We start from the raw sequence: 72,089 nt of genomic DNA on the forward strand, positions 1-72,089 counted from the left end.
CTGCAAATGGCATTAATTTATTTTTTTATGGCTTAATAGTAGTCTAATGTACAAATATACTAAAACCTCTTTATCCAGTCATCTGTCAGTGGACATTTAGGTTATTTCCATGTCTTGCTATTGTAAATAGTGCTGCTCTGAATATTGGGGTGTAGGTGTCTTTTTGATTTAGGGTTACTTCTGGATATAAGCCCAGGAGTGGGATTTCTGGGTCATATGGGAGGTCAATTTTTTGTCTTTTGAGGAACATCTATAGTGTTTTCCACAATGGCTCCACCAAACTGCATTCTCACCACACTGTAGGAGCGTTCCCTATTCTCCACAGCCTCTCCAGCATTTATTGTTTGTGAACTTCTGAATGATGGCTGTTCTGACTGGTGAGAGGTAATACTTGATTGTAGTTTTGATTTGTATTTCTCTGATAATGATATTGAGCATTTTTTCATGTGCCTATTGGCCATTTGTATGTTTTCATTGGAGAAATCTTTGTTTAGGTCTTCTGCCCGTTTCTGGATTGAATTGTTTGTTTTTCTTTCTTATCAAGTGTAAAATTGATAAAATTACATATTCTGGGAATTAGGCCCTTGTCAGTTTCATTCATTGCAAATATTTTCTTCCATTCCATAGGTTGTCTTTTTGTTTTGCTTACTGTTTCCTTTGCTGTTCAAAAGCTTGTAAGTTTAATTAGATCCCGCTTATATATATTTGCTTGTATTTCTATTGCTTGAGTAGACTGCTCTAGGAGAACATTGCTGAGATGTATGTCAGATGATTTGCCTATCTTTTCGTCTAAGAGGTTTATAGCGTCTTGTCTACATATTTAAGTCTTTAAGCCATTTTGAATTTATTTTTGTGTATGATGTGAGGGAGTAGTCTAACTTCATTGATTTACATGCAGCTGTCCAGTTTTCCCTACACCATTTGCTGAAGAGGCTATCTTTATTCTATTGTATGTTCTCACCTCCTTTGTCAAAGATTCAAAGACCAAAACTTTGTGGGACTATGCTTGGTAATTTTGTTTATACATTCATTGATGGATGGATATTGTTTGTAACCTTTGGGTACTATGAATATTGATGTACAAGTTTTTTGTGAGAATATGTTTTCATTCTTTTGGCTGTAGAGTTGGCCCACCTTATGTGTAGTTTCCACTTTATGGATCCAGATGGCTGATTGTAAAGAGACTTGAACATCCTTGGATTAAGGTATCCAGGGTGGGGGTTCCAGAAATCAACCCCCCCGAGGATACTGAGGGATGGCTCAATATGTAGGAGGGGAATTGCTGAGCCATATAACTCTAACCTTTTGAGGAAACACCAGACATCTGCAAAGAAACTGCACCATTGTCCCTTTCCAATGGCCACATATAAGGTATCTCTTCCTCCTGAATGACACTTGTTATTGTCCATGTTTGATTATAACCATCCTATTGGGTGTAAAATGAGATCGCATTTTGATACTGATTTGGCTAGTGATGCTGAGCATCTTTTCATATGCTTATTGGACATTTGTGTATCTATTTCAATCCTTGGCAAATTTAAAAATTGGGTCGATTTTCTTTGTCTTGTTCAGTTGTAAGCATTTGTTATATATCCTGGATACTAGTCTCTTATTAGATATATGCTTTGCAAAATTTTTCTCATATTCTGCAGATTGTCATTTCACTTTAGTTTTCTTAAACATTAAAACAATTTCTTTATAGGGGAGGTAATTAGCTGTATTGATTTATTTTATTTTTCTTGCTAAGCATGCACTCTATCCCTTAGAAACAATCTTCCCCTGTAATTTCACTTTCTTGATGATGTCCTTTGTAAGAAAAAGGTTTTAATTTTGATGAAGTCCAGTTTATCTGCCTTTATCTTCTGTCACTTCTGCTCTTGGTATTGTATCTAGGAAACCAAAACCTATCCTAAGACCACAAAGATTTATACTGCATCTTCTTTTAGAAAGTTTATAGGTTTAGTTATTATGTTTCTGTCTGTGATCCATTTTGAATTAATTTTTATTTGTTATATACAATATGGGGGTCCAGATTCCAGATTCATTCTTTTCCCTGCAGATACCCAGCTGTCCCTGCACCATTGTTGAATAGACTATTCTTTCAATGGAGTGTTGTTGGCACTCTTGTGGAAAATTGACTGTAAATGTAAGTTTTTCCCCTCTGGGTTTTATTGTGTCTCATTGATTTATTTATCCAAACTTATGCCAGCACTATACTGACTTGAGTACTATAGCTTTTTAGTAAACTTTAAAGTGAGTCCTCCAACTTTGTTCTTCTTTTTCAAGATTGTTTTGTCTGTCCTGGGCCCCTTGCACTTCCATATGAATTTTGGTATCAGTTTTTCAATTTTTGAAAAGAAAGTCAGCTGGAATTTTGATAGCGATTCCACTGAATTTGTAGATCACTTTGGGGAGTCTTAACATTTTTAACAATATTGTCTACCATTCCATGAACATGGGATGCCTTCCATATATGTAAATCTTTTAAAGTTTTCTTCAGAGATACTTCAAAATGTTCAATGTACAAATCTTGTAAATTTTTGTTAAATGTATCTCTCATTTTATTTTTAATGCTGTTGTAAATGGAAAGGCTAAGCTTCTTAAGGCTGGGACTATATATCAATTTGTTTATTTCTAGGATTCCTACACAGCAAATACTCTAGGTTTAAATTTGCTACATAAATCTATCCACATCTTTTCCCACCCCCGTGTTATAAGAAACCAAGACCCAAGTTAGGCTACCTGAACACCTATGTGGAAGTGAGAAATGAGACCCTTGGGTGGGGCTTTGTGTAGATGATACTGACAGCTTATTCAGGATGGCTTTATCTTAATTTCTTTTAAACAACCCTTTCGGTGTATTTAGTCAGATACATTAAGAACATGCCCTTTTGATGTGCAGAGGAGCTAAGATTATCATTTTCAAATAATTTCTAGTGAGAGTGTTGTACTTGAAACCCAATTTGCATCAATCTTTGAAGATTTATGTTTCAGGAGCTTTGACTAAAGAACACATGTCTTTATTCAATAATGACAACTAAATGCTCAAGCAACATGTAAGAGTTTGAGCAAACTGCCCCCGCCCCATAGTGCTGGGTGGCTGCAGCTGTAACTGGAGTCAGCACTTACCTTTCCCAGTATGCTTCTGCTGATCTGCTCAAAGGGTTTCGTCCAACAGTTTGTCTGTAGTCTGTTGGACAAAGCCATAAAACATTGATTTAAGGTTGCTGGAATGCAATATATTCTTATTAATATTAAGTAAGCACATATTGAGTGCTTACTATATGTTGGGAATTGTCCCTCAGCCTCACATGAATATTATTTCTCTTAAAACCTCACATATTTCCTTGTTATTCTCACTTTACAGATAAGGAGACTGAGAATTATGTCTTCTCTCTTTTGGGGGGAGCTCATTATCAATGACGGGAAGTTGTGAGGAAAAAGATATTGATTCATCCTGAAAAAACATTTTTTTGAGAGTCAGCAATGAAGAGGGTGACCACTGAAGAAGGTGATCATTGTTTGAGTGAGATGAGCCCCAGGTTGAACGGCGTCAGCATCCTTGTCCTTGACACGGCCAGTGTAGAGCTGCGTTGTGGGTGAGGCGGCGTGGCCGCGCAGGGAATGAGGATGCCGGGCCATTGGGCTGTTCTCAGGCCCGGTGGGGCTTTCTCTTAAGGGCAGTGGATCGTCATTGACAGATTTTAAGTAGGGGAGTAGGGTGCTCTCATAGATCACTTTTGTATTGTAGAATGCTTGGAAACATTTAGAAGGCTCGGCAGGAGGTGATGTGATGAGTCAGAGTAGGGTGGCTGCGAGGTGTAGCAGTGTTCAATTTTCAAGTGGTTTTCAGTCCCATGTTTGTGGCTCAGTAGCCGTTTCACTTTGGATGATGCACTCAAGGAAGTGAAACAATTTATCTAATCAATTAAAGCAGTGACGTACCGACTTCCCAGGACTTCTGTGGAGATCCAGTGAGATAACGTGTTCACAGTGTGCAGCATGAGCCCCAGCACAAAGTCAGTGCTGAGTGAGTGCCAGTGAGTACCTGGTTGGACAGGTGTGGGTGGTGGGGCTCGGTGACTGAGGAAATCTGGGCCCTGAAGGATGGATCCAGTCACATCTGTGAGTGATGAGCCAGAGCTGGGAGAGGCAGAGAGACCTTGCCCCCCAACCAGGGGCCCTGGGCAGGACGGCTATGGGAGGAGATCCGTGAATTCAGCTCTTTGCAGGTGGAGTTGGAGGTGCCCATGAGACATCTAAGTGCAATGTCACGAGCTCAAAGAGGAGGTCTGGGCTCAGGCTGTGCATTTTCCTATAATCTCAATCCCTGAGGACACCGATGTATTGATCACTGAACGTGAAGACATACTTTACAGGACAAGTGAATAGTAGTATCATCTCTGTCATCAAAGCTCACGTCTCTTTATTCATCACCCACTTTCCTAATTGGGTACTTACAGGGCGGTTCTTCACCGCCCTCCCCTGGGCTTTGGCTCCACATTAAAGAGCTGGTGAGCCTCCCTCTTTTCCAGAAGAAGACACATTTAGCTGGTAGCCTTCTGTACCTCCCCAGACGTAGAATTTCAGTTTGTTGTTTTAATTCTATTTTCTGTTGGCCATCTCCTGACAGGAGAGAAGTTTTACCTCATGGTCATGTTTGAATTAGCTGTTACTGAGAATTGCTGCTCTGATCCATAATGTATGTATTTTATTAACTTTGTAGAGTATTTCTCATTTTTCTGTCTTTGCCCTTTAATTTTGTATGCCATTTCAAGGTTCTATCCTATTTGGGGCCTTATTTTTTTTAATTAAACAGTATCTGTTGGTTAAGAAAAGAAAAGCAAAGAAACAATGCACATGATACCTAAATTTAGAAAATATCTATTGTGTTTTCTGTCTCGGCAATGGAGTGATATAGAAACTCGTTAAAACCTTCATTACATAAGTTCCTTAAAATGCTGATTAAGAAATAAAACCTTCCTTCCTCATGTTTCAAGCTGCACAGCTAATTGCCAAGAAAGTGAGGGGAAATACTCAGAATCCCAGACAAACAAGAAAGGGATTCTGGGCAGTAAGCGAGCCTTAGAAGCGCTTGGGGGGGCGTTTGGCTCCTGAGCTGGGTTTCAAATGCCCTGACAGGAGGGCAGGAGTTGAACCCCAAGCCTCTCACAATGGGAGTTGAGTGGCTGATCTTATGTAAGGCCAAGCAGATCCCGAGAAGCCTGGTTTACTAAAGGGTGAACTAAGAAAAAAAATTCCTCAAGGCAAGAAAGTAAGGAAAGTCAATTTTGTTGGGAGAGGGGAAAAATAACAAATCCAAAGTAGGGATATAATTTAAAGCTGTTCTGGCATGAGAGTGACCACAAACTCCTCGCAGAAAAACCCAGCTACTCCTGGAATGAGAAGTTGTGTTTTGAATGAATCAGTGAACAGCCATTCCGAAAAAGGCCTCCAGAGTCTTGTGGATCAAGATACTGGACCTCAAACACCTCTCTTCCAAGGTCTCATTCAAATAACCAGAAAGGTTTTAAAGGAAAGAAGCCATAATCATAGTTCTATTTATTGACATTACTATATGCTAGGAATTCATAGGTGACTATGGAGTCACCTCTTGTATGGACCTCACTTTCTGTTTGGGGAGACAAACTGACATAGTTGGGGAGCTTGGTGGAGGGAGTTGTTAGTCTGTTGCAATTAGCTAGGAAAGGAGATTAAGAAATCAGTGAAGAGTGGGTGAACTTTTTAGCTGAGGAGAGTCTTGTTCAGTTGGCTTTTAATTGCAGGCTCGATGAGTTTTCACTGGAGGGAACAGATCTTATGGAGAATGGACTTAGCTCAGGCCTCTTTAGAATGGACAAGTGAACCTGGACAAAGACAGTCAAATCTGTGCAGACATTGAAGTTCACTTGAATGAGCTCCATCCCTGAGCCAAAAATAGGACAAATATGCAGCACTCCTTGAGGACAGAGGAGTGGTTTTTAAGGTTCTCCAAGAATGAATCCCAGGGAACTGTGATGGCCAGTTGTCAAACTGTGACTTTGTTCTTTGGACGGTGTACCCACCAAGTGTATTGGACTTTTATAGGTTTCCATTTCTCTTTAATTCATGTCAGGTGATGAGGTCTTGGGCACAAGCATTTGACACCTTGTCGTGGTGACTTTGGGTACCTGCCTAGAAGCGCTGGCACAGCTGAGGATGCATCATACGTCTTGCCGCCCTTCCCGTTCCCTGGCTCCGTGATCACGGCAGAGTGGTTCCTTGTTGACCTGTCCGTCTCCTCTGTGACATCATAACCCATGAAAAGACTGGAGCGTATTAACTTGGCTTTGTTAAAGTCAAAGGAACAGATCTAATATGGAGTCAGATTTGTTCTTTCCTACTTCAGTAGTGCCATGGAGAAGGCACTTTGGGCAGCTTTTTATAGGGTCCTGGAGGCTTTCTCTCTCAGCCTCTGGGCGCCTCTATTACAAACTCTTCATAGATATCTGGCTTGCTGGAAATCACTCCAACTCTTTTGCCCTGAAAATATGTTCTGTTTATAACTCATCCCTACACCTTGGAAAACAACTCAATAAAAACTCAGTGGGTTTTCCACCAACCAAGGGCAGGAGTGAGGGATAGCATGTTATAATTTTATAAAATAATAATAATAATAATAATAATAATAATAATAATAATAATAATAATAATAATAATAATAATAATAATAAAGGAATACTTAAAACAGCACTGGGCACATAGGAGAGAGTCAATAAATGCTTCCTGGCTTAAATCAAAAGTGATGGTTCAGTGATTCCATGGCTGCTGTATTTGCTGTTCTAGTTACTCCTTTGCTCCATTACAATTTCTTTTACTGAAAAAGAAATACATGCATGTGGTTAAAAAAATTCAGAGCACAAAAATACACAAGTGAAAGAAGTTTTCCCTCATCCCCTGTTCTTCCAGCCCTCCCTGGAGATGCCACTGTTTACTATCCTTTGTGTGCTTTTCCAGATATGCTATGCACATTCCCACCTATGTATGTAAATTCCTTTAAAGTTTTAGTTATATTTAACTTAAAGTGATGTAAATACTGAAGTGGCTTCTTCCCCGGTAATAGAAAAGAACAAATCTGTCTCCATATTAGATTTATTCCTTTTATTTTACCCTCTGCTCTGCCTCCTAGGCTTCATCTTCCTTGTATAAAAATGTTGCCTAGAGCCTGAACTATACAGGAGAACCTATTCTGAAGGCTCTGCCCTTTAAGGATATTTAACACTTTTTCATTCATAAAAAGATTACAAGTTGCAGAATAGAAAATAACGTTTGTTTTGCTGGAGGTTTACAGAGATTTGACCCAGGCAGATAGCTGCAAGAACAAAGGATTCTAAAAACAAAGAATTCCTACACCAAGAAGTTTGCTACAACCAAGCACGTAGGAAAGGAACCTGAATTCTGACTTGGGGATTTTTTTTTCCAGGACATTAGTTTGCCATCTAGGTCTACAGAAACTTGCTATTCCATGCCCCAACACCTGGCCTCCGAACTTATTGGCCTGTCCTAAACTGAGGAGAATGAATTTGGACTCGGTAACACTCCTATCTACCTAGCAAGCTGGGCACTGGAACTGAGGACAGCTCTCCCACACCCAGGGAACTGCTGTGAGCCCTTGATGGTTCCACTAGGGTGGGGTGTGGTTTACCCAGGAGGGATAGGGTCTATGCACCAACACTCAGGCAGTCTGCTCTGTCTGGGGCTCTGATCTACCTACCGCTCCCCACCAGCCCAACAACTGGGACAGTGGAGCCAAGGCAGAGATCGTGCCTGCGTGTTTCCCAGCCTGTAAAAGGGGAATATGTACTCTTCCCAAGGTAGTTCTGAGCGACAACACCTTCGGGTGCTTGGTTCCCAGAGCAACAGGAAACCCAGCTCTGCGTGGGGGCAACGGGTGTGATCCCCGTAGGGGTTCTGCAGAGGCCTTGGCTGGAGGGCTGGACCAGGGAGGTAAAACTTGAGCTGCGGGCCTTGAAGTGTTAGAGAAGGGTACAGAGGCAGGACTGCCTCCTCCTTTGTGGTGCCCCCAGAGGTAAAGCTTTTTCTCCCCATCTCCGCTACTCCCCTCCCCTCTCCAGATCCCTCCCTTCTCTCTGCACCTCCTGTCCATCTGTCTCACTCCGCTTTTCCCCTCCTCCCCTCCTTCTCCCATCTTCTCCCTCCATTGATTCCCCAGCTTTTCTCGCAGAACCAAGAGGATCCCTGGCCCTCCTGCGCATGCGCAGTCAGTGCCCGCTGGACCGCCGGGTTGGAAGCCCCAGCTCCAAGCCGGTGATCAGCCCCAAAGGTTTTTCAACTCTCTCTCCCTGTAGGCTTTGGCTCCTTCCAGAAGCCTGGGCCTCTGGCTGTGGAAGTGCAAGTTGGGGTCTCCCGGGAAAGGGGTCAGGCAGCTGAGGGAGAGCGGTCCACGTGTCACAGCACACGAGGGCGCAAGTCAGCGTGTGTTCAGCTGAATCCCTTGGACCAGGCCCGTCTGACCACGCCACCTGCCCCGGCGTCCCGGCCACAGCTGCCCAGGGCCAGGTGTGCACCTGCCGCCACTCACCCCAGCCGGGCTCCCCTCAGTCCGCGGCTGGCGTCCCCTTCCCCTCTCCCACTCACGAGTCCTCTTCTCCCAGGCTTCCTCTCCTCGGCCGCCGGCCTGTCCCTGCCCCTGGGAGGGCTGTGTCCCGGGCCGGCAGGGTCTGTGGACCTGGACGGGAGCGAGCAGCTGGGGCTGGGTCTGGCCTCTGAGCGGGGCTGCAGCCCGCGTCCACACACCGCCGCTTTCCCTTTCCCGCTCCCTGAGGACAAGCTCAGCAGCGTGGGTGCTGCTCCCCGGGCTGAGAGTCTCCAGCTGTAAAGTCCAGCTTCTCCTGGTGGAGTCAGAAAAAGGGAGCGCCAGTGCTGAGCGAGCTTCCTTCTCCTCCCTCAGTGTTTCTGCCCCAGGTAAGTACCTTGAACACTTTCAGTTGTTATGATGGCGGTGCTTGTTGATGTCACGTGTTTTTATAGTGAGAGGGATTACAGTGTTGAAAGCAGGGCTTTGTTCAGTTAGAAATGAACTTAAGGCATGAGGCTGCGACATCCTCCTTCCTTCCCTCTCCCAGAGTGAAACATGTGACCGCTGACTTTAGGAATACAGTTACAGTTCCTAAGTAGTCCAGCCCAGCTAGTATGTGTTAACAGGAACAGCACCACCAGAGGCGTTGAAGACCTAGGGACATTGTAGGCCTAAAGAGCTCCTGGCACAGTTTGGTTTGTTTTGGTTTTTTCTTTTTCTTAAATTGTGGGGCAGACTAGTTGTATAGAGTGAAAAATAATTGTCAAGAAATATTTTTTCATATAACAGCTTTATTGTGATATTCTTCACACACTGTGAAGTCCATCCATTTAAATGGTACAATTCAGCAGCGTTTAGCATATTCACAGTGTTGCAACCATTATTATTCCAGAACGTTTTCATCACTTCAGAAAGAACAGTGGAAATGAATGACCTAACTACCCCTCCCCAGTGGTGGTTCTAAAGAAGTTTCTTGGCTGTTTCTGACCCTAAATTAACTTGTTACATTCCATGAAATATCTGGTTGGTATTCTAATCAGAATTGCATTGAATCTGTCTATCAAAACAGGAAGAATTAATGTCTTTATGGCTTAAACTTCTACGCATGAATAAATCTGGGACCCTATATTTTCATCTGTCCAGAGTCTGGCCCATGGGAAGTCCTCACTAATTGTTGGGCTTGTGAATGATGAGATTCTATACATCGTTAGTTGCAACTGTTGCCTTTCACAGGAGAGAAAAGTAACCTCAGTGAAGCCAAGTAACTCTCTGATGGTGAGAAAGATTTCAGTCAGTGCTGGAGTGATCCAGTGGACTTGGTGCTTGCAACCAGAATTCTCCACCACCTACAGCTAAGGGGATAAGAGTGTTCTTTTATTTTATCTTAATGGCGTTGATTTTATTTATACTTATTTTTTAAAATTATTTTTATTGATGTGTAGTCAATTTACAATGTTAGTTTCAGGTGTACAACAGAGATTCAGTTATAAACATATGCATATGTATATACATATGTTTTAGATTGTTTTTAGTACAACTCATTACAAGAAATTGAATATAGTTCCCTGTGCTATATAGTAGGTCCTTGTCATTTATTTTATATTTATTAATGTGTATCTGTTAATCCCCCCTTTCCTGCCTGCTAAACACAGTTTGCTTTCTATGTCCATGAATCCATTTCTGGCAGCACCGTTTTTCCTAGTAATATATGCTGGTTGGCTGCTTTCAGTTTCAGTAATTCCATCTTATCTGTGGGCGTTTTTCTTCTGGTGGGCCTCTATGTGTTTTGCACACGTGGTAATAGAGATCTGTATTTGGGAGAACTCCAGGCCTAGTGTCGTCCCTGGTATGGAGCGCCCACTGAGCTGATGCTTGAACTGGGAAAAAAGCATATTAAATGTTGGAACTTCCACTATGGTTGAGACTTCCAGGTTTCTATAATCTGTTTAGCCCACCTTAATATTGGCTGCACCCATACTGGGTAATTTGGTGGAACTTCATGTTATGGTGTTGTAGATACAGGGACTTGTATGCTTCTTCTCTTTCCTTTTTCTAACACATATTCTACTGGGCCTACCAGATCCTCCCCCAGAAGTGCCGAGGGAAGGTTTGGTGCTATGCTGAGGCAATATCTGTTCATAAGGCCCTTTCCTCATCTCTTCTGAGCCTCCATTTCCTTCTCTGCACAATGAGGGTTTAGACTAGATAAGTCCTTTTCAGTTTCTTTTTAAGCCATGTTTCCTTTGAGAAACAGAAAATGCAAATCTCTCCTCCCATCCCAACACTTTAGATTTTGATAAGTCCTCCAAGGAGTGACATAGCTCTTTGTGGAAAATTGATGTGATTGTGATTCCAGGTGTCATAGAAAAGACTCTTCAGTGATTTATTGCAAGGAGAAAGCAGGAAAGGGTCAGTATGTCACACTTTCTAGTGTGAGCACTGGAGTAGGGGCTTGGGTTTAAATACGGTGACTGACGTGGCCTCTCTCTAATCTTGCACAATGTGATAAACCTCTCTCCCTCAGTTTCCTAATGTGTCAAGTTGGGGTGATAATATTTTAAGTCTTTTGTGAAACATTATACACATAAACCATTTGTGTCTCGGTAGAAACAAGACCTGCTAAGGAGTCAGGGATTTCTTCAGGAAAAAAAAAAAATCTTGTCCATAGCAATCTGTCTGTGTGTATTTTGAAGTTTCTGGGAAGTGAGGATTGAGTCTAAAGTCCATCATGGGACAGGTGGCCCATGGGTCTGTGTGCCTCAGATTGCCCCCTCCTCCCCAGTCCTCTTCCTCTCAGTCCAGGATGAAGTTCCCTAGTATATTTACACAGAGGCCTTGAGGAAATGGCTTTTCATTTTATTGTTTCACCAAGAAAGGCTGCCATCATGATCTCTGTGGTCAGTTTTTGGTGACCTGAAGGCTATGCAATTGGGGTTTTCTATTTAATAAAAAGAAAAAAAATTACGAATACAAAATTAGACCTAGGGTGGTGACAGGGGCTGTTGGATGTGGGGAACATTAGCTTTGTTAGTTTCAGGTGCAGTGTCCTCTGGCCACGAGGACCCATCCTCGTGCTCTTAAGTTGGAGGGACAAGTGGGTTCAGTGGGAAATTTAACTGAGTGTATCTCATGAGCTGGGCATTGTTCTATTTGTACTGTGTGTTCCTTATTTGAGACAGTGAGCTCATTTAACCTCAATAGCCTCTTTAAAAAATTAGACTTTTTATTTTAAGATGTAATGTAGATTCCCATGAAGTCATAAGAGATTATATGGAGAGGGCCTATGGTCTTTTGCCCAATTTTCCTTAATGGTTCCACCTTGCAAAGTTGGGATACAATTCATTACTGACTCACTAACCCTTTGAGGTTTGTGTTATTGCTCTCATTTCTATTCATGATTAACCTGGGTCTTAGAGAAGCACACAGGCATGCCCAGGTCACCCACATGGTTAATGTAGAGTCGGGTGGAATGTGGGCTTGGAATTTCCAGGCAGTACCATTATGATGGTCTGTGGCAGGCAGCAGCATTCACTTTGCTTGTTTATTCATTCATTCAACAAAGTTGTTTTGACTAACCTCAGTGGGTCAGATGCTTTCATAGGGTTATCTGATTCTTCAGCAGTACTGATAATCAGGTAATATTTTCTTTTTTAATCTGAGAAAATTAGCTCTGCGAAGTTATAAACCCCCCAAAGGAAATATAGCTCATAAAGGAGGGATAGTAAATTTGTACAGTTCCCGTTTTTTATGCAGGTGGTACCCTAGGCATTTTACATTTTACATATCCATAATCCAGATATATTCTTGTAAGGCAAGGATTATTTTTTTAATTGAAGTATACTCAAGTTTACAATGTTGTGTCAATTGCAAGGTGTTTTTTGAATTTTGAATTAAAAAATCCTTTTTGAGGAGAGTAATTAGATTTATTTATTTGTTTCATTTTTTAAAATGAGGTACTGGGGATTGAACCCAGGACCTTGTACTTGCTAAGCACGTGCTCACCACTGAACTGTACCCTTCTACCAAAGGCAAGTTTTCTTATCCATTATTCTGCAGCTTAGGAGTTCAAATAAATTGGAGTTGAAATCCAGATGTTTTGATCCCACTGTGGTTCTTTTGTTTATAGTCTGCTGAAGCGGGTTCGGGAAAGCAGTTCCTTTGTTCATTTCTTTATTCAGCAGTTTTGAGGACTGACTATGCATAAGGGTCTGGCTAGGTGCTTGGTACAGTAAACAATAAATGATCCTTCTCTGCAGGGCCTGGAAGCCTAGACCAAAAGCTACATAATGTGATCTGAGCTACGGTAGCCATGTGCAGACTCTGAGGACAAACTGTACCCCCGTCTTTACTTGGACTTCCCTTGCCTTCTGGCTGGTACACACCAGGTCACTGCAACCCAGAGGGGCCTTCAGCCCGCAGCACAGTATGTACCTCGATCTCCTCTCCCCTCTCTGCAGGGCCTGCAACATGAGCATCCCTGACTACGTTCAGAGTGCTGAGGACTACAAGACTCTCCCCATGGTGGTCCAAGCCGTTGGGATCATCTCAGAGGAGAATTTCTTTTGCATTTATAAGCAAATCTCCTTGGTGAGCTGGATCATCCCCTGCGGCTACCAGTGGGCACTCTGTATCTACTATAGGCACCACTATGCGCCCGAGAATGGGTGGAGCGAACTCCAGACCAACCACAAGGTCGTGGGCCTTGTCACCATTGCGGACTGCCTCTTGGCCAAGGCCTTCGATAAGCTCCACGTGCAGAGGAGCTGTATGGCACCACGCTTAATGACTCTCAGCTCTTTGTCTTTGTGCTGCATGGGGAGGTAGCCGAGCAGACATGCACCTACGTGGCGTTCAATCTACAAGGACTGCAGTGTGGTGAAGAGGATCGAGGCCTTCACTGAGTCACTCTTCATCTTGCTCAAGTCTAAGTGGCTGGATGGGGCCCCCGACAATTCTGGGGACAAGATCCCGCTCCTCTGCATCCTGTTTGAGAAGGAGGACTTCATGGGACCGGACACAGACTGAAGGTAATTAACCTGGTTGCCCGTCCGCCCTGGTTCTGTGCCAGGTTGCTTCCCTACATCCAGAAAGGGATCAGCAAGGAAGAGGGCTGTCTAGTAGCCAAGGGTGGAGGGAGGTGCAGCCCGCCCGTTTACAGACATTTAAAAGTGAATCCGCCTTTGTTTAAGAGAGATCATTTTAGGGTTAGTGTGGACACTGCCTCCCACTTTTCAGACAGGATCCCTGGTGGGACCCTTGGAGTTGCTGTCCAATAGATTAGCCACAGCCACTGATGCTAGGAGCTCTGGGGAGGAGGCTGGTCTGAGCTGAGAGGTGCTGTAGGTCAAATGCACATCAGATGCTGAGACTTGTCTAGGAAAAAGAATGTAAACTATCTTGTTACTTTCTATATTGATTACATGTCAAAATGATAGTATTTTACATACAGTAGAATAAGTAAGATCTGTTCTTAAAATCAGTTTCTAGTATTTGTTTTTGTTTGTTTGTTTAGTTCTTTGTTTACTTTTTAAATGTGGCAACTGGGAAACTTTCTTTACATGGATTTCATTTCATTACTGATGGGCAGCCTGTCCTGGGATAGTCTCATCCCTTTGCTTATAGATGAGATGCTGAATACCAAGATGCAGAATGAGGCTCCGGTTGAGGTGGGTGAGGAGCCGGTGTCTCCTGACTCCTAGGTGCAGCACCTGCACGGCTCAGGCCCTCTCTTCATGCCTGACAGTCACCATGCCAGGTTAAGACATCAGAAACACCACCAGGGACTTCCGAAAGAACTCCTTATGCAGGAAAAGGCTTGTCACGGAGTTTGGGACAGACCAGGGAAAGGTTCATATTCACTTTGTCCCTGTGATTATGTCAAAGGCCTCACTTTGCCTCGAAAGTGCAGACGAGCTCTTCTGGGCTGCCTACTCCCCACCTTCTGCTGTGTTTCCCCGTGTGTCCATCATGCTGTCCCTCGGGCAGGAGAGGTTGAGTTGCCTTTGCAGAGAGGTGGTCCCCCTTTGCTGCAGAAAGTGAGGGAATATGTGTCTCCCCGGCCTATGGCCTTGGGCCTTGAGTCTGGTGAGCGCTCATGGCGGTCTCACAGGTGACGGTCGGAGCTCCTAGAACGTGCAGCTGGGTCCGCTGTGGAGGCGGTGATCTGTGATTCTTGAACTTACCTAAGATCAGATCCTAATTTCTGGTTGTTGGTCAGTTGGAGGAGAAGGTGCCAGAGAATTGATAAAAAGAAAGTCCAGACCAGCCCTGTGAGTGAGAGGCACAGGGGACCCGAGTCCCACCTGCGTGTGTTGCCTGGCGAACTCTGGATGAATTTTCAGTTCCTCCCCATACATTCTTCTATGGCTTAAGGAAGGGGCAAGTAATGTCGTGGCCATGATCTGTACTTGTCCTCACAGGGCCCTGTGATCTACATGTCCGCACTTCCCTTGTGCTCCTTGGAGATGAGGTGTCAGGTTTAGGAGCCTAGGCACTGCTGAAGGCACAGCTGCCAGCACCGGGCTTCTCCCAGACTGGCTCCGTTCACCTCACCTATCACCTCCTGCTGAGCCCCCAGGCGTTAGTCCAGGTAGGTGCATTGGTGCAACGTAAGCAGGGACCAACTTCTCCCCCTGGACAGACTGCTGCGTGAGCAGTGGAAGCCTGGAGCCCTGCCCCAGCCCCGTGGCCAGTGCCTCCTCTATTGTCATAGGAGGCACTGGTGACATTTTTGCTCAGCAACTGTTTGGCTCTGAGTCTGTAGACCCACCAGAGAATGCCAGCTTGTTTTTGCCTTTTCAAGTCTGTCCTTGGGATTTCGCAGAGTAGTTGGATGTGTGCTTAGCCCATAGTGTTTGACACTGTCACCATTGTTTACCCAGAACCTCATGTACCAGGCATGGTTCTCGGCATCAAAATACAGCAGCGCATTAAACCTCCCTCCTGGTGTGTCTGTCTGTTTTGGTACAAAAAGCACCCAGCCAGCATCTGAACGTCAGTGAGATAACGCAGCCAGTGAGCTCGGGTCAAGCACGTTCTTCTCCAGTCACTTTTACTCCATTGTTCCTTTTACTATTCTACAGTCATTAATTTATAAAACAATACTTTGGTGCAGGAGCAGAGCCTAATCCTCTCCTGCTACTCTTGGTGGGAGTGAGTAAAACTGTCCAGCCTGAAATGTGACCATAATTTGTAGCTCAAAAGCTATCTAGACGCATGTAGGTGGAGTTTTGGTTTGGGGCTCTGACCACGTTGGTGTCCCCCGGCAGCACTGCTCCACACAGGCCCCTGCCTTCCCTGGAGCAGGAGGTGAGGATGGGTCTCACTGTCCCTGCATCCCTGGCCTCACACGCTCACGTAAATTCTTGTACAGGCTGTCAAATTCATTTTTGTTCCTGTGTGTTTCTAATTTTCTCTTGTTCCTCTTTTCCTTTTTCTTTTTCCCTTTTTCTCTTGTACTGGCCTTTGAGTATGTTGTTGCGTCTGAAAAGGTGGGCTGTGCACACTGTGCATTGGAAATAGCTGGATCGCCCTACGTGCTGTCTCCATCGCTTTAAAAGGCAAAAACTTAACAGCTGCCTTGATCCATGTATTATCCTAGTCATCTTTTTATTTTCTAATTTTTGGAATGTTTGCTTTGTTAGCACATCACCCACTGGTGTTTGATACCTGTTAAAATCCTTGCTTTGAGGAACCTGTTTGGACCTCCTTATATTTGGTGACAAATGCGCCCTTATTAAATTTGTTTGATTGTTTTGAAGAAGTGAGATGCGAATTCATTTAGGCGGCTGCTGAGGGATTATTTTCATGGAGTATTTAAACTTGTAAAGTCAAAGTCTGCAGCATCTTGCTCAATTCCTGCTTTTCCACAAACGTGCTCGGCACGCGGTTCCTGGCTGTCGCTCTGTGACGTGCGTGATGGTGCTGCCTGGCCGGAGGTCACTGGTGAGGAAGTGGCCGGCTCGTGGGTGAGCAGCTGTTGGAGGAAGCAGTCACCATTTTTTTTTTTTGCATTCAACTTCCCAGTGCCATTTACTTTACTTTGCCTTCATAAAGGGGCAGAAGCGGGTCTAAAATCCATGTCACTCTTTTGTTCCCTTTACGAGACTGTTTTTTCTGAGTATCAGGACAACATGGCCTTCTCCTAAGTAGCTGGCTCACCTGGATCTGGTGGACACAGGGACCGCTAAATGGGACGGTGGCTTCCTCTCTGCTTCAGCCAGTGGGCATGCAGAGCCAGGTCTGTGGTTTGGCTCAGCAGCCATGCAGTCCTCCCTGCACAGGACTTTACTTTTAACACATGTTGTCAGTAAGTAGCTGACTCTGTGTCTGTTGCAGCTGACGTCCACCACTGACGGCCATGTCGTTAGTTTGCCAAGTGAGTCTCCAACACCTAAGTCAGCCGTGTAGGAAGAAGCTTTGACCGACCTAGGACCTTGGATTCTCACCCCCACTCTGGTTCATCTCACCTGGGGGAAGTGTTTGGCCACCAACATCATGCTGGCCATGAGGCCTTGTTTCTCCTTTCATGCTCTGGTCCAAATGTGGACACTTCATCCTTCACTGACTTGGTCTCGCTTGAGACAGGCCAGGCTTTCTGAAAGAGTTCATCACATTCTCGGGGGGAACAGAACAGATGTAAGTGTCACAAGTAGAAGGAGTCTAGGCTGTCCGGGTTGGCAAATGCAGGCTTGGATCTGTGATGGCTGGGCTGTGCCCTGGACACAGGCCTTTCCTGTGGCTCCTGAGAGCCCAGGGTTCGGAGTGAGAACAGCCTTGCCTGGGTTCCTCCATCCTCATCTGCTCACTGGCAAGTGTGTCTGCTAATTAGGAGCTTCCACAGACCTCGGGCCCTTCAAAGTTCAGACCACGGGAGAACCTTGAGTCCCTTCTCCAGGGCCTCCTTTGTGAGAATCCAGTGCCTACTGAGGTGACCCGTGCCAGGAGATGCCTCCCCATCCAGGGAGCACCCTTCGGAAGATTGTGACTCACTGCACCATGCTATGAGCTTGTGGGGTTCCCAGGGAGCACCCTTCGGAAGATTGTGACTCACTGCCCCATGCTATGAGCTTGTGGGGTTCCAGCCGTGGTCCCTGCAGAACCAGACTTGAGATGGGCTTAGCGATGGAAATGACAAGACAGATTCCAGGGCAGGGCTAGGGGGAGGGAACAGGGGAAATTTAATATGACCTCAAACACATAGGTGGGTGCTGGGGCTGTTACTAATATGGGAAGCCTGGGAGGTACCTCCAGAAATCGAATTCCAGAGTAAATGGTGGACATGAGGCATTCTTAAGATGCCATTTGTCATCCAAGTTAGGACTTCAAAGACGCACTCTGGTCTATGAGCCTGGGGCTCAGGTGAAGGTGCCGGACTAGAGATACACGTTGGGAGTCGTCATTCTTAGCTGGTGTTCACAGCCGTGTAGGTGGATGAGCTCATCTCGAGAGGTGCAGACTGAGGCTGAGGGGGGGCAGGGCTGTGCCTCGGTTGGAGTAAAGCCCAGACAATGCAGTTTCGGTGTGTCAGCGGCAGCGTTTGCGATTTTCAGAGCAATACCATTTATCCTTAAGGGGCGGGGGATGGGGAGGACCACCCAGGAAGAAATCTGAAGGGAAGGTTGTAGCCACGTGTGCGCATCTTGGGACGATGCAGAGGCTGCAGGGTCCAAGGTCCGGGAGGGGAGTCTCCTCAGAAGCTAGAGTTGGAGTGGGGAGTAAGTAGTCACACCCATCTGTGAGGGAGAGAGGGAGGCCTAGGAAGTCCCCACCCTACTGGACTCACTTTCCTATGAACAGAAGGCAATCAGACAGAGGATCTGAGGTGAGAAGGGATGGGCGCTGGGTGAGGAGCCAACCTGGAGAATGGTGCTTGGACAGTTCTGGAATAGTCTCCCTGCAAAATAGAGTTAAAAATTCTCAGACTCTTAAGAACATTGATGGTGACTGGGGAGGAGACAGTTGTTTTTTTGGCCTCCTAAGGGTAAGTCACGTATCCGGGGACACACAGAAGAATCAGGCAATCTGTTCCGGGCGCTTGACCCTTACCGGGGGAAACAGAGCAAGTTTGAAGGGGGAGGAGGGCAGCGGAGGGAAACTAGCCAGGCCCCATGTCAGGTACCAGTCGGCCGCCCTACTTGCGTGTTGCATTCACATCCATGCCTCCCAGGTGGGTGGTGGCAGCCCCCTTTTGCAGATTGGGAAGCCTTCTCAGAGGGGTTAAGGAATTGGTCTGTTTTGTGGCTAGTAAATGCTGTAGCAAGATTCAAGCAGGGCCTTGTCAGATTTCAAGGGCATGTTTTCTCTACTAATTCCGGTACCTCCCTGTTGTACGTGGAATGGTGAAGTGGGTCAGTTTTGGAGCCTTTCAGAAAAAGTGCAACTTATGTGCCTCAGGACTGTTTCACAAATCTCAGTGTTCTTTGATGGTTCGGAAGCACCGCAGTGCTTTTCGCCCCACAGAGGTAAGGTCTTACTCCTTTGACGATGACGTGGTTGCAAATGACGTACAGGTGCAAAACCAGACTTAGCAGCTTCTGAAGGGAAACTCTCTAGTTTTCCCTTGATAGACTTTCTTCCGTGGGATGTAACTGTGCTGCAGCGTAGGCCTGAGCTTTCTGTATGGAGTGAGGGTTTCATATATAAAGTTAGCATAAAACGGTCAGATGAAGAAAATCGACGTTGACAATTTATTTTTGGGTTTCATTAGACAAGATATACTATCAGTTCATGGCCCTTATAGTGAATGAAATTGAGTACAGAACATTGAATTTCTTCCTTTCTATTTAGAGTTCTCTTACAGCATAAGGCTGCCTGCTTTGGAACATCAGCTCCACCACCAGGGCGCCTGTCTTTGTGTTGGTGTGATTGCATTTACACAGTGCATGTAATCTGGGCTTCCTCAGCCCCAAACACTCCAGTGCAGAATCACGGGCTGTAGCCATCTCTTAGTCACGCAAATATTTCTAAAATTATATGATGCTAGAAAAGAAAAAAGAGAGAGAGAGAGATTGCCTTTATCAAAGTTCCTTTCAATTCTAATTGCAAACTGTTGTTGAGCAGCTCTGGTTTCCTTTGGATATGAATATATACATTTCTTTGCATGTAACCTGGGTTTTGGACTAGAACACCAAGCTCTTGCTGTCCACAAGCCACAAAAATAGTAACCATATTGCATACGTGTGAAATATTTTATTCTTTTTGTCTGAGAAAGAAACCTTGAATTTGGGACTTGGGCTTTGATTTTTGTTTTTTGCTTCTCCCACCCCTCTTGTAATCTCTCACTCCTTCACACGTGGCCCCCAAGAGGTCGTGGTCTCAAAGGAGCAGGCAAACACCCAGTTGGTCTCCATGCAGTGCTGATGTAGAGAGAGCCCAGTGAAGACCTAAAGGACATTATCAGAGAGGACTTCCTGGAAGAAATGTGCTCTACATTCAGTTGTGAGGACATAGTAAGTGTCAGCCAGGAGAAGGCATCAAGAGGATGGCTCACGTGGCAGGAGCAGCCCGGGCAGAGGCCTGGAGGCTTGTGGGGTGGAAGCTCGTCGAGTGTGCCTTGTATGGTCCAGGGTGGAGGGTGCCCTGCTGGGGAGGACACTGGAGATGGCCTTGGGTGGAGGGCTTTGGATGAGTTTGGGTTTTACTAGAACTGACACAGGAGGCAGTGAAGGGTGTCAGCAGGAAGTGACCCTCAGAAAAGGTACTTCTGGTTTTGCTTCTGATATTCTACAGAAAGAAGGGTCACGATGGGCGAGAGCAGGTATGTCTGTCCCTTTGAGTCCCACCCCGTCATCATTTATTCATAACACGAGAACTTCTGAGTGGCCAGGGGAGAGAGAGTGGACCCACATTAGTAAGCAAAATGTATTTGCTTCTTGGGAGCTTAGCAGTGTCAGAAGTTGACTTAGCCTAGAATGTTCTAGGAACAGAGGAACAAAGTGCGGAGGTTGGGGGAGGGAAGGCTTCCTTGAGAAACAGTCAAAATGAGCCTGGAGGCAAGTGGGAAGTAGCAGCAGGTCAGGGGGCCCCTGAGGTCACTGGGGACCTGGGAACTGTGGGGAGGCTGGGTGAGCAGTGTCGGGGGTGGGGCTAGAACTCCACCAGGGAGCCTCTGAAGGGTTTGAAGTGGGGGTGATGTAATCAAATTTGTGCTTTGGGAAGGCTGCCCTTGCTCTGAGTGTGTGTGTGTGTGTGTGTGTGTGTGTGTGTGTGTAGCAGGGAAGAGGAGGAGTGTGCCACCAGCTGGGGGGGGGTCATTAGAAGACCATTCACAGGCTGGGAGGTGACCCGTGGGAGAGGGGCGTCGGGGCTGCTTGGGGACGGCAGGGGCAGTGTGGATGACGGATTTTCTTATGGGGAGGTCTTGTTAGTGGGGCCGCCCTAGTGGCGCCTGTTGGCTGGAAGAAAACAGATGGAGGCCGCCAGGTGGACTTTCCTCTTCTCTCCTTCCCTGCCTTGTGTGATGATCTTAGCTCAGCCAACATTTGGAACAGAAGAGCTAAGTTCCAGCGTATCCCAGGACTTTGTTGAGCTCGTTCGCGTGAGATCTGATAGGATTTAGGTTTGTGTTCAGATCTGCAAGTACACTTCGGTAGAAATATCCCATCTTTTGGATTTCCATAGGGGTTTTATTCTTGATAAAAATTGCGTTCTTGGTGAGAGGAAATTTAATACAGCTGTTATCTTTCTCAAAAAAATCATATCTTTTAAGAACATTAATATTCAAAAGAATAGGAATATATAACAATGATAAAGTAAGGCTTTGGTGTAGTTTCTTTGGTTTCTGAGTTAATGTGGACTTACAGCCTTTGCATTACTTAATAGCACAACCTTGTCAGTATTTAAAGAGCTGTTAGGGAGCGCCCCAGGCCCCACCTCTCAAAGCATCATTAAAGTTTGCTCTGAAATAGTGAGGTCATAAAGGTCTTGTTTGCAGAAACCAAACAGTTGGTTTATAATATGCAGCATAGCTCCCTTTATAAAATAATAATAGGATCAACATTAAGAATGTGGAAGATAATTGATTTTTTTGAAATCTGAAACATAAACTTTCTTGGGTTAATGTTGCAACTGGAAATTTTGAAATGAAAAATCCTACTGTAATATAATCTACATGGAATACATATGGGCCTTTCACCATTCAAAAGTAACTGCGCAGTGGTTTCTGAAGTCAGGAGCATTCCAGCTCAGATACTGACATTGATGGTTGCTGGTTTTCAATGGAAGAGCCTAAATTTGCCTTCTTAGCCGTTTTTTTTTGTTGTTGTTGTTGTTTTGGTTTTTTTGTTTGTTTGTTTGTTTTATTTTTTTTTTGTAGTGAAAGGGTTGAGTAATGCTTTGCCAGCGTGATTTTGGGGAAATTTAGGGTTAGATGTCTTGTACCAGCAGTGAGATATTTCCATGCATTTTATTTTCCGGACATCACCAGGGCACATGTGGGGTTTGTGCTTGCAGGCAGGGATGCTGCAGTACTCCCTGATCCATCACCGTTATGTCCTGGAGCTGCTCCGGTCAGTGAATGATTTTCTGTGGCTTGGAGGTAAGGTGGTCTGATGCAGATGATCAGATGTGTAGTTAAAGTGCTCTTACTTGACATAAAAGAAACCAAGAAACATGGCTCTAACAATACAGGATGAGGGAGGAGAACTGGCTGAGCTACTTGCAGTGGGGCGTCTTCTCAGGTGACTCCCTCCCCTTGATTCCTGCCAATATCCGCCCCAGCCCTGCACGGTAATGCTGCCAAAGCAAGCATGCACTTTGCTCAGAAACTCAGTGAATTTCCTTGTGCCTCCATTGGTTGGCTTTTTTTTTAAGCACATCTTGCCCTTTGTTTAATTCCATCCCTGCTAGTCACCTCTTACACTCATTCTTCTGGACCTCGTCCATACATAGCTGCTGAATGGATGAACAGAATGTAGTATCTCCATGTAGTGGAACATTATTCAGACGTAAGAGTGAATAAAAAAGAAAAAAAAATAAAGGGGAAGATGAAAAAGTCCACCTGTTCTGGGAAGTCCACCCTGACTGCTCAACCTGCCCTTTTCCCTTTGAAACCCAATACCTTATGCTCCACTCTACTCTTTTTGATAGTACTTACCACCTTCTAATAAACTTTAACGTTTTCAAAAAAAAAAAAAAAAAAAAACAGAGAGAGATGCTGATACCACTTCAACATCTATGAGCCTTGATAACAGCATGTTAAGTGAAAGGAACCAGACACAATCGGCCACATATTGTTGATTTCAGTGATCTGAAATGCGCAGAATAGGCAAATGCAGAGGCAGAGAGCAGGTGATGGTTGGAAGGGGCTGGGTGGAGGGGGGATCGGGTGTGACTACTAGTGGACAGGGGGTTTCTTTTGGGATGATGGAGTGTTCTGGAGATAGATGGTGGTGAGGGCTGCACAGCCGTGAGTGTGCAGAAGACTGCTTAGCACTGTCTCTGGGAGTGCCTGTGGTTGGGGCGGCTTTATTTTGGCCTCATCCTGCAATGTGAAGAGTCATCTTCTGCTGTCGCCTTTCTACTCCTGTGAGTGGTGAGGCTCAGACACTTTGCAGAGTCATGTTTAGTTTTTCCTCTTTGCTAAGTGTAGACAAAAAAGGTTTAAGCCTGAGAAATTGCTCCATCTGCAGAAATGACTTTCAGTTTTGCATGGTATAAAAAACTTGAGAGCTTTTTAATCGTTGAGGACAGTCTGTGGGGGGAAATAACCCGTGAAGCCTGGGTGACACTGGGAAGAGCTGCACTTCCATCCCTGACATGGGTGGGGACTTCACCCCCGTTCAGGCAGTGAAGGGCCCAGAACCATGAGCGGAGTTGACACTCGTGAATATTTACGTGTATCCGCTGCTTCATCTTGGATATTAATTTCAAGCTGAGTCAGTTTGTGGCGGCAGCCTCATCCTACATCAGGAATTTATAGTATCTGCTCTTTGAGGTGAAGACCAGACAGACTTGATTATTTAACAGTCTCTCTTGAATTGATATCTCAGATTCCTTTGTCAAAAGGAAAACAGCAGAAATACAGAAGTCCTTTAATGCCGATGTGACCTGGAAGGGGTTTAGTCTAAGTGCATCGGTGGCCTTATCTGCGGGTGGGGAAGATGATAACAGTGCTTCCCTCAGAGGGGCTGGGGAGGGGGGAGTGAGAAGCACAAATGTAGGACTTACACGTGATGCTCATGAATGACCGAATTTAGTGCTCTCAGCCTGGTGAGGCCTCAGGGGCAGAGATGTCAGAACAGAGCAGTCCTAGCCAGAACTCGATCCGTGTTGGCAGCTGTTATGATCACTATCACCACTGTTGGTTTTCAGGTAGTTTTAAGACTTGGTAATATGAATTCTTGAGTAATGTTAAAAGACTAGACATCTCAGATCCAGTTTACATAGCTCTCAAGATTTCCTCTGAGAAATGGATGTTTTTTTCCCCATCTTAAAACTGAGTTGTGTTTCTAAAAAAATTCTGTATTCCTCCATCATTTTGCTTTAATTCTCCATTTCTTAAAAAAATTTTTTAAATGAAGTTACTGGGGACTGAACTGAGGGCCTCATGCATGCTAAGCACATACTCTCCCAAATGAGGTATAATCTCCCCCCTGTTTTTTTTAAACTTTACTTTCTTAATATTCAGAGTTTAGAGGTCTCTAATTCTTTTTCTGGAGACTTGTCCATGAACCTGTAAATCTATAATTAATGGACAAAACTTGGTGTATTAAAAAAATCAATAGAATATTCTGCAATCCATCCAAAAGGAAATGTTCATTGACTTAAAATGTTTCTCCTTTATGGTGATTTCTACTTTTTGGTCTAGCTTAATTTATTAACAGCCATCCTCATCATCATAATGACCAAACTCGCTCTGAGTGGACACCTACCTAAGGCTAAAATGCTTTCCTCATGTTTTATTTCATAGCAGGTGTTTGAGCGTAGGTATCAGTGTCTCCCTTTTTGCAGCTGAGGGATTTTCAGATGGAGCAGCTTGTCCCAAATCATACGCAGCTGGTGGTGGCTACCTCTGTTCTGGAACCCTGGCTGCACAGGATGCATTTTTAATTGCTCCTCTAATCAGCCTCCCATTGAGTGGTTTCCCGAACACCTTTAAGTCCATAAATGGCCGATTTTAGTGATCTCAGCCTGATGAGGGCTTTAAAGGAGAGACACCAGTGAGAATGTGAGACAGAGTGGCATAAATTAAAATTGCCCATTTTCAGAAATGTTTTATTCTCAGGTAATGACTTAAAAATGTAGTATTTTTTTTATTTTAGTGCTCTGTAAGCATTAAAACAAAACATTTAAAATAATTATTGTGCAAAAGAGAAGGGGGCTTTGAAAGTCCAACCATTGCTTATGATGTTACATGTTTTTCTCTAGTGGCCCTTATTGACAGATATACTTACAAAGACTGAATTGGTTTTATGTAGTCTTAGTATTGAAGAAAAGATTGTCAGTGAATATTGTAACTAAAGTCTTTACTCTTTTCTTTCCTGATGATGAATATGTAATTTGTTTTCATGACTTAAGTACATTTCCTCATTTGTGAAATTTGAGTAATATGGTTTAAGTTGTCTGACTGTGAGAGTTAGACGCCTTGTACACAAAGCACCCAAGAGGTGCTTAATAAAAATATGCTGTCACAACGCCAGATAGTTTAGAAGGATCAACTCTGAATAGTAAAGAAGGTGTCTTATTTCTGATGCATATTGAATATGTTTATATATGATATATATGAATATGGTTTAAAGTAACAAGGATTCTTTTTTTGTGTGTGCACTATGAAGTTTTAATGAAATCTGTATCATTCTAATGAGACAGGGACTAGTTAAATTGCCTTAAGCAGACGACCTTGAAGATTATTTACTCAGAATATGTATTGTTACATCTCAGAATTCATGTTGCCGTGTAACCATCCCCTCAGACATTTAAATTCTTCTGATTCTGAACAGATCGATTGAATTTAGAAAAATCCACATTCATCATTTTCAGGGAGTAAGCTTCTCACTTTTGTGATTAAAGAAAATTTTGATTTTTTTTCCTGCACTCTTAACAGGTTTAAAATATCAAAACATTGATTTGATGTGTCACTTTTTAATAGAGAGAATAAAGCTCATGCTGTTTTACTATGTAAATAAATGTTTTTGTATTTCAACAAACATATGATTTCTGGCTCTTTGAGAAGTATTTTGCAAGATACTTAGATTATCTGCTTTTGGATAAATACAGACGTGACTTTTATGAATATAGGCCTAGTACAGATCTGTTGGTTTTTGCTACAGTTCAAGACATGAGGCCTAGGGGAACTTTGCTCCGGATTGACAGGAGGACAGATCCCAGGTCTCAGTCTCCCCTCCTGTAAAATGAAGTGGCTGGACTGTATTCTTCCCCCTTCTAAGATGAGTTTCCATGAGCCTATGTCTTTTGTTTATATTCAGGACTATTAGCAATATCAGATTAAATACTGAATACCCCTCCCTTCCCCTGAAGCAAAGTGCAGTATGTGGTACACGAGCTTTTAGTTACCTGATTCTCGTTTCTCATCCTACAGGCAATTTTTGTGTTGCATGTTTCCCGGCAACCTGGAAGGTCTTTTTAGCCATAGGTGGCAGTGTTGCACCTTCTTACAGTCTTAATTTTCCTGTTTTTAAAAGAAGGCTTAAACAACGTGATTTTATTTTGATTTCTTTGCTTAATGCTTCAGAATACCACAATGTCCATTGTGTCTGTCTGCCTGGAAAAATTATTCTGCTTATATCTTAGTTTTATTCTGTAATCTCGCTGTGAACTTTTCAGACTTGCTGTGCAAACAATGGCAAAATCGGACTTTTCTTCCAGTGTTAGAAACCAGTGAGCGTGAATTTTATAAAACAGCTCTAAGCGGCCTCTGGAACACCTTAAAGGTGAAAAGTGTATTGAGTTCCCTGAGTATTGACCCCGCCGCTGTGTGCTTATTGGTGGGAGATGATTTGGTACATATAAAAAGGGGTGTAGTGTTTTGGCTTGGGTTTGTCTGCACGTGCTGCCACTGAGCCACGTGAGCCTGAGTCAGTTCGTTCTGAGTCTTTCCCTAGTCTGTGAGATGGGGACGCTCCTATCTGCTTTGTAGAATTGTGAGAATTAGAAGTTGTGTAAAGTGTTTACCACAGTGGGTATGTCAAGAGGGCTCTTAAACTTTTGCTGCTGTTTTGTGTGAAGCCATCATTTGACGGTCTTTGGCCACTACTAAGAAGCAGGAAAATTAGAAAAGCTGGTTTTATGATGAAAGATATTTGAGGAGGTTCCATAGTTCCTATACCCATAATTTAGCATCAGCAGAGTCAGAACTGTTACACAGTGGCCCTGAAACAATGTTAAGCCACAGAATTTTTTGTTACTTCATATATGTTGGGGCCTAAGGGGATCCAATACTTATACACATGTTGTCTCCAGAAGCAAACTGAGAGATGACACAAAAGAGTAGGCAGGCGTTAAATGTCTTCTTTGTTACTGATGAAGCCATGTTCTCCATGAACTTCAGGGCTGTGGGTAAATGAGTGTCATGATACTGTGTCCCAGAAGTAGAGACTTACCCTGTCCCAGGTATCTCTGTGCCACAGCGAGCCTTCCCTTGAGAGGATCTGCCCCATCATGCACAGGGATGTCCTGCCATGGAGCTGAGCATCCCGGGTGCTTCCCAAGGGTGGCCAGCCCTGGAGGGAAAGGAAGGGTTTCACATGCCCTGCTTGTCTCCCTGGAATCACACCTCACTCTGTTAGTGTGAGGAGGACTAGCCATTGGCCAGGGGTCAGGGGTATGAAGGGAGAAGCACTCTCCATGGCCCAGAGGAGTGGGGAGGAGGCATCCTCTCCTTCAGTTTAAACAGGTGGTGGGATGGAACAGAAGGGTGCACCCCAAGAGTTTATAAAAGGAGAAATAAGGATTTTCTTTGGGACTTAGACGAGCCAGGAAACACAGAAGATGATTAGAAGGGAGATTTGTAAACCCCTGTAATATTAAGTTGACATTTGTTGAGCACCAAAAATGTGCTACATTCTTTTCTGAGAGTTTTACAGAAATGTATCCTTCAATCTTCTCAACAAGCGAGTAAGGAAGGTTTGATTTTTATCCCAGCTTTACAGTGTGGAAATTGAGGCACACAGAGGGTAAGTTGGCCAAGGTCACAGAAATAGTAAGTGGCAGAGCTGGTATTTAAACCCTGGCTGTCTGGTTTTGAGGCTCACAGAGACGGGCTTTGGATGTTTAGATGTATCTGCATGCCTTGATCTCTGTACGTCTGTGCATCCATTAGCCCAGAAAGGACAGGGAAAGGAGAGTCACGCAGGTGCTCACAGTCGTGCCTCGGCCACTGTCCACGAAGAGTGCACCGTGATTAGCTTTGTTTTCCAGGCAGTAGATCTGTTGGTATAACAGAAATTTAGTCCATTGAGTTAATCTAGAAACCTTTCCTGCTCTACTTCTGTCCATGCTTGCCATGTGACTGCCTGCCTGTGATTGGGCCGTTGAGGAGAAAATGTACTCATGTTTGAACTCTGATATTTCAGTCTGGTTCATAGTTTCACGTCTTCTGTTACATTAATAATTTAAGTTTCTGGTTTTCTTGCATAAGTGTCTCATGCGTTTGGTTAATGTGAAATCAGTCCATGGGAGCCCAGGGGTGCTGACTGCATAATTTTTGAGCACATTGTGGCACTTCTACCTGTGCAGACCTGACTGGATGATGTCCAACTTCTGCACTTTTTTACCCCAATATCAGGGTCCTATCCCATCCCCGGATGTGAGGCTGGAAGCTTTCTGAGAAGGCCAGTCAGAGGCCAAGTCCACCAATCAGAAAATGATGAACTACCTCAAAGTGGGTTTAATAGAAGTAAAGGGCTTCCAGGTAGTCCGATGGGCTGTTCAAGTCCCTTTGGTGAGAAGCTGTCCACTGTCTGTGGTTGAGCTGCTTCTTTGCTGTTGAAAAGTCTGGAGTAGATGAAGGGACTTTAAAAAGCAGAAAGGAGTGATTTCAGGTGGTACATCCACACCGGGGAGAAGTGATGGATGACCGCCTGTGTGAGGCATAGAGTCCTACAAACTTCATAAAACAGCTTCAAATGATCTTCCATCTGAGTGCACTTCATATGGGGTCCAGTTCATCAGTGGTCGCCCTGAGAGGGCAAATATTGATGATGGCAGAAAGGACACAGAGGCATCAAAAAGTTCTCAGTCATGTTCCCTGTTTAAAGGATGTGGCACAGTGTAATATATTTGAGCTGGTTTTTCACTGAACAATTTTTGTGTTTTCTGGGACTCCCCAGTGCCCCAAGGTTCCATGCAGCTGGGTGTCCCCTCAGTGCAGCTCCGTCAGCGGTTGCCCTGGGCAGACGCGGTGTCACGGGGAGCAGGACGGTCAGCGTCCCCGGCTTCTCCGAGCTCCGTCTCCTCATCCCAGTGCCGGGTTTCTCATCCGTGTCTACTTAGTAGGGTTGCTGAGAACCACACGTGATGGTTATCAGGTGTGATTGGTGGTGGTCTCTGTGATTGGCATATGGTCAATATTTGATAGAAACACTTGTTTTTTTATTCCAATTGTGGCTCCTAGATTGCAGTGGTTTTTAGTCTGCATTTTTTAATATCTTTACTCATTTTTAAATATGCACTTATTTTTATTTATTTTTTTGGAGGTACTGGGGACTGAAGCCAGGATATTTTGCATGTTAAGCAGGTGGCCTACAACTGAGTAACACCCACCCTCCTTGTCTGCACTTAAAAATAAATATTGTAATACACAAAAGAGCTCTTAAACACCATCATGGGACATAGTCTCTGTATAGGCATTTGAACACGTATACTATATCAAGAAGAATAAATGTTGGGACAAACCTTTCTGAATCTGTTAATGTGCTTAAAAACGATCATAGCTAGTGATAAACACGAGACTTGGATCCAGTACTTCTTAGGGTCTGTTTTGTCATCATGGGAAATTACATTCTACAGAGAAGTCTAATTGGGTCTCTTTGATAATTGGATGGTTTAGCAGATGATCAAGGCTTTCAAAAGCTGACAGTTTTGTATGTTAAACTAACTACAAATTTATCTTCTAGAAATTGGAAATCCTAAGCTTGTTAAGTGCCCAGTAATCCAGGGGGAATATGTCTGTGTGTGTGAACGATTGTGTGTGTGATTTCAAGAATGTAGAAAGAAGTTCCATATAGACTTCTGATATGTTTCTCCTCTAGTTTAAGCTGTAGGCATATATTTACACAAATAAATTGATATTCTTTTGTCATTTGGCATATTGGTGGGAATAAGTCATTCTCATACTTGTTTCAGAAGGGTTGGGGAGCATGAGCTTAGAAAACGGGAGAAGAAAGAGGCAGGGAGGCACTTCACACTCTGTGCAGGATATGAGAAACAGTAGCTTTTCTCTTCTCTTTTCTCCTAAAGCAAACTGGCACTGAATCGTAAGATACGATTATTCAGAATTGCTTTTCTAATCAGATACAAGTGCCTCAGATTTTTCAAGGCAACATGAGTGATGAAATGTGTTTTAACATTTATCTTTAAAAGTAGTTTTATTTTTCAAGGAAAAGGCTATAGCCTGTTTTTTCTTCCAGCGGCAAAAGAAATTCTCATTGATCTATGTACATGATCTATGTGCTTAGTTTCTTTGCGGTTTTTTGGTTTTAAGTGTTTGTTTCATTGTGGTGTGAATGAATGTTTAAAATTTTTGGATTTTCATCTTTAGAACATGCTGATTTATCAGAACTGTTAAAAACTTGATTGTTCTTTGGTCGTTGTTTGGTGGAGCACCGTATTGATTTCTGCTGTGTGTTAAAGAGGGAAATTCTTCCTCTAGCCTGCATATCATTAAGTGAATGGCTTGCAGTGTGCCTTTAAAATTCATTGAATGCATTGAGCATGTTTGTCCAGTGAATTTTAAATTGACTCATAGTATTACTTTGCTTTTTTTCTGTGGCTTTTGCTCCTCTCCACAAGAATTTGAATTCCCTGTTGCATTTTGTATACGTGTTCTTAACAGGGGAAGATATTTTGAATTTTTTACAGAGGTGGGTTTTCCTATCCCCTCTGAATGCCTTCTGTAATTGATACAACAAAAATCTGTTATTGCAGTGCTAAATAATTTCATAAACTATTTTTTGGTTTAATCAGAAACAATGAGAAAGAGTGATAATAAAAAATACGAAAACCTTCCTTCCTTTGAAGAATATAAATCAGGTGGTTAGGCTGACGCATGCTTTGTGCCTGACACACTTACTCTCATGTCATTGTGTATCATGATTCGGAGATGGAGATACTTCAGGTTTATAGATTTTTGTTTTAACATTTGTGCTGAATTCTTTCTTCAGGCTGATGTTTCCTGTTGGGTTTGTGGAATGTGTAAAAGAAGGGAAACAAATGCTTTTTTTTGTTTTCAGGAGGCCTGAGTTGCTGATGAGAAAACAGTTGAGGGTGGGCTGAGGAACAGAGTGACACTCCCTCTCCTCCCGGCTGAAATTGATGAACAATAAAATCAATTAAGTGTATTGGTATTTGACCAATTGAAGTTAGCGAGCTCAAACTGGCTAGTTATGCCCAATGGAAAGTATTGAATTCACTGGCAGAGTTAGGTGCTTTACCAAGTAGAAGCAGCTTAGAGCAATCAGAAAAATCAGTAATATGATGAGCTATAAAAAGTATATAATATCCTTTATTTCTGAAACTTTTCTAAGTTAAGTTGTGTAGAGCTAAAATTAAGTTTCAAGCACCAGGAGTTATGAGTGTGGGTGGTTCTGTGGGATCGTTATTCAGGGATGTGCATAGACCCTTCTAGAGTGGCTGAAGCTGGCAGGAAAAGACCCAAAACCAGGATTTGTCATCCCAGGGTATTCTCCATAATGGTTCCATGTGGGAGCCCTTGATTGGGTTTACAAATTGTAGCAGACCCAGGCCGCCTGTCAACTTTAAGAAAAACTATGCTTAGTAACTGCTTTGCAAGCAAGCGCCTGTGCATCCTCACTCCTGTCTCCTTGCCTTAAAAAGCAGAGACAATGCTTTGCTTGCATAGTTGAGGTTTTAGATAGCACTCTGCTCATTGCAAAGCAAGGACCCAGGCCCTCAGCTATAAAAGCTGGGCTTGTGTGCTGTTAGATAGTCTGTTATCCCCAAAACAAGGACCTGGCTGGTCTGGTGGTCTGCTTTGTAATTCACATATCTAAAGAATGTATTTTGTTCCCCTCACCCCATGACTTCCCTAAAGATACACTAAGACTTTGTACTCATGGTGGATTCTATAATCTCTGTCTCATCCACTTTCCCCAAGTTCCTGCTTACTATCACACAACTGTTAATGACTATTTCCTTTGATTATACACAATAAATATGGGAGCATTTGATAGGCTCGTGGAGTTGGCTCCCTACTCCCTTTCGATTGCTGGACTTTTTCCAGTCTTGAATAATCATTCCGTGTCTGTAAGATTTCTGCCAGCCAGAACCCACAGTTCCAGGTGAGAAGGATGCAGGTTTATCTCTCCTACCCGAGGGAGAGAGAGTAGAGAATTGAGATCTGCTCCCTTGTGGTCCCTTCCTGCCCCAGGGCAACCCCAGTTCACCTGCAGCCTTCTGGCCTCTGCTCACAAGGCCTCTGTCCCAGGACTGACTGCAGCCTTTTCTTCCCTGGTCAACATTTCCTGTGCCTTTCAGAAGTTGGTCTCTTCTCTGCAATTGAACCCTGGCAGATGTGATGGTGGTCGGTGTGCTGGTGGGCAGTCACTTGGGGCTCCCAGGAACCATGCTGATTCTCCTTAGTCTCTCATTTGGGGTTACAGAACTGTCGTGCACCGGAGGAAGCCCATTCACGTGAGGTCAGCACAGCATTGCATCACTTTCATTTTATATTTGAATTTTCAGTGGAGAAATTATTTGTAGCTAACTGTTCCAGATTTTCGGCCTCCTGCTTTCCTCACCACCACTTCCTTGTTGGCTCTGGTGCTTGTTTTAAGAACCAGGTTTCTTCTCTGGTCATTTTTAGCAGCTGGGCTTGCCGAATCCTTGATCTTCATTTGAAGCAGAATGCTTCTTCGTGATGTCAAACTGATTTTCCTATTTCTGAATATTTCTTGTACACGCAGCAACTGTTTCAAGTGAAATGCTCTTGTCCAATTTCAGTTTACCCACATTTGATGATCTCCTGCTTTCATGCTGAGGGCAGTTTCTTCTTCCTGTAATAAAAGTTAGCAATTTGCATTTACTATGGGAAGGTACTGGCCCGAGGTGCTTTTGTTCTTAACAGTTTGAATACAATTCACCCATTAAAATGTACAGCGGTTTTTACTCTATGCCCAGAATTGTGCATTTCAGTCAATCTTAGAACATTTTCATCCCCCAACAGGAAGCCCCGTATACATAAGCAGTTATTCACATCTTCCCCATCCTCCCCCAGCCCCAAGGAGCCACTCTTCTCTCTATGAGGATTTGCCTGTGCTGGACATTTCATGTAAAATGAGTCATTTCATGTAAATGAAACCGTCTATTATGACTGACTTCTTTCACACTGAGTAACTTTTTCAATGTTTGTCAAAGTTGTGGCCTGGGTCAGTATTCTATGCTTTGCAATTGCTGAATAATTTTCCACTGTATGACTGGGCCCCACTGTTTACCCATTCATCAGGTGATAGGCAATTTGTTTGTTTCTGCTTTTTGTCTGTGATGAATAATGGCGCCGTGAACATTCCTGTAGGAGTTTTTATGTGGACACTTGTTTTCAGTTCTCTTACGTGTGTGCCCAGAGAGCAGAAAGGCTGGGTCATTCATAAACCAAATGTTTAACTCTCTGAGGACCTGCCAGGCTGTTTTCCAAAGTGGCCTCACTGTGTTAATTCCTCACCAGCAAGGGCTGGGATCTCCGCTTCCTCTGTGACCTCATTACTGTTTGTGACTCTCTTTTTGAGTATATCCTATTGTAGTGAGTGTGAAGCAGTTTCTCCTAGTGGTTTTGACTTGATTTCAATTACAGCTAATGATATTGAACATCGTTTCTTTGTGCTTATTGGCCATTTGTATATTTTCCTTGAAAAATACCTTTTCAGATCCATTATTCAATTTTTAATTGAGTTGCCTTTGTATTGTTTAGAGGTAGGAGATTTTTTTTTTTTTTTGGAGATACAAATTCCTAATCAGATAAATGATTTGAAAAAATTTTCTCCTGTGTGTTGTTTTATCACTTTCTGGATTGTGTCCTTTGAAGCAAAGTTTTCACTTTTGATGAACTCCAATTTATCTCTGTTTTCTTTGTTCCTTGTGCTTTTGGGGTAATATTTAAAATCTGAGGTATTTTATTTAAACTTTTATATATAAAATAACTTAATTTAGGACCGTTCTAGGAGACGGGTGCTGTTGTTGTCCCCAGTCTATGGACAGGAGACTGAGATGCAGAAAATTTCACTGACATATCAGTGTCACAGCTACCCAGTGCTGTGGGAGTTCAGACCCTCATGTTTGTCCCCAACATCTGTGCTTTTCACCAACATGCTCCACTCCTTCCTGGAATCGTTAATGAAAAAGTGTTTCCGTTTTTGATTTCTTGTTAGTTTGTTTTCTCTTTGGGGACCTCATCTCATTTTCCTTGCAGAGGTCAGTGTAGGTTTATTTTAGGTCTCATGTAGGGAGAAGCATTTCTATCAGTTAACTTCTTTATTACTCACTCTCCAGTGATGATTGTTGCTAGTTGACCTAATCAAGTCATGCTTAAGTCTTTCCTGCTCATGACACTAAAAACACAGTCATGACTTACAGAATGCTCAAAGAAGAAAGTACTTGAGTGATTTTATTTTGCTACCCAATCAAACCAATCAAATAAAAACCCCTGTGTTGACACATATATAAGCCCTCCAGAATAGGGTCACTGTCTTCCTTGTGTTTCATTGGTTTGGTCACATTGTCTGGATAGTGCCTTGCTGTCCAGCAGTTTTTTTAGGATACAGTGCTCGTGAACCATTTTAAGGACAGAATTTTGACAACAGACTGTGTTCATTTCACGAGGGAAAAGATCATATAGAAATACTGCTCTGATCTATTTTAAAATTTAGCTTGGAATTTTGAGAAGAGTTCAGGGAACCATAAAAAGATCTTTTTCACTAATTTTAGATCTATCTTAGACACATTATGGTTACATAGCAGAGTAACTTATCAACTAGATTTGACAAGAGGAGTGTATTATTGATTATTTGTTTTAGTTGAAATATTCTACCTGGGATAAAGTAATCAGTGCCCATAAATGAATAAATATGTTTGTATTTCTATGCAACATGGGAGCAGACTTCATATGTTCCTGTATAATATATATGACTGTGTTTTAATCTGTCTGTCAATGTTTTTATAGTTTTTCAGCAATGTTGTAGCCTTAGAGTTCTTCTAAGAAAATCACCCCTGATTCTAGTGCAGTTTGTACTGCGTATCCTGTCTTATGCATGGGATTCCACTGTCCTCTCAGTGAGGAATTTCCTCTCCTACTGAGGTAGTAGCAGAGTTAAAGGAACTGTGATTTCTAGGCCTTTGCTCTCCATGTGTTTGCAGTTGGCTGTCAACCACGATTTTACCGTTCTTGAGTTTTCATTGTTAAATTAGAATTTTGTAAATAAATATTAATATGTTGCATCGGTCTCCTTAGAATCTTGATGTGTTTGTGCTTTTCAGATGTAAATTTATGAAAAATGTAAATGCACTCTTGTTTTTAAGTAGTCCTTTTTCACTAGATATTTGTTTACCTCTTTATAGTTAAAATATTTTTTCCCAATGAATGAATCAGTGTGCATGTTTTAAAAGATACCTTACTTTTTATTTTTCTTATTGTAAAAGATATATTCATTATAGAGAATTTGGAAAATAAGGATAAACACAATAATAACTTAAAAATGGCCTCTAATATCACTTGGAGAGACAGTTGTAAGGTTTGAAATTGAGAATTACAAGTCCTCTCATGTTGTTCTTCTTTTTCAAGTACGTTTTGGTTACTGAGACCCTCGAATTCCCATATGAATTGTAGTAGCAGCTAGTCAGTTTTTGCAGAGGAGCCTGCTGGGATTGTAATCGAAACCACGTTGTATGTATGGATCGCTCGGGGAGCACTGCCACTCCAAGAGCACTATCTTCTGATCCAGGAATGTGCGTGGTGTGTCTGTCCAGGTATTTAGGACTTCTTTAATTTTTTTCAACAATGCATTGTGTTTACAGAGTATTATTTTACTTTTTTTCTTTGCCTTTATCCTGAGTAAAAGTGTGCAAGTTACCGGGATCAGAAGTGTATTTGAGCCCCGCCAATTGCTGCCACCATGTACGCTGTGCTCTTTCTTTGCCCTGTGTAAAATCTTGCACAAAATAGGACCTCAGTAACCCTCTCTTGAATGAATGATTATATGATTGTTGGATGATGCTTGAGAGTCCTTGTGATGATGTCTTTTTCCCAGCCTTTCCCCTCCTCTTAACTATGCCCTTTCTCTTCCTTTCATCCAGTCTGGTTTTCAGCCTGCCTGTGGCATTGATTTTCCCTGTCTGTACACTCTTCCTTTCACTGGTACATGATAATGTTACATGTGGGCTGTGGAAATTTGCTAGATGTCAAGAAAGTGCAAATCCATTGCATGGTAGTATTTTCAGACTGTGGTATTCTTTTATCGATTGAAATTAAATCAGGCTGACCCCCTGAGCCCTCCCGTGAACTCTTTTCTCCTTCCTTCAGTTGATACTGCTCTGGTTGCTGCCTGTGCCCTTCCCCCAGCCTTGGTTTTGGTGTTGAGTAAGTCACCATCACTGGAGCCCTCTCTTTAAAAGATGAAAACATTTGCTCCTTCTCCCTGGTTGGGGACTTGGATGAGATGAGGTACCAGATAAAGAATGCAGCCCCACTTATTCTGATCCCTGCTCTTTCCGTTGTACTCTTTTTGAAATAGTACAGTTCAACAGTATAAAGATTGATTGTGAGCTAATGAGATAGACAAGACAACCGAAAATTTATTAAATATCCTTTCATGCCAGAAACAAATGTATTATACACACAAAAAGCACATAAAGCACGGTAGTACTGTGGTTACAAACATGGGTTTGAGATCAAGTCCTGCTCTGGAGTGACCAGTCCTGTGAGATGGAGAACTGGTATGTTGGCTTAGCCTCTCCCATACTTGTTTCCTGTCCTGCAGAGACGGGGCTCGCTAGGCGTCCCTCCCCCATAGAGGTGCTGTGGGGTGTAAATGGTGCGCGTGGGCAGCCCGAGCACAGCTGCTCGTTCCTCGTAAGTGCAGGATAGAATGGATTTGCAGAAACAGCTTTATGACCGTCCCGTGTAGACTCTCAGTGCTCCAAAGGGATGTCTTATGGTTTGGATGTGGGATTCTCACTTCTCTAAATACCCCAAAATTGTGTTATTGGGCCTTGCTTATTTGAAACTATTCTTTAGAAAGTACATATTGTAGATATATTTTTCAAGCATGTGTGCTTTTTTCTTTTATTATTTATAGTTCTACCCTCTCTCTTGGTGGGACTTTTCATGGAATCCAGGAAACAGCCCTAAGCCACTGGCCTCTTCACACGTCTCCGTGGCGGTTTTCTTCCCTGACTAGAAGAGGGTTCTGCATAGGAAATTTTCTTTGTTCCCCTTTTCTTGGAGTCTGTCTGTCTGCCCATCTCTCACCTGTCCATCTGTCCATTTATCAACCCACTCATTCTTCTGACTTGTTCCAAGAAGCATATTAGGCAGCTTACAGAAGAACAGATACCAAATAAACAGGTGAGAAAATGGGGCCAAGTTCAGACAGTGAGGCTACGAGGTGAGATTGTGTGATGGTTGCAGGTGTGAGACATATAAGACTTATAAGATTGCTGTGACTTATAAGATCGACAGCAACAGTGTGCCTGAGGCTCCCAGCAGACACAGGGAAACAGGGTTTGTGGGAGATTCTCACTGGATGTGAAATAAATAAGTGGATGAGGAGAAGCCCAGACTTTCCACCTATTAAGGCTTAGGAGAATATTTTGAGTGTCTTCCAAAATCAGAGTATTTCATCTTTTCCTTTGTCAGAGTTCTATGTATAGTTGGTTACATTCTATACATGGAAATTTCTCCAAAACTGCTTCCCACGTGAGTCCTATGGCTCGGAATGGGGTGGTTCTGCTCATTGACGGGTGTTGGTCAGAAACAGAAAATGACATCCTCCAAGAAGCCTGGGATTTGTCAGTTATGTTTTGTCAGTGCTGTTGACTTCAGAAAATGCTTTCACAGTTCCTCTCCATCTGAGGAGGCAGCGTGCTCTCTTAGCAGCATCAGGAGCTCAGGGCCACGGGATGGTGGGGGCTGACTGCACTGCCGTCAAGACAGCTGAGGTAGTCACTGCAGGCGTGGTGCTTTCACGTAGTGCATTTCATGTTCTTTAATAGGTTTCAACAGGGAGTTAATTGAGTTAATTAACATTTAGTAAATATGATGCTTTGTTGTAAAGACAGTTATAGGCAGAATATAAGTTGTGAAGACTTTAAAAACGGTTTCATTACTGAAATTTCAGCAGGGAAGATTTAGTTTATCTTATTTATGCCTCTCTTTTACAGTAACAAAGAAACAAGACAGAAAAAGCAGAGGATGGTTTCTGTTCTTCCTCTCGGCTTGCAGGTGCCCTCACCTCCAGTGGCATCCATCCAGACACCAGCACTGACACTGGCCGTGCTCAGAACTGCCTCAGCCCTGAAGACACAACTGACAAATAGAAGGGGGCCATGCCCTGTTACAGCAGGTGCTCTCACTTTGTGGGTCCTTATGTAACTGTGCATTGTTATTCAGGATCGCCCGTTCTACATTGTGTGGCGCTGCTGCCGTGTCTCCTAGTTATTTGTTTCTGTAAGTACTCATGTATTTTCTCCAATGCATGGTACTAGACATCTAAAAATGCTTTTTTCAGATGAAAAATAATGCCTAATTAATATAATAAGTCTGAAAAAAGGGGCAAAAGAGGGTATCCTTGTCCCACTACTCAGAGACAGTAATTAACATTTTAACATCTATTTTCTGTTCTTTTCGTCAGTGTGTATCACCTCTGTCATAAAAACCAGCGATCACTCTGTGCCTGTTTACTGTGTGGAGACCTCCATTTTCCATTCGGCTTATTACATGTTTTTCTGCAATATTCTATCTCCCCTGGCATGATTTTTAATGACCAGTATACCATTCTGTCTTGTGGAGGCATCATCCATTTTACTTTGGACTTAAATAAACTTTTAAATTCCAAGTATACTTAACTGAAATACTGAAAAGAGAGCTGTGGTGGTACCGAAAGGCCCCTACCTCCCTTCCCCTTATTTCCTGAGTGTAAAAGCTGTTGACAATGTGGTGTATATATTTCATGACCTTTATGCCTATGACATATATATATATACCCATAAATACATACATACCTACATACATACACGTATATGAGAAATCTATGTATATGTGTGTGTATATATGCTTTACTGAAAAATAAGACCATACTATATGTGTTCTGCAGCTCGCTTTATTCACTCACGGGTATATCATAGACGTCCTCCCACTCCAGACTCACCCGGTCCTTTCAGATAGACTGGAGGGGTCTCCTGATGTGCAGGTGTGGTCTCTTGTGCAAGGACACCTTTGGTGGGAGAGTGATGTGGACAAGGCCCTGGAGCATGCCGAATCGCCGGCCCCTTCAGAGCCCACATCTTGCCGTGATTGACCGCATCATTTTCTTGATGTTGGACCCTTAAGTTTTCTCCATTTTCCACTGTCAGAAAGGATGTTTGACTGGCATCCCTCTTGTACAAACATTCCTCTGATCTTGTATGTGTATTCCTTTAGTTAAGGCTTCTGGAAATTTAGTCCCTGGATGTGACATTTACACTCATCACAGGCTCCTTTCAAGTGACTCTAGAAATTGCTTCTCCAGTGGGGAATGAAAAGATGTAGAATAACTTATGTAACCAATTCTCTATCACTGGATATGATTTCACTTCAGCTTATCATCCCACCATTTTAAACAGTGCTGTGTAAATGCTCTGATGAGTACATCTTTTGAACTGAATTTTTTTCTAAATGAAATGATTCCTAGAAGTTGAGTTGAGTCTGTGTGTACACACGTTTTTCAGAGTTTACATATCCACTGACATGTCGTCCTCCAAAATGTCGCTCACAGTTTGTTCTCTCACAGATGGACACTAGCTAGAATATCTTTTATAAATATTTGCCAATATGATGAGCAAAAGTGCTTTTTCATTGTTTTAGTTTGTATTTGATGACCAGTGAGGTATTGAGCATTTTTCACTCATTAGCCATCTGACTTTTTAAAAGTGAATGATCCCTTTTGTCCTTTGCACACATTTAAGTGAGGGAGCTTCTTGTTGCTTTGTGACAGCTCTTTGTATGTTATGAACATTAACCCCTTGTCTTCATCAACATGTATCACAGAGCTTTTTCTTGTCATTTCTTGCCTTTCATTTTGTTCAGTAGGTTTTTTATTTTCGTTGTGGCCCAAAATATTTTTAAGATTGTAAATGTCTTCCTTTTGGGTTTTATCTTTGGTATTATTCTTAGAAACACTTTCTTATAATGATATAAATCTCTTCTGTAAGTTTTTTTAATCTCTAAGATGGAGATGATAATAGTACTTGTTATAGTGAGGAGAAGTTGAATTAATATGAGCAAAGAGTTGCATTTATTGTTATTAGTATTTTAATATTTACATCACTGTCTGTAATTTTTCTTGTGGTCATTAGCACAGGAATAGAATTTGTTCTTTCCAGGTGATTCTCTGATTGTCCCAGGACAATTATTGAATTCATACTTTGCTCTTTGATTTGAAATCCCACCTGTACAATATACTTATGTACACTAGAGTCTCTTTTTGAGCTCATGGTTTATTTCTGTCAATTTTAATTTCTTACTCCAGTGCTATATCTTACATATTGTAAAAATTTATTTAATAACTGAAAGTGTGATTTTTTTTGATTCTTTTCTTCCATCCCAAATTTTCTTGGCTATTATTATGACTTTATTATTCCTGAAGAATTCTAAAATACTTTGTTCAAGTTAAAAGAAACAGATAAGTGTTTTCATGGGATTTTTTAGTAAGTTTTGAATTATCTATAGGAGAACTTACATCTTTACAAAACTGCTTTCCTCCATGCAATATGTTGATGTCTCTACATCCACATCTCTTACTTTACTCCTCAGTAAAGTCCAGTAGTTTTCTCCATGTAGAACATGGGATTTAATTTTGAGTTTATTCCAGATTATTGTTGATGTCTTTGTTAATTCTGTAAGTGAGAATTTTTTGCTATTATATTTTGTAACTGTTAAAACTGACACCTAGGAAGGCAGATTCGGTTTGTAAATACTCACTTTGTAAATTGTCATTTAAAATTGTAAGTATTAAGTAATTGTTCCAGAATCCTTTCTTTTCTGTTTTTAAAAATTTGTTTCCAAGATTATCAAAATGGTCATAGCTTAGTAGTATATTTGGGGAGACAGATGGAGAGAGGTAGTTTGGCTCATGTACAAACTCTGAACAGTTTCATGGCTGCATTTAGGCTGGAGAAGCTGCAAAAGAGCCCAGGTTAGACTGGGGATGGCTTTTTATGCACTTGAAAGCCAGCTTTCCTGCCTTTATGGTGAAGCATGTTGGGCGTGGCAGGTAGACGATCAAGGTCCCATGGAGGCCATTGGCTGCACAGAGCGCTGTGACTGTGAGAACTGGAGACCATCGCCATGGGAAATGCTTGGCGCCAGGAACACTGCAGGGGAGCTGGGGAGCCTGTGTGTTAAGGATTTTCCAGTCCTGGGAGTGGGAAGATCAGACTCTGCATTCAGATCTGAGTTTGAATTCATCCTCTCTTGTTTACTGGTCCTCTGACTTTTGTCAAGTTATATATCCTCTTTGAACTCCTGTTTTCTTGTGTCTCAAAATAGGAGAATTACGGTCTGCTGCTAGAGTGTTTGATCAGGGTAAATGATTTGTGTCTATAAGATGCCACGTACTGTCACAAGTTCAGTGAGAAATGGGCTGTTGCCTCTTCTTCTGCAACTCAGTGTTCGACAAGACATCGGGGGAAAGCCAGTCCCTAGTTTGTGTGTGATGCAAGTAGGAACAAAATTAATGTCTTGCCTTTCCCTAGCAGTATTCGTACTCCTTTGCTTCATTTACTTCTTTCCTCCTTTCCTTTCCCCTTTCCCCTCCTCCACCATAAGAGCCTGATACACTCTCAGAACACTAGATTCAAATTACTTTAAAGGTTGTCTCATCCTCATGAAATGACAGTAAGATAAAAAAATCTGTAAATATCCCAGAATTCATTGTATTTGATTTACACACACATGCACACACACACACAATCAGGCTACCTCCCACTTGCTGAGGGAGAAGGAACACTTTTTCTGTGTTTCCATTCACTGAGCGTGAGAACAAAGTCTCTTATGCAGACTTTCTCCCGGGTTCTTGCATGGTGTTTTTAATTGGATTTCTGCTTTGTTGCCATAGAAATATTCTCCTAATAGAAGAGAGGAAATGGAGATATAGACATTCTGCTGAGATATTGGTTTCATTATATTTGAGTTGGAAAGTACTTAAGAGCATAGAGCCGTAACTTTTTATGGGTGAGAATCCATGATGGTGTAACTTGGACAAGAACCTGGGTCTTCTGCCATCGTGTCCATGCGGGCGAAGAGGCAACTGGGCAGGGGATGGCAGGGGTCCTTCTTGCTTGAGTTCCAGGGTCTTGCTAGTTTTCATTGCTCACCTGCCTTTAGTTTATGTCCATGTGGCCTCTCATGGGAAGGCCACTCTGTCCTGGTAGACTGAGTTTCTAATCAGCAAAAAGCTCTGGATCCACTCATATTTCCCAGAGTTTTTCTGCTGACCTGCTGACACTTTATATAAATGAGGCCTAAGAATCTACTGAATATAAAATTCTTATTGATATCAGTTGCCCTCGAATTCCATAGGAATGGGGTGCTGTCTCAGGCTGTCTAAGGCTAGATCTGAACAAAGATATGGTGATAGGCTGTGCTGCTGGACCCTCCACAGTCAAATGGGATTTCCACCTAGTTTTTAGAATCAGGCAGATGAGTTCAAATCTTGCGTTTACCAGTTATTAGCTTTGTGACCTTGGGGAAGAAACTGTACTTCTTTGTGTCCAATTTTCTTTGTCTGTAAGTAAGTTCAGTAAATATTTTAAGGTTTTTTTTTTTATACAATTGAATGAGCTAATTCCCTCATTTATACCTAAAATACTGATCATGTGGTTCTATGTTGGTGCCTTGGTAGTTGATTACTAAGAAACTCGGCAGTGAGAATGTGGGTGGTGGACCCTTGGATCATAGAGCTTATATTCCAGGATATGCTTGTAAAAGACTGGATGTGCAGTGGATTTTTAGTAAATATCCATACCTTTCCTAATCCACATTGATTGTTTATATATCTTTACACTAATATGTGAACAATTTTTTATTGCAATTTAAATATCTTTTTAGTATTTAAAATATGCAGCTATAACAAAAATACATGAAATAAATAGATTTGACTTTTATTTTCTTTTCAATAAGCAAAACAAATAAAATAGAAAAGAAAAAAAGTTTTGAAAGAGTAGAAATAATTTTATTTCCATGGAATCAATTCCCTATGTTAGGTTTTTTGGTTGTGTTGCTAAACAGCATATAAAATTTAAAGGTTGTGACATATTGGAAATGAGGAAACAGTGGAGACATACTACCTCCAATGAAGTCATTTAGTTACCACGTCAAAGCTAGTTCTGCTTCCTGAATGACAGGCCAGTAAATCGGGAGATGAGGTGTTAGAGCAAGGAATACTGACTTTATTTCAAAAGCTGGCAGACCCAGAAAATGGCATACTGATATCCTGGAGAACCCTCTTCCCCAAGTCAGAATTCAGTCTCCTTTTTTACTAAAAAGGGGCGGGGGTGTGGTTGGTTGTTGCAAACTTCTTGCTGTACGAATTGATTTCCTTGGAATCCTTTGTTCTTGCAGCTGTCCATGTGGGTCAAATCACGGTGACCCTTTAAAACCTCCAAAAAAAAAAAAAGGTTATTCTCTATTTTGCAACTTGCCATCTCTACATAAGTGTAGAAGAGCTAACATCCTTAAAGATCAGAGCCCGCATCCTGGATATTTCAGGCTAAAGGCAACTTTCTTTTACAAAAGGTGCAGAGCTAGCATGTCTGAGCCTAGAAAACAGGGAACAGGTTTAAAGCCAAAGGAACACATCTAACATGAAGTCAAATTTTTTCTTTTCTATTAAAATTCCTTTTTCCACCTCATAAATAATTTTAGTAAGGAACATGAACATTTTTTAATTTTTCTTCTCAATAATGGATAAATGAGCCAACTACATTTTTGTGAGCAGGGATGCTGTGCGTGCCTTGGGGTCACAGCAAACTCTTGTTGGGGGTGGTCGACCCTGCAACATGTCTGATGCCCTGTGAGTGTTGGTGAGGGTCTCCCTAACCTGGGGCTCTCTTCAAGAACCAGCATATGGGCATTGACCTCTGGAGACCCCTTTTTCAGCTGCAGGAAATTTTTTCAGATACTGTGATTGAAAAATCACTCCAGCTGGGGATAAGTAGGGAATAAAGGAAGAGGAAAAGGGCTTGGAGTAAAGTAGAAGAGAAGGACAGAAGATTAGGGAGCCTGGGGGCTTGGAAGCGGGGCTTCGGGAGAGAGACGAGCAGAGGTGGGGAGGTGCCCGGCTCCGGAACCAGCTCCTGCAACTGTCCGTGAGCCCAAGCCACACAACATTTAATTGGCCCAGGACGCTATCCTGTCTGGATGTCACCCTGGGCAGAACCTTGAGAATCAAAGGTAAGGGGTGGGCAGCACTCACCCAGGGGTCACTGAAGGCTTTAGTCATGTCCACAGTGCCTTTTATAGTCATGTGTCTTCACTTGCCCTTTATCTTAGGATCTGAGAAGCAGGAGCAAGGAACTCAGGGAGAGATCCAGGAAGACATCTGACTCTGTTAAGAGATGACAGTCACAGCAACAAGGGGAGCGAAGACACTTGCAGCAAAGCAAAATGACTTCACAACGATTGCATCAGAGCTGCAGGTGTGAGAGAGCCTAAGCCTGTCTCAGAGTGCAGGGGACAAGTGGAAAGGAATGGTAAAATTTCCACTGACAATTGAAATTTTGTTAAATAGCCTCCTACTCTTAATTGTATCTCTTCATTGTATGTAGGTGTATTTCTGTGAGCATTTATAGGTTCACACAAACCCACCAGCACCTCTTGCCCCCATCGGGGATGGGCTTTCTCAAGCACAGTGCACCTCATGCTTGGGTGGGCCATGCTGCGGGTCCTCGCCTGGGGCCGGGTTGCTGCAGGGCACTGAGTCCCCGAGGCACGGGCTGTGAGACACGACAGGAACATCTCAGCTCATGAATGAGGGCCTCCGTTTCCCCCTGCAGTGTAAGAATGCCGGTGACTCAGTTAGAAGAATGCTTCGAAGCTGTCCGTGTACTTGCCATCCAGAAGCAGAGTCTAGGAGCTTCCGAATTTCTCCAGAATGCGGTTTACATTCACCTTGACAGGTGAGAGTATGTCCTTTTACAAGTGGAGGAATTACTGCTGTTTCCCTGGAACTTACCACTAGTCTATCTGATTTTCCTGTGCTAGGATTCAGTATAGCCTGCTAAAAATTCTGGAGTCAGATCTTGAAACACTGATGAAGAGGATTATTTATTTTATTTCTTTATATGATAGTATTTTACTTTCAAAATTCAGAGTTTTCAGTTCATTGAGGAAATTTTTCGGGGGTTGGAGAATCAACGTTGCTCTTACCATCTTTGTGACCTGTTGCTATATGCCTCTCACCTGTCTTCTGTCACTTGTGAGGCAGTTCCATTTGTGACCCTGTGCGGGTTGTTCATGTTATAAAATATAAAGTCTGTAAAAGTACAGTCCCTTTTACTCCGAAGACATTCCACAAGTACTACTTAAATCTGGGTGTGGTTTTTAGAAGACAGAATCATTAGAACATGTACTTGCAGGTTGCTAGTGCAAAATCCCCAAATCAATAGTCTAGCTCAACATCTAAAATCTTTCTAATCTACCTTGGATTTGTATGGATAAGTGAAGCAGTTTGCTAAGAAATCAAGACCAGGTTTAGAATACAGGCTGGTGTAGCTCAGCAGGTCCTCCCATGCAGATGCTCTGCCAGAGGGTGGGGCCAAGGGGAGAGGGCGTGTCCTGCCCTCCCTGAGCTGACAGTTTGATGGCAAAGACCTTCATCAGGTGAAGAACTTGGAGTTTCTTCTAAGAAAAGTGGGTTTGAAAAGAGTCCTAAAAGCGCGGGAGTGACACAATCCCATTTGTCTCAAGTAGGGGAGAGCGGCTGTAGGGCCACTTGGGAGACTCGTGAGTCCAGGTGTGCAGTGTTGGTGGCTTCCACTTGAGCGGTGGGATGGTCAATGGGTAAAAGCGAACAGATTGAAGACATGTTTCGATGGTAAAAAGGAAAGGATGAATGTTGTCTGTGAAGTTAGAATGGATTAAGGCCCAGGTTTCTGGGTGGATTAATGAGGTAAATGATAGTCCTGCTGTGCTGTGATGAGGGAAACCTGCAGAGGGAGTTCTGGGGAAAATCTGATGAGTTCAGCTGTGGGTAAAATGAAAGGCTGTTTGATGTGTGGACTGGGAGCTCTGGTGAGAGCCAGTAGTGAGTAGGGTGAGGGGAGAGAGACTTTCAAATCATTTTGTCTTGTGAACATACAAATAAGTATGAGCAATGACACACTTAACACCTCTATATTCTGGATTTAAAACCCAGTAACATTTTGCTTTATTGACTGCAGAGGTTCTTAATTTTTTTAACAGAAATAAAATAAATAGAAACAAAATAGTGGAGTTAATCAACATCTTAGAGTTGATGTGTGTCCTTGTATATATTTTGATACCTCATCTGTTTATAACTATAATCTACAAAAAGTTAAATTGCTTAGCATAAGAGTTAAACAGAGGGACGTGACACACTCTGTTAGGGGTTGCAGCTGATCACCTTGGGCAAATTATGTCGCCTCTCTGTGCCTTAGTTGCATCTTCTGTGACTGCCCCTGGGCCCCTCATCACAGCTGATTTCCTAGACTTGATGTTGGGAGGGAGGCTGCTGAACCGAGTAAGAAGTGGCAACTGCTAGGGATACTGAAGAGAGAGACAAAAGCAGATTAAAGCCGATAAACTGAGTGCAAATACCCTCAAAAGAGAAAGAATCCCGCAGTGTTTTGAGCCACTTAGCGTAAGGAAAACAAAATCACGTGGGCCCAATTCTCTTGAACATTTGAGTATTGTGGGTGGGAGGGTGTCATCAAAAAAGTGTCGAGAAAAGTCCTTTTGGTTTCCCTTGACGTTTCCAGTAAGGATGGGTAGCATAAGCAAAATCCCCCGCGGTTCACAGTGGAAGGTGCCTTTTTGTGCAAAACTGACCAAAGTTTGGAAACCAGTCTTCAGCGGTGCTGGCAAATGAAGAGACTTCTGGATTGGGTGGGGCACTTGCTGTGACTTCCAGGTGACCTGCTGGCTGGGGACTGTGAGGCGGGCAGCAGGTTTGCAGGGAGGCCCGGGCATAATCCCTGGCTCTGAGGCTGCTAGTCTGATTAGTCCCCTGGGCACCCGCAGTCCTAATGGGGCAGCTCGGGATGTGGCCTGGGACACCTGCCATTCTGAGGGCAAGAAGAGGGCTCCTCTGAGGGGGTGTCCCTGTGGAGAGTGGAAACTTCCTCCTGCAGGGGAGGAAGTGCCTCTGAGCATGGGGCCGGAAATACAGGCAAGACCAGCCTGAGCACGGAGGGTTTGGGAACCCGGAAGTCATACAGTGGCCCGAGCAGCCTTGTTCCTGAGAGACTGGAGGGAAAAGATGCTGAAAAGTCAGGCTAGGTTCAGACCCTGTGGTGGGTTATGAGTGACAGTAAAGGACTGGTCAGGCAGGCACGAGAGAACCCTGTGGGCGTCCCAGCTGGGGCATCAAGCCGGAGGGAGGAGCAGAGTTATAGACTTTGCCACTTATTAGCTGTGTGACTTTGAGCAATATCACCCCAGTTCTCTCTCTATATATCTTCATCTGTAAAGTGACAGAGTGACAAGCTCGTGTCATCAGAAGGCTTAGTTTAGCTCTGATCCTCTGTGTCCAGTCCTGTCAGTGCTGCCCTGTGAGGTTCTGCAGCGGCTGCTCTTACCCTGAGATGGGAGGGCGTAGAGGGACATTGTAGCACCCGAGGGCAGGATGGGTTTGCTTTAAAAGCAGACATGTTGCCGCCTGCAGCTGCAGGTCGTGGAGAGAACTTTGGAGGCCTTAGAGTCACCTTAAGACTTGTTTTCACTTAGGAACCGGATTTGCCTTTGCAGATTAATGTTGAAGATTTGGGCTTCTGGCAAAGCTGTTTTCAGAGATGGGTATATACGTATCATATCGTATAAAATAAAATGATTTTCTTAACGTGTGGGAATTTGCAGCTGTTCGGAACAGCTCTGTTGCCCTGGTCTCCACGGAGGACACTAGTGGTCAGCAGAGCGTGCGGGAGGACAGGCAACCCACAGTGCTTTTGCCGGCTTTTCTCCCCAGTAGGGCAGTCTGCTGAGTTGACTCTTCTCTAAGTTTGGTTACCAGATGAGCAGACAGCAAAGTAATGAGTTCTGGTGGGACTGTATAATGACAGGAAGAAAGAGGAACCAGTAGTTTTTCAGGACTAGAACACGCTTTTGGTTCCTGATCCAGTGTATTCCATTACAGAAGTGATGAGTTGTGTCTATTCTGGGACTTGATTGAAATAAACGTTCAGCCTAAAATTAAGAGTTGTGTTTCATTTGGCGGGAGGACTCGAGCCGGGATGACAGCCTCTCAGATCACTCTGAGGAACTGCTCCCAAGAGGTATGGGAAGAGCTAGGATATACAGGAGCTTTACAACAAAGACCAGGTAGTTGGAACAATAAAAGATTGCTTGTTATCTAAAGAAAGCCAGGTATCTCAAGTTAAAGTATTTAGTGGTTTTCTATGTATGGGAGGAAGCAAACATTTGGACTCACTGAATTCATACTTTAACAAGCACCTAGCTATCTAGGGCAATTATCCTGTCCTTTCTTATTCTGAGTCTGCTCAGAGGGCACCAGTATGAGTGGCTGAGAGGCTGGGCTGCAGGCATGTACTCGCTGGGGTGTGGCAGCGGCTGCTGATGGCTTGGCTACAGGATTCTTTGTTTACTGACATGGTTGCAGTATTTTCTTTCACATTGTAGTACTTTCATTCACAGTGCTCCCCCTTGGTCCTAAATTCGACCAATATTTTGAGAGACGTTTCATGACCAATTTTGTCCCACGGTGCTAGGATGGCTCATTCCTAGTTCAGGTGAAGTATCTTCTGAGCTGCCATTCAAGGTGTTAGTTTTTTATCAGACCCTGTTGATACTAAAAGTTCTCTGGATCGCCTGTCTTACTAGTCTATTATGATCCAGGAATTGTTTACCCTTCGTTGCTCATTACCATAACTAGAATCACACTATTACAATTATTTTACACAGAGTTATAAATTTTATCTATTCCTTCAAGATGTTTAGCCATCATCAATCTTGTAGGCCTAGTTACACATTGGGAAATGTAACAGACAACAATTTTATTATATAGACAGGATATAAGTAATTCAGCTAGTAACGTTTATAAAGTCATGAGTAAGAATTTAATAGTCGAGAAGTTATATTTTTGGGTTAAAATTTTGCTTGTGTTTCCGATTGAGTTTGAGTGATCTTATGAGAAATTTCATATTTATGGTCAGGGTCAGAGCAGGTATTAATTAGCCAGGTGAGGTCTCCCACCTTGTAAGATCAACAGTGGCCTAAACAGAATAGAATTTCCTTTTTAGAATAACGTTTCTGAGGGCTATCTAGTTAGAGCCTTGGAGTAGGGAAACCCACCAAGGTAACACAGAAGTACTAGACATATGTAATTTACCATAAACTTAACAGTTGGAGTAGTTCATAATCAAAGGTAGGAGAAATTATCAAAGTAATTGGTATACAGGCCTGGTTCGGTGTCTTGGGTCTGCAGTCTTCTTCAGATGTTGTCTTCTTCTCATCCTGACCTGTTAGATTCTTCTCCATTTGGGCATTGTTTTAAGGTGAGCAGTGCTCTATAGGCCAGTGCACTGCAGGGGCTGTTTCTGATAGGAAATGAATCTGAAAGTCCGTTTCCTTCAGCTTTGGTGTGTATGGTCTAGTTAAGAGTACCTGATAAAGGATCCTTCCATTCAGGTTGGAGACAGTTCTTTAAGTCATGCCTGTACCAGTATTTATAATACCCTGGCTGCTGGTCATGGGGCATTGGAACTTTACCAAGGATAGATTACTGAGCCTCAGAAACAAACCTACTGTATTCTTTTCATAATTCAATTAACCTTTACAGCAATGTGACATAACAGCAAGGAATGATCTGGGAAATATCTAAGTAAATATAGACCTCAATCAACAAAACTAGAAATTAATATCCACTAAAATATAATCTTTTTCCTCTCTAAAGTTACCCTCAGTTTTCTCAAATATAGTCAAATCAAGATTAATTTATTTACAAGCTAATTCTGATTATTTGATTATATAGGCTTTTTTTAAATTGGCTGTGTTTGAACTTTTAATAAGGAGTCTCAGGGTAGAATGTTAATAAGGTTTTCTTTGGCCCAGAATGCCTCGTCAAGGGCTTGTCATGGATTTCTGCCTTACAGATTTAGGTAAATTCTTTTCTCTTTAAAATCCTTAAAATACTTTGAGATTGCTATATCTGTTAGGGGATGATCTTCCTCATTTGTCTGATAGAGCCACTGGGGACCTTAGAGTTTTTAGTCTCTTGAGGGATCAGATAGAGAGAAAAGATAACTGTTCCAAGTCTGCATACATAAGTATAATTTATCAAAGTTCTGTGAATCATAACTAGCTTAAGGAGAAGAGTTTCTTTATGTCTGGGAAACAGGTTAAAAGCCAGTAGTATTTCAGACAAAATCAAAAATTATAACCATATTCACCAGTTTACTCAGTCCCATGTAACTAATTCTTTTACTCTGAGTTTTCATTAGACCTTTAAAATTTCTTACCCAGTTAGTTCAGTGCTATAGTTTGAAATTTATTTGAAATCAATAAATCTCCTTGAAGAGAAAACAATTTGCAGAATCATCAGAAGGAAACAATTAACTGTATATAAATGACAAGTGATTTAAAAGCATGGTTAAACAACGTTACACTATAATCAATAAAGAAAGCTGGTCACTATAACTAGAATTATGACTGGTAACATTTCAGATATACCAGAATTTTAGGGAATCCATATAATTTCTAGAATATCTATATTAATAATATTTTCTCATACAATATAACCTAGGAAGATCTATTATTCATTTGACAATACCATGTTATTTAATATGCCAAATGAAACTTACTAGTTTAAAATCTCTCTTTGGGATGTTTCAGGGGCCCTCTGTAGCATCCCAAACTTAACTGGAGATTAAAAGAACTTTAATTAGAAATTGATATTTGGGGAGCTTGTTAAAAGTTTTCAGAACACTTGGTCAGATAAACATATAGATCACTGTAAAGTAGTTCTTTTTCATTAACAAGAAAATACGTTAAAGGTAAAAGCAGAACAGGTCAGTTATGTGGTATAAGAAGCTTTACAATTTGTTACTGAAAGTGGATTAACATTTTAAGAAAATTTTGTCATCTTAACAGAGAGAAAACCAAATCTAGTCTTGTACCAGATTACTTCTAAGATTCATTTACTTTGCCCAAGTTGATTCTAAACTTAGACAATTCCGACAACGTACAAAACTCTTTCCTCAGGGTTCCTCTTCCACAAGCGTTCCACAGCTTTCTATACTCACATTAGTGTGTCCTTTATTTTCTCTTCCATTCAGAAGTAACCAGCTTCAGAAGAAAGTCACTATTTTTTATTAACAAAATATAATTACATTCATATATCTTCCTTTACACATTTATCTTGCTTTCCTAGGATACTGAGATTGTACCCTTAATAATAGAGATTATTTCAGGGTAGCACCAACCATTTATTAATATTTCTAAACACCTTTAGTTTCTCTGTAAGGGTAAGTTAAATGTTAAATAATTCATATTTCAATCTTATTTTATCTGAAAGTGTCATAGCTATTTAATAAAATCCTATCATTTAACTTAATTTAGCACAACTCTAGAATTTAAAGATACCAAACATTTAGAGATTATCTTAACCATACATTTTAAAAATGTATTTTAAAAACTTACCCAAAGCTCTCATCTCATTTGCATTTAATTTACTTAAAATTTTACTACACCACATTACTATTTTTTTTTCTTGACAATTCTGCAACAGATATAACAGGATCTTATTTGACTTTCATTAAAACTAGGTACAGTAATGGTATTGTACTTAATATTGATGACTTTAAAGATGTCTATATTAATTAGAACATACTTAAACTAAACAATATCAAATATTATCTTAATATTGAATATTTTCCAGTTCACGTGACGCTGAAAGTCAATTTGGTCAGTTTTTATTTTAAAAATACTTAATTTGTAAGCTCTTATTTTTTTTATGTCAATTAAGCAGAGATCTTTGACTTTGATTTTTCTTTTTTTCAGCTGTAGAAATATCTCACATCTATAATGTGTACGCAGGCTTATAAACAGACAAAAGCTAGAGATCTCATAGCTTCACTTTAAAACTTACTTATAAGATAGGTATAATAATAGTTGGAGTAAGCTGAATTTGCTTGCCCAAATCACTAAGGCTTACTATTTATGAAACCGACATTTAAGATTTCTTGACAAATGCTGAAGGACGAGTCAGAGTTTTGAGTTCTAAAATGCCAAAAATTTCTTGGCCTTAAGTATTATCTCGTTGAGCTAATTAGGCTCAGTCCTAGATCACTGTTTGCTGTATTTATATTTCTGATCTGCAAGACAAAGACAGACCATTCCAGTTCCCCAGAGAACTGCTCTGTCAAGCAGATCCAATTGTATCTCCTTAATTGGCTTTTTTGTATCAGTGAGAAGAGCTGTAAACAAAGAATTCCATGTTTTAAAACTTTAAGATTTACTTTAGCATGTCTTCCAAAGCTTGTATAAGGTATTTAGTGAGGTCTCTTTTCCTTGAGTTATAAGTTAAACCCAGGGTAAACCTCTTATTTTATTGTCTATTAGCCACTGAATATTAGTTTTTAATTTTACGTTATATTGGAAGGCTCACGAAACTCTATTGGTTTCCTTTACTTTGTTCAATTAATATTTTCTAAGGGACAGATATGTGCCCAGCCTTACAATACCAAGAAGGGGAAGCGTTTTTCCATTGAAATATATCTATCCCACAATATAATTAAGCAAAAGTTTTATATAAAGTCCATTTAATATACCAATTTTACAAACTTTTATCTCAATTTTATTAAATCTTGTACCTTTAATTTTTATATTTATTAGGTTTAATCAGTAATTCCTATTTCTAGAAGGAATGTCAGAAGCTTTTTTTTTTTTTTTTTTGTGCATTGTATCTAATTATATAGAAAAGTCTCTGGGATTCCCAAGTTTCAGCCAAACAGCTTAGGCCCTTCTCAATTTTCAATTTGATTAATAGGTCTGTTGTCCCAATCATTGATCAAGTATTTCAGTCTATAAATATGTATTTTTTTTAGCTCTATAAATACATATATTTTAAACTGTGCTAAAGCGGACTTGTTTGAACTTTAATGTTGGGGGGCAGTAGGTGATCTCTTTGGCCCTTTTTTTTTTTACTTTACATAGTGTAGTATCAAAACCTTGTCTCTAAATCCAAAAATGTCCATTTTATTTATCTCATTCAAAATAATCATATAAAAATATTTATCCATTTGGGGTAAGCCACTTATCTTATTTTTTTTTTCCGACATTTTTACAATCCTTTTTCCAGTTATTCAGCCTAATTAACATTAATTATTCTAAGTATTTATTAGCATCTCTAAAACCATTGATCGGAAAGGAAAAACACAAATGTAGCTTTTCAAACCAGTTTTTTTTTTTAACTAATTTCTTAGGTTAACCATTAGATATATTTTTCTACCTCTAAACTTGATTTTAATAGGTACCAATAAAACGGCTGTTTATAATGAGAGCTCTTTCAACTTTCACCAATTTAAAAGTTTTCCCAAATTAAAGGATCCATCATATGGCCATCAATTTATATATATATATATATAGTGATTTTAAACCAATAAGATGAAGAGGCTCTTCCACATGAGAGTGGGGGTGTTGCTTAAATAAAATTCAAAAGTTTACTTTCCAAAAGCTAAAAGCCTTTGTGGTCCAGGCTGATGCAACAACGGTTAAGATGGCAAAATATCTGAAAATTGGTACAATCAAAGGATTTTTGAGAATCCCAATTTATTTGCATGGCCACAATATGTACAGAATACTTGTACCTTTTGTATGACAGAGTCCAAGGTTTCGTTTAAAAAAAAAACACATATATACATACATACACACACATAAAACACCCAGAGAAAGATAAAACGTTTACATTTCAAGGACACAGGAAGAAAAATCCAAGTTCCCACTAAATGGGATTTTGTTCTTATAAGTTCAGAATTCCAAAAAATATTTTATCAGACCTGGTTAGTTACTTTCAGGGTGAGTTATTTTTTTCTAATTCCTAATTAATGTTGTAAGTTTTGTACGTATATAAACCTGGCTAGTGTATTAGTTGGAGGCTGGCAATCTGTCCTTTCTTTTTCTGTTCTGTTCTGTGTTTTTATTTTTTTTTAAATTTTTTTTGAAAGTTCTATTCCCCATTGTAAGGTCGGGTTCTCAGAATAAAATTGCTGGTAAGATTTCCCGCAGGGACAACACTATGGCTTGAAGTCTTTGCCTCTACCATCCCTGAAAGTTTCTCCGTCACCCAAGAAAGCTGTTACTAGCCAGGAGGAGGGTCCCATTTTTGGAGTTTAAAGGTTCCTCTTAAGAGTTTTACTTTTATTCCGAAAAATTCAATGGAGGTAACCAAATCGAGGACAACATTAGACCAGCCTCTTACCTAACCACTCATTCCTGAACCCAGTGTCTTTCAACTTGGACCAACTCGGGACGTCTCCACTGGGTGAGTATTTTCCTGGTATGTTTCCACCAGCCCCACTTTGGGTCTCCTCAAGGTGGGTGTTTCCTGTTATCTTTCAACCAGGCCCCATCCAGCATGTCTCCACTGGGTGGGTAATTCTCCCCCAGTATCTTTCAACTGGAGGGCCAGGTACCTGGATACACTGCCAAATAAAACTCAGGATCATCAACCAATATGGGAGATCCGAGAACCAGGAGAGACTCACCCAAATTCACCAGGATTCCCCAAGGAGGCAGATGGGCACAAAGTGCCAATGTTGCTACCAAGGCTCTGGTTCCTCGGAGAGTTCAGCTGGAGAGAAGTCTGCTCTGGGTCCCTTCCTGGTGTCCAAAACTTTTGACTGAAATACATGTGCAGCCTAAAAGTTAAGAGTTATGTTTTATTTGGGGGGAGGGCTCGAGCCGGGATGACAGCCTCTCAGATCGCTCGGAGGGACTGTTCCCAAGAGGTTGAGGAGGAGCTAGGATATATAGGAGCTTTACAACAAAGACCGGGAAGTTGGAACAATAAAAGATTGCTTGTTATCTAAAGAAAGCCAGGTATCTCAAGTTCAAGAATTTAGTGCTTTTCCATGTATAGGAGGAAGCAAACATTTTGACTCACTGAATTCATTCTTTTGACAAGCACCTAGCTATCTAGGGCAAGTATCCTGTCCTTTCTTATTCTGAGTCTGCTCAGAGGGCACCGTTGTGAGTGGCTGTAGAGGCTGGGCTGCAGGCCTGTCCTCGCTGGGGTGTGTTGGCAGCCACTGATGACTTGGTTTCAGCATTCTTTGTTTACTGACATGGTTGCAGTATTTTCATTCACACTGTAGTAATTTCGGTCACAGAATGATTATGGTTAATCTGCAAACTTGGAAAGCAACCGAGATGGAATTACTTCAGGTACCTTCTAATTTAATAAGCCGTGTGCAAACATAAACATGGAGGAAGCATACAAAAGGATTTGGTGGTGTAGGGAAGGTGTTCTGCACATTACAGGAGAAGGCAGAATTCCTTTTCTTTGTGGGCAGGGACATAAGCCAACCTTTCTTTTCTGTAGTGGTTTCTGAGAACAGTTTATGGTAATTAATGAACATTGAGAAACGGTGGCAAACATTGCATTCAAGAGCTGGCCGGCTGCAAACTTGTGTATTGGACAGGTGGATTTCATAGGCAAGTGGTCAAGTGGATGGGAGAGAGATGGAGCCCAGGCCTGAGCCCAGATTCAGGTTTAAATCACCATTTCCTCACCATGGGGACTTGGACTAGAATGTAACCTCTCCTATCCTGTTGGTGAATCTGTGAAATGGGCATGATAATATTCGTTTCTACTTGGGATTGTTGTAAGTTGTAAAGAGTATTAGAGCACACATGAAGCACTTAACACACTGGCACTTAGCAGTGTTCACTGTGTGTGGACGTCCCGCTTCGCGTGTGTCAGAGCCGTAAAGGCAGCATTTGTCTGTTGAGGATGCACTGGTAGCCCCTTGAATAAGTTGTGAATTTGGTTATTTCCTTTAATCTTTGTAACTCTGTGTGCCATGGGCAGTTATTTTCATGGACAGATGAGGAATCTCAGGGTAAAGAAGACTGTGTAATTTGCCCAAAGTCAGACCATAATTTTGGGTGCAGGGGCCTCAGTTCAGCATGGGCCCCTGGGCCTTCTACCTCTCCATTCAGCACCTGAGCCAGATGTGGGGTCAGCTGTCTCCCAGCCAAGAATATCCAGCAGGGAGCAAGACATACCTGGCCCTGTGCTGCTTGAGCAAAACTCCGGGGTGGAGGCAGTTACAAAAAGGATAAACATAAAAACAGATGACTGCAAACTGTGATCAGCTCTGAGAAGGAAAGGAACAGGCCTCGCTGTGCAGCGCTGGGAGCTTTCCCGTCGGGGCTGCTCTGGAGGCGTTCATCTCAGCTAAACAAGCTCTGCTGCTGCACCAAGACAGGAAGGCAGGGCGCGTGTGACCAGGTAGACTGGGCCTCGTTGGTCATAATCATTCCCCATTAAGCGGCAGCTGTCATGGGCACTTACCTAGTAAACAGATGTTGGCCATAATCATCACGCACTTTGCTTGGTAGTTTTATTGGCCCCACCTTTGAGATGAGGTCATTGAAGCTGGGGAGTTTGCTGCATGCCCGTGATCACCTTTGAAATACCCCCACTGGTCTTTCAACCTAGACTGGCGTGGCTGTCATGCCCCAGCCGTATGAATGGCATTGCGTAGCTTCTCCCAAGTGGCCCAAATGACTGATATTGATTTTCTTAATTCGTAGGAAATGGTATGTGACAATAGGAGAAAAAGGTAGTAAGAAATTGTTTGGAAAACTAGAAAAAAATTCAATTCTTCCCAAGCTGGGGGAGCGTAAGCTCTGTCACACACTCCACTCACTGCCTGGCACCTCCTCCCTGCCAACTCCGTGTTAAGAAGCCACTCTGAGCCTTTGAAGAACATTTTGCCTCATGACAATGTTGACTAGGACCTGCGACCTCTCTGTCCCTGGTTAACAGTCTATTCAAACCCATTTAAATTTTATGCAGGCTCCTCCGCTCAGATGTAAGAATAGCCTCTTTAAACTTCTTAATGCAGCTCCTTAATGAGGATCTTGTGAAGGAAACCTAGTCAAAACCTGGGATGTATGCATATAGTGACCGTAAACTCAGCACTTTGTGAAGTTCAGAATCAGATGGGTGGGAGACTCAGGAAAGGCTTTTTAAGGTAGAAAGGGGAAAGTGAAAGGACGCAGGCTGTGTAAGACTGAAACATCTCGGTCCCAGCCAGCAAGGCACCTGCGTTCATGATGGTGGGTGGGGAGTGCAGAGTTGTCACAAAGAAAGAAGTGGTGGGACGGGAGGGAGGACAGTTAGGTACTTTACTGGGGAGGGAAAATGTGGGCTGAACATTTCCTGGTTGAACAAGAGGACTGTGACATGATGTGCTTGTATTTTGGAGAGAAGGGTTTTGTGGGGACAGGCCTAGGGAGAACGCTCTGTGGCTGGGGAGTCAGCACAACAAAGAAACACAGAGAACCGGGCAGACCCCAGGGCCCCTGCTGGTGGAGAGGCTGCCCGCCAATTTGAGCCCTTGGGGCTGCTTCTGTCCCTTAGCCGGGGCGTTAGATCTCCCTTCACAACCCAGTCCTGTTGATACAAGAAAAAATAAGTGGGGCATGAGAAGGGCTGTGTCCCAGGCTTTGGTTGAGCCCCTTGGATGTGCCCTGCCAGATGTGGGTACTTGGCTTCATGCAGAAAAGTATTCAAGCGCAAGCCACTGTTGAGTAAAGGTAGATTTATTCAGAGAGATTCATTGAAAGGCAAGAGAAATTCCACGATGTGTGGGGGTTTGATGCTCAGATTAAAAGTAGGTACACACTCCACAGAGTGTGGGCCTTCTCTGAAGCGGGAGAGAGAGGTGTGACCCCTAGGTGGTGCTGTGTTGCTTGTATTCATGGGCTTGGTGGTTTCATATGCTAATAAGTAGAAGGACCAGCCTAAGGGCAAGGGGCTGGAATTCACAGGGAGTTGGCCATTTCCCACCCTTTGACCTTTTTTGGCTAGCCTTGGGACTGCCATGGTGCCTGGGGGCGTGTTATTCACCATGTTACTATTACAATGGGTGTATAATGAAGCTCAAGCTCTGCTAGAAGTTAAATCTCTTTATCCTGAGCCTCAAGGCCTATTGGGGGTTGAATCCTTCACCATTTTGATGTTAATTGCTGTGGCCTTCCTTGAATGGCTCTGCTCTGCCCCCTTCCATCCTGTCTCACTGTGATGACATAGAGAGAGCAAAGGCCAGGCCCTGCCTGTGCTCCTGCATTTAACAGGGGGAGGGGTGGGGTGGGCTGAGGATGACTCTGGGTGGTGTGAAGGATGTTTCAGATTTTCCCACGTGGGACATGGGGACCTGCCAGCTGCCACCGCAGATTTATCTCACGGGCATTATCACTTGTGTCACTCATTTGTTTCTATTTTTCTTTTCTTTTTTTTCAAGTATTTAATCTAAATTTAATATCAGGTTTTTTTAGGAAACAAATTTCTCTTTTTCTTTTCTTTGGGGCTCTTTTTTGGGGGGGTAGGTAATTAGGTGTATTTATCTGTTAGTGGAGGCCCTGGGGCTTGAACCCAGACCCCGTGTATGCTCTACACATGCTCTAACACTGAGCTCTACCACCCGCCCCTTCATCTTTTTCTTTTTGCTTTAGCTGCCAAAAATCTTACAGCTGAATTTCTAGTCGGCCTTTAACACTTACACTGACTTCATGGCATCCATTTTTATGATTTTACCTCTCCCTGGTTTCATTTAAGTATTGAATCTCCATTTTGTTTTCACTCTCACTTTTGTCTTTTTGTTGTTATGGTTGCTAAGCTGTGTTTAAAAAATTGTTTAAATTCTTTTTTAGCAGGAGGCTGAAAGTAAATAAATATGTAAATAAACATCACACTTAAATGTTTTTATACATTCTAAGCTGTTTAGTAGTTACTTAAAAACTGGACTGATATTAAAGTTATAACATTTTTACATTATTTTTTAATTTTTTCTAAAGGTATAGCTGATTTACAATGTGATATGTTTCAGGTGTACAATAGTTTCTCCATTTATAGTTATTGTAAAACATTGACTGTATTGCCTATGTTGTAAGATACATCCCTCTAGCGTGTTTACGTTACATGTAGCAGCTTGTATAAGAAAGTTGGGTAACACAGAGTCTGGGGCGTGGCTGTGTCTGACTGAGGTTCCAGGTCACCCTGCCTGTCAGACCCCATGGCCTCACACCTGTCTGCAGGGCAGCAAGTGGAGGCAGCTCTCATCAGCGCTGGTACCAACCTCTGAGTGGCAGTGACAGCAGTGACTGTCTGTGGATGTGCAAAGTGTTGTTCCAGGAGATATACATGCATTTCTTCATTTATTATTTAAAGCCCTCCTGTGAGGAATCGTTTTATGTTTTTAATGAATAATACACTTTATTTTTAATTTGATAGACTTCAAACTTCCGGAAAATTTACAGGAGTAGTACAATGAACACTTAGATACACTTCACCTAAAAGGGCAGTATTTATCCTTTTGTGTCTGGCTTATTTCAGCATACTTTTTTAAGGTTCATCCATGTTGTAGCCTGAAACAGTAATTTATTCTTTTGGTTTAATAATATCTTTTTTCTATTTTTTTTTTTGTTTTTGGTCTATTTAAAAAATAGTTTCATTTAAGTCTAGTCAGTTTATAATGTTGCATCAGTTTCTTGTTTACAGCACAACACTTCAGTTATATAGGAATATACATGTATTCATTTTCATATTCTTTTTCAACATAAGTTACTATAAGATATTAAACATATTTCCCTGTACTATACAGTATAAACTTGCTGTTTATTCTATACATAATCAGTATCTGCAAACCTTGAACTCGCAAGTTATCCCTTCCCACACCGTCTCCCCTCTGGTAACCATAGTTTGGTTTCTATGTCTCTGTGTCTGTTTCTGCTCTGTAGATAAGTTTCTCTTTCTTTGTTTTTTTTTAATTTTTTTTTTTATTTTTAAGATTCCACATATGAGCGATCTCATATGGTATTTTTCTTTCTCTTTCTGGCTTACTTCTCTTAGAATGACATTCTCCAGGTCCATTCATGTTACTGCAAATGGCATTATTTTATTATTTTTTATGCCTGAGTAGTAGTCTATGGTATAAATATACTGCAACCTCTTTATCCAGTCATCTGTCAGTGGACATTTAGGTTGTTTCCATGTCTTGGCTATTGTAAATAGTGCTGCTCTGAACATTTGGGGGAAGGTGTCTTTTTGAATTAGGGTTACTTCTGGATATATGCCCAGGAGTGGGATTGCTGGGTAATAGGGGAAGTCAATTTTTTGTCTTTTGGTGAATCTCCATACTGTTTTCCACAATGGCTCCACCAAACTGCATTCCCAGCACAGTGTAGGACGGTTCCATTTTCTCCACAGCCTCTCCAGCATTTATTGTTTGTGAACTTCTAAATGATGGCTATTCTGACTGGTGTGAGGTGATACTTGATTGCAGTTTTGATTTGCATTTCTCTGATAATGATATTGAGCATTTTTTCATGTGCCTATTGGCCATTTGTATGTTTTCATTGGAGAAAAGTTTCTTTAGCACTTCTGCCCATTTTTGGATTGAATTGTTTATTTTTCTTTCTTATCAAGTGTAAAAGCTGTTTATATATTCTGGGAATTAACCCCTTGACAGTCTCATTTATTTTAAATATTTTCTCCCATTCCATAGGTTGTCTTTTTGTTTTGCTTACTGTTTCCTTTGCTGTGAAAAAGCTTGTAAGTTTAATTAGACCCCACTTGTATATTTTTGCTTGTATTTCTATTGCTTGAGTAGACTGCTCTAGGAGAACATTGCTGAGATGCATGTCAGATGTTTTGCCTACGTTTTCTTCTAAGAGGTTTGTAGTGTCTTGTCTACATGTTTAAGTCTTTAAGCCATTTTGAATTTATTTTTGTGTGTGCTGTGAGGGAGTAGTCTAACTTCATTGATTTACATGCAGCTGTCCAGTTTTCCCTACACCATTTTCTGAAGAGGCTGTCTTTACTCCATTGTATGTTCTCACCTCCTTTGTCAAAGATTCAATGACCAAAAGTTTGTGGGACTATTCTTGGTAATTTTGTTTATCCGTTCATTGATGGATGGATATTGTTTGTAACTTTGGCTGCTCTGAATGATACTGCCATGAATATTGATGTGCAAGATTTTGTGAGAATATGTTCTCATTCTGTTGGCTGTACAGTTGGCCCGCCTTATCTGTAGTTTCCACTTCATGGATCCAGATGGCTGGTTGTAAAGGGACTCAAACATCCTTGGATTATGGAATCCAGGGTGGTGGGTTCCTGAACCAACCCCTCGAGGATACTGAGGGATGACCCTATATGTAGGAGTAGAATTGCTGAGTCATATGATAACACTAAACTTTTGAGGAAACACCAGACTTTTCCAAAGAAGCTGCACCATTGCCCCTTTCCAATGGCTGCATATTGAGGGTTCCCATTCCTCTGCCTCCTGACCGACACTTGTTATTGTCTGTGTTTTGATTATAACCATCCTAGTGGGTGTAAAATGAGATCTCATTTTGATTTTGATTTGACTAGTGATGCTGAGAATCTTTCATATGCTTATTGGCCATTTGTGTATCTATTTAATTCCTTGGTAAATTTAAAAATTGGGTCGATTTTCTTTGTATTGGTCAGTTGTAAGCATTTGTTTTATATCCTGGATACTAGTCTCTTATTAGATATATGCTTTGCAAATTTTTTCTACTATTCTGCAGATTGTCATTCCACTTTACTTTTTTTAAACATTAAGACAATTTCTTTATAGGGGAGGTAATTAGATTTATTCATTTATTTTATTTATTTATTTATTTTTTGCCAAGCATGCACTCTATCACTTGAGCTACCCCCTTCCCCTTTCATTTCACTTTCTTGATGATGTCTTTTGTAACAAGTGGTTTTAATTTTGATGAAGTCCAGTTTATCTGTTTTTTTTTTTTTTTATCACTTCTGCTCTTGGTATTGTATCTAGGAAACCATAACCTATCCTAGGACCACAAAGATTTATACTATGTCTTCTTTTAGAAAGTTTATAGGTTTAGATTTTACGTTTCTGTCTGTGATCCATTTTCAATTAATTTTTATTTGTTATATACAATAGGGGGTTTCAGATTCTAAATTCATTCCTTTGCCTGCAGATACCCAGCTTTCCCTGCACCATTCATTGAATAGACTATTCTTTCAATGGAGTGTTGTTGGCACCCTTGTTGAAAACTGACTGTAAATGTAAGTTTCCCCCCTGGAATTTTTACTGTGTCTCATAGATTTATGTATCCAAACTTATGACAGTACCATAATGACTTGAGTACTATAGATTTGTAGTAACATTTAAAGTGAGTCCTCCCACTTTGCTCTTCTTTTTCAAGATTGCTTTGGCTGACCTGTGTCCCTTGCATTTCTATATGAATTTTGGCATCAGTTTTTCAATTTTTGCAAAGAAGTCAGCTGGAATTTTGATAGCGATTCCACTGAATTTGTAGATCACTTTGGGGAGTCTTAACATTTTTAACAATATTGTCTACTATTCCATGAACATGGGATGCCTTCCATATATGTAGATCTTCTAAAATTTTTTCAGTGAAACTTCAAATTGTTCAATGTACAAATCTTGTAAATTTTTGTTAAATGTATCTCCCATTTTATTTTTAATGCTATTGTAAATGGAAAGGCTGATCTTTTTAAGGGTGGGACTATATATCAACTTGTTTATTTCTAGGATTCCTACACATCAAATACACTACGTTTATATTTGCTACATAAATCTATCCACAACTCTTCCCTCCCCTGTGTTATAAGAAACCAAGACCCAGGTTAAACTACCTCAACACCTATGTGGAAGTGAGAAATGAGACCCTTGGGTGGGGCTTTGTGCAGATGATACTGAGAGCTTATTTAGGATGGCTTCATATTAATTTCTTTTAAACAACCCTTTCGGTGTATTTAGTCAGATACATTAAGAACATGCCCTTTTGATGTACAGAGGAGCTAAGACTATCATTTTCAAATAATTTCTAGTGAGAATGTTGTACTTGAAACCTAATTTGTATCTATCTTTGAAGATTTAAGTTTCAGGAGCTTTCACTAAAGAACACCTGTCTTTATTCAATAATGACAACTAAATGCTCAAGCAACATGTAAGAGTTTGAGCAAACTGCCCCCGCCCCGTAGTGCTGGTTGGCTGCAGCTGTAACTGGAGTCAGCACTTACCTCTCCCAGTACACTTGTGCTGATCTGCTCAGAGGGGTTCGTCCGTTTGTCAGTCTGTTGGACAAAGCCATAAAACATTGATTTAAGGTTGCTGGAATGCAACATATTCTTATTAATACTAAGTAAGCCCATATTGAGTGCTTACTGTATGTTGGGAATTGTCCCTCAGACTCACATGAATTTTATTTCTCTGAAAACCTTACATATTTCCTTGTTATTCCCACTTTACAGATAAGGAGACTGAGGATTAAGTCTTCTCTCTTTTTGGGGTAGTTCATTATCAATGACTGGAAGTTGTGAGGAAAAAGATATTGATTCATCCTGAGAAAACATTTTTCTGAGAGTCAGCATTGAAGAGGGTGACCACTGAAGAGGGTGATCATTGTTGGAGTGAGACGAGCCCCGTGTTGTACGGAGTCAGCATCCCAGTCCTGGACACGGCACTGTGCTGCGTGGTGGGTGAGGCGGCGTGGCCGCGCAGGGAACGAGGATGCCGGGCCGTTGGGCTGTGCTCAGGCCTGGTGAGGCTTTCTCTGAAGAGCAGTGGACCGTCATTGACAGATTTTAAGTAGGGGAGTGGGTTGCTCTCGTAGATCACTTTTGTGTTTGTAGAATGTTTGCAAACATTCAGTAGGCTCGGCAGAAAGTGATGTGACGAATCAGAGTAGGGTGGCTGCGAGGTGTAGCAGTGTTCAATTTTCAAGTGGTTTTCAGTCCCATGTTTGTGGCTCAGTAGACGTGTCATTTTGGATGACGCACTCAAGGAAGTGAAACAATTTATCTAATCAATTGAAGCAGTGATGTACCCAATTCCCAGGACTTTTGTGGAGATCCAGTGAGATAACATTCGCACAGTGTGCAGCGTGGTCCCCAGCCCAGAGTCAGTGCTGAGGGAGTGCCTGTGAGTACCTGGTAGGTCAGGTGTGGGTGGTGGGGCTCGGTGACTGAGGAAATCTGAGCCCTGAAGGAGGGGTCCAGTCACATCTGTGAGTGATTGGCCTGAGCTGGGAGGGGCAGAGAGACCTTGCCCCCCGACCAGGGGCCCTGGGCAGGACGGCTATGGGAGGAGCACCGTGAAGTCAGCTCTTTGCAGGTGGAGTTGGAGTTGACCTTGAGACAACTAAGTGCAGTGTCACGAGCTCACAGAGGAGGTCTGGGCCCAGGCTGTGCATTTTCCTATAATCTCAATCCCTGAGGATGCTGAGGTATTGATCACTGAACGTGAAGACATACTTTACAGGACAAGTGAATAGTAGTATCATCTCTGTCATCAAAGCTCACGTCTCTTTATTCATCACCCACTTTCCTAATTGGGTACTTACAGGGCGGTTCTTCACCGCCCTCCCCTAGGCTCAGGCTCCACAGTAAAGAGCTGGTGAGCCTCCCTCTTTTCCAGAAGAAGACACATTTAGCTGGTAGCCTTCTATACCTCGCCAGACTTAGAATTTTAATTTGTTGTTTTAATTCTATTATCTGTTGGTCATCTCCTGACAGGAGAGACGTTTTACCTCATGGTCATGTTTCAATTAGCTGTTACTGAGAATTGCTGATCTGATCCATAGTGTATATATTATATTAACTTTGTAGAGTACTTATCATTTTTCTTTCTTTGCCCTTAAATTTTGTTTGCCCCTTCAAGGTTCTATCCTATTTTGGGCCTTATTTTTTTTAATTAAAAAATGTGTGTTAGTAGTTAAGAAAACAAAAGCAAAGAAACAATGCACATGATACCTAAATTTAGAAAATATCTATTGTGTTTTCTGTCTCGGCAATGGAGGGTTCTAGAAACTCGTGAAAACGTTCATTACACAAGTTCCTTAAAATGCTGATTAAGAAATAAATCCTTCCTTCCTCATCTTTCAAGATGCACAGCTAATTTTCAAGAAAGTGAGGGGAAATCCTCAGAATCCAAGTCAAACCAGAAAGCAGGGATTCTGGGAGATACGCGAGCCTTAGAAGCCCCGGGGTGCCGGTTGGCTCCTGAACTGAGTGTTAGTTGCCCTGGCAGGAGGGCGGGATATGAGCCCCAGGCCTCTCACACTGGGAGTTGGATGGCTCATCCTATGTAAGGCCAAGCACATCCTGAGAATCCTGTTTAATAAAGGGTGAATTAGAAAGAAAGAAAACTATCACTCCTCAAGGCAAGAAATTAAGGATAGTCAATTTTTTGGGAAGCAGGGAAAAATAACAAATCCAAAGTAAGGATTTAGTTTAAAGCTCTTCTGGCATGAGAGTGCCCACAATCTCCTGGCAGAAAATCACAGCTCCTCCCGGAATGAGAAGTTGTGTTTTGAATGAATCAGTGAACAGCCATTCCGAAAAAGGCCTCCTGAGTCTTCTGGGTCAAGATACTAGACCCAAACAGCTCTCTTCCAAGGTCTCATTTAAATAACCAGAAAGGTTTTAAAGGAAAGAAGCCATAATCATAGTTCTATTTATTGACATTAGTATATGCTAGGAATTCAGAGGTGACTATGGAGTTGTCTCCTCTTTTATGGACCTTACTTTCTGTTTGACATAGTTGGGGAGCTGGGTGGAGGGAGGTTTTAGTCTGTTGCAATTAGCCAGGAAAGTAAATTAAGAAAGCAGTGAAGGGTGGGTGACATTTTTAGCTGAGGACAGTCCTGTTCAGTTGGCTTTTAATTGCAGGCTCGATGAGTTTTCACTGGAGGGAATTGATCTTACAGAGGATGGACATAACTCAGGCCTCTTCAGAATGAACAAATGAACCTGGAGAAAGACAGTCAAATCTGTGCAGACATTGAAGTCCACGTGAACGTGCTGTATCCCTGAGCCAAAGATCGGACAAGTAGGCAGCACTTCTTGAGGACAGAGGAGTGATTTTTAAGGTTCTCCAAGAATGAATCCCAGGGAACCGGGATGGCCAGTTGTCAAACTGTGACTTTGCTCTTTGGACGGTGTGCCCACCAAAGGTATTTTCCATTTATTAGTTTTCATTTCTCTTAAATACATCTCAGGTGATGAGGACGTGGGCACAAGCATTGGACGCCATGTCGAGGTGACTTTGGATACCTGCCTAGAAGCGCGGGCACAGCTGCGGCTGCGTCATACATCTTGCCGCTCACCCCGTTGCCCGGCTCCGTGATCACGGCAGGGTGGTTCCTTGATGACCTGTCCGTCTCCTTTGTGACATTGTAACCCACCAAAGACCGGAGCGTATTAGCTTGGCTTTGTTCTTTTCCATCCTTCTCTTTGAATGGACTGATAGTGGACCCAGATATGTTAGCAGATGTTTTACAAGTAGGGCTCTCAGTACAAACCTTGTAATCCCCGCTGTGTGATCTAGAGAAGAAAGTTACATTCTTTCCAAATTGTTTTGATGCACTTATGTGGGAAAATGGTGTACGTTTGAATATGTATTTCCTCTCTGAATCATCATGGCTAGAGATGAATGTGGGCAGACATGGAATGTGTTTTCTGTATTTGAACTGTATGGTCCCCTAAATTCTCCCCAGCTTTTTAAAGTCATCACTGGAGTGCTACCTCCAGAGTGTCCCAAAGCATCCACCACTGCCTGTTCTTCAGACACTGTGAGTTTCCAAGTTGGAGAAGGCTGGTAGTTGGTGAGGCATTCTCTGGCACATCTCTGGCTGACTGATGTGGGCTTAGCACCCAAGACTTGGCAGACAGTAACTAACCACGATCACTTCCATTTCTGGGACACTCATGAAGGATTTTAGACGTATGCTAGTGGCATACGTTATTTCAATTAGTTTTCCCAACAATCATAATTAGATTTTTTCACCTGTATTAATAAGTAAACTGTCAAAGCGAGTGACTTGCAGATTTTGGACTGGAACACGGGTCTTTCTGATCCCTGTCTCTGTTCCCTCCCCGGCCTATCCTTCCAGATGGCCAGGAGACTCTTCCTCAGTCTTGAGTTTCCCGCTGATATTACCACTCTCTTTGTTTCTAGGAGAGGAAAACAAGTCTAAACTTACTTTCCAGTTGGAAATGGAATGGAGAGTTAACGTTGGAAGCCGGGAGAGTCTGTCCTGTGATGAAGCGGTCTCCGAGCCTCTTCAACTGGGATGTCACGTCACTGTCTGGGCCCCTTGCTCAGCCTGTGCACAGGTGATAAGCCAGATGTGCCGAGCAGTCCTCCCGGACAGGGCAGTGGGTTGGAAATAAGTTTGGGGATTTGGTTTCATTACATAGGTTCCTGAGGGCCTTGGCCTGGTACTTCGAGTGGGACCATTCCCTGTCCCACATACTCATGCTCTGGGCCCGTGCAGACCTGATGTGGCCTCAGCGTGAGGCTCAGGGCCCGTGGTAAAGTGGAGCATTTTAGTCCAGGGTCTGTGGAGGCTCTGACAATTCTGGGTCGTGGGACATTGTCCAGGATGATAATAATTCCTCCCCGAGTTTCAAATTTCCTTGCCTGTGAGCCGTGGTAGTAATAGTTTCTGAGATGATTGTAATGATTCAGTAAGGGGTGCAGCGTGTGCTGGCAGGTAGCTGGTGCTTAAGGAGCAGAAGTCGCAGTCACTCGGTCAGCCTCTCACTGTGTGCTCTGTGCTTTGAGAAGATGTGTGTTTGGTGAAAGTCCCGCCCAAATACTAGGGTCAAGGTGAAACGTTGTTCCTTTACTTTCCCTTTCTTTTTCTCCTTCCTTTCTCTGCGTCTCATGTGTAGGGAGCAGATTCCTCTGTTTCAGGGAATACAGGCCTTTCTAGGAAAAGGACAGGATGAACGTGGAGAGGTGGGGCCGGAGGGGGTCTGGAGCATCTGCACAGTGCTGTTTCCCTGCATTTCTGCATCCGGTCCCATCAGTGCACGAAGTCAGCCTTCCTCTTCCTTCCTGTGTCATCAGGTCTCTGTTTTATGGGAAAACTTTTTTACATGTCTTTTTTCACTTACATGTTCCGTTCAGATGCTTGTTGCTTTTCTCCCTGTGCTTCAGCATTCCTAGGAGAGAATTCAGCAGTGCAGCATCCTCTCCGAGCTCTATGAGTTGATCGGCTTCCACCGCAAGTCCGCCTTCTTCAAGCGGGTGGCCCCCGTGCAGCACGCAGCCCCCAGCATCCCGGAGCCTGGCAGGAAGGCCTGCTACCGACTCCTTCTGCAGATGCTTCCTGGCTACAGTCTGTCGCTGATTCTGCAGGACTTCAACAAAGGTTTTGGAACTAAAACATTGCTTCAGTCCGATTAACCATGCCTTGTTTGGGCCCTGCTCTCCTGTCTCATCAGGGTGAATTGTGATTCGTGTAGAACAGGACACAGCAGACTTTTTTCTGTCAAGAGCTTGGGAGTCAATATTTTAGGATCTGCAAACCTTCTGATCTCTGGTGCAGCTGCTCAGCTCTGCTGTTCAGACGCCAGAGCAGCCGGACAGTCCACACACCCACAGAGCTTTATTCACAGAAGTGGCTGTGGCTGGATTGGGTGTATGAACTGCAGTTTGTCCCCACAGCCTCCTCACTATTGACGCCTGCAACTGAGCGTGCATTTGCGACAATAGGTGAACCTACACTGACACGTCATCATCACCCAGAGCCCATACTTGACAGTAGGATTTACACTTGGTGGTGTGCACTCTGTGGGTTTGGACAGATGTACAATGACACGTTTCTACCATCACAGCATCATACAGAGTAGTCTGTCTTAGTGACCCTAAAAATGCTCCGTGCTGCACCTCATTCATTACTCCTTCCCCTCTAGCCTCTGACAGTAACTGATCTTTTAGTCTCTGTGGTTTTGCCTTTCCCAGAACACCATACAGTTGGAATCAGACAGTTGCAGAACCTTCCCAGATTGGCTTCTTTCACTTAGTAATATGCATTTAAGGTTCCTCCATGTCTTTCCATGCCTTGATAACTCATTTCATTTTAGCACCATAAATAGTCCATTTTCTGCCTGGACCACAGTTTATTTATCCATTCACCTACTGAAGAACAGCTTAGTTGTTTCTGAGTTCTGGTGATTATGAATAAAGCTGCTATTAACATCTGTATGCAGATTTGTGTGTGGACGTAAGTTTCCATTTTGTTCAGTAAACACCAAGGAGCACAGTTGCCAGATCATATGGTAGGAGTACGTTTAGTTTTGTAAAAAATTGCCAGACCGTCTTCCAAAGTATCTGGGCCATTTTTCATTCCCACCAGCAATGCAAGAGAATTCCTGTCGCTCCACATCCTCACCAGCATTCGGTGCTGTCAGTGTTCTGCGTTTTGGCAGTTCTGACAGGTGTGCAGTGGTACCTCGCTGTTTCAGTCTGCATCCCCTTGATGACAGATGCTGTGGAGCATCTTTCCATAGACTTCTTTGGCATCTAGATTTCTTCTTTGATGAGGTGTGTGTTCAGGCATTTTGCTCATTTTTTAATCAGGTTGTTCATCCTTCTTGTTGAGTTTAAAGAGATTTTGGTATATTCTGGATATCAGCCCTTTATCAATGTGTCCCTGCCCTTCACCTGCAGCACCGGAGTTGTCCTTTGGGTCTCAGTGGAGTGTCAGCTCTTCAAAGAAGTTCCCTGTCTTCCCTCAGCCTAAATACTGTCCTTGTATTTTTCACTTTCATTGACTCACTTTGTTCTTTTTAAATAGCAATTCCCATAATTTGTAAGTACATTAAAAAAAAAGGCAATGATTGAACACCGCCTCCCCCACCAGGCTGTGTGCCCTGTGGGAGCAGAGACCCTGTCCCCACTCACCGTTTCCCATGACAGCACATGGCACATGTCCATGTAAATGTGTGTAACGTGGGGCCAAACCTAATGAGCAGCTATGATGACATGTGTTGGCTACCATTCATTGAATAGAGTTTGTTTCTTGATCTTAATTTTAAATCACATGAATGAAACATGTTTCTTTTGAAAAATAAAACAACAAAGCACACCTCCATGTGATTGGTACTTTCTACTTAGCCTTCTGACCCAGGAGGGGACGTTCACCATCATTTTGTGGAGGAGGTTGGGGAGGTAAAGTAGGAGAGTGAGATCAAATAAAGTAAAAATGATAACTATCAGCTGGCTTTATTTTCACTAAGACAAAATTTACTTTAAACCATATCTCAGCTGTTGTTCTGTTGTTTTAAACACTTCTCATAGAATTAAATGGAAGCCCACTAAACCCTGAAAGGGAAATTATGTGCTCAGGTCCTGAAAAGTGTTTATGTCTATTTCTTGAAATGCACATTTTCCCTGCTGGTTACAGAAAGCCGCGGCGGGAACACAGCCGTGAGCTGTGTGTGTCTGCCGGCTTCACCGGCTGCTCACTGTCATTTTCATTTTCTTGTGTTGCAATGTATGAAGGTTTTCCATCAGACTGTTTGCTCAGCCCCTTCCTGAATGAGGGATTGAATTTTCCACAGGAAATCTTATGGAAGAGAGTGACAAGGCACATGGGTTTCCCAAAAAGCAATAGTTGTAATAAACTCTCACATTGGTGAACTTTTTGAATACAAGCGAGTTGAAAATTTTATCACTAGGTCATATGCCACAAATCTGTCTTAAGAATAAAAAGATTCAGATTTTATAGAAGAAGCAGTTTGAATCAAGTATAAATTATAATTTGTACACTAGTTGGTGTTAGAACTTATACTCACTCTTACCATAATTGCCTGTGGTAGGAACTGGATCATTATTTATTTATTTAAAAAAAATCCTCAAGGTTCTACTTGTCCCATTCTTGATGCAGCAGTGCTGAGTTTAGTTAAGTTGGGACATTTAGAATTCTTGGCTAGGTTTTCAGGACATTGATTTCAGCCTCTTTATCTTTTTTAGAATCTCTTCTTTGTGTCGGTCTTTGGTCTTTTGACAATGTGGAAATACTGCACGGATCTGTCTTTCCCTTTTTTCCTGTCTTTATGGGAAAAGATTTCTGTAAGACACACTACTAGGACATTAAGTATTTTGTGTGGGGTAAATTTGGTCGGCTCAAAGGATTTCAATTAATACGTATTAATACTTGCTATTCAGCTAATGATAAGAAAATTATAAAATAACTTAAGTATACATCAATTAATATAGTACAATAAGCCCATCACCCAGATTAAGGAATTCACAAACATTTCCATATTTCCTTTATTCAGACCTTTGTTCTTTTACTTGTCCTTTGTTGAAGTATTTGACAGCAAATTCAAGAAAACATGTCATTTTACCCTATGTACTCAAGTAGGCATGTCTGAAAAATGAGGGCCATTTCTTTGATCAGGTTTTTCCATTTGACTTATGTGCTCGTTAAGTACCAGCTGTATCAGGCATCTCACTAGGCATTAGGAATCCTTGGGGCAATGAGACAGTCCTGGCTCCCAAGGAAGTTAAGGGCTGATGGAAGAAACCAACACAGGAGCTTAGGTGCCTCACCTAAGGTCACTGCGGGATGACACCAATTGGAAAAAATTTGTGCACAATACAGTGGGATTCACAGAATGGACTGGTCAGACAAGTAGGGCAGGCCGTGAGAGAGGCGGTCAGCAGGGCTACAAGAGGAGGAATCATTTGATCAGAATCTGAAATCCTTTCTGCCAACCTTCCTACCAAGCCCCTAGGGCCCATCACACACAACCCTGTGCTGTAACTGTTTTTGATTCCTGTTACCACATCTCCTTCAGGAAGGATTTTAAGGTGGAAAATATTTAAAATC

The 72,089-nt window shown here is 42.2% G+C and overlaps 2 long non-coding RNA genes across 2 annotated transcripts in view; both read left to right on the forward strand.

Annotated features, from left to right (window-relative positions):
- The first annotated feature begins 7,966 nt into the window (after nt 1-7,966).
- On the forward strand, nt 7,967-38,401 carry LOC141575128 (uncharacterized). The gene is made up of 3 exons (XR_012502483.1): nt 7,967-8,964; nt 12,835-13,605; nt 38,144-38,401. It is a non-coding gene; the product is annotated as an uncharacterized LOC141575128 (long non-coding RNA).
- A 27,694-nt stretch (nt 38,402-66,095) lies between these two features.
- LOC141575118 (uncharacterized) overlaps nt 66,096-72,089 on the forward strand; it is a 6,530-nt gene continuing 536 nt past the window's right edge. The window contains exons 1-3 of the long non-coding RNA XR_012502474.1: nt 66,096-66,416; nt 67,421-67,578; nt 68,408-72,089. The exon at nt 68,408-72,089 is cut by the window's right edge and continues 536 nt beyond it. This is a non-coding gene — a long non-coding RNA (uncharacterized LOC141575118). The remainder of the gene's footprint in view (nt 66,417-67,420; nt 67,579-68,407) is intronic.

This window comes from Camelus bactrianus, chromosome 26, assembly GCF_048773025.1.
Source record: "Camelus bactrianus isolate YW-2024 breed Bactrian camel chromosome 26, ASM4877302v1, whole genome shotgun sequence".
Lineage (NCBI taxonomy): Eukaryota > Metazoa > Chordata > Mammalia > Artiodactyla > Camelidae > Camelus > Camelus bactrianus.